Source organism: Corapipo altera, unplaced genomic scaffold (genome assembly GCF_003945725.1).
Source record: "Corapipo altera isolate COAL_440 unplaced genomic scaffold, ASM394572v1 23b, whole genome shotgun sequence".
NCBI lineage: Eukaryota > Metazoa > Chordata > Aves > Passeriformes > Pipridae > Corapipo > Corapipo altera.
Genome location: NW_020884885.1, coordinates 7938558 through 7991442, shown reverse-complemented (window position 1 = coordinate 7991442; position 52885 = coordinate 7938558). Strand labels below are relative to the sequence as shown.

Sequence of the window (52885 nt, the reverse complement as noted above, 5' to 3'; positions counted from 1 at the left end):
TATATTTGGAAAGGCATTTTCTTTTGTGATTCATCTCTGTCACTGCTTCAGGGAGACATTTATCCATTTACCCTCTCTGAATACCTCTTTATGAGTTTTATCTTAACATGACAATCTGAAAAACAGGTATGGTATACAGTTATGTATGAACATCTAACCTGTCATTAGGTATTTTCTGTGTAAAATGCAGCTCAATACCTCCATTATTAATCTCAGCCAAAATTCTGCTGATGCTTACATGATGAAAGCTGCAAATAATATTGTTTTCCAGAAATCTATATACATGTGTATCAAATGGAAAATGTTTTCATGAAAATTACAAAAAACTGCCTGTGAGGGAAATGTAGTTCCTAGACTGACATTAAATCCCCTGTATCATCTCAGCCCAGTTTTTTCCATTTCTGAAGGTCCTTATACCCTCATGAGGCACTTTCTCAAACTCTTTGACAAGAACTTTGATAACATTATAAAAGAAATATTATTCATTATTCCTCCAACTGATATAAAAAAAAAAAAACAAACAAAAAACCCCACCAACTACAAAAATATTAGGTGCCAGTTAGTAAATATCATAACTAATTTATAGTCAACCTTATCAGCTTTGTAAAGCAAAAAAACCCAACACAAACAACAAACCAACAATAAAAAATTCCCGAGCTAAACCCAAAAAGTGTTTCTTCAGGTTGATAACAACTCCACTAGGGAAGCAGAGGTCTTCTTGCATTTTCAAAGAGGACGTGTTTTAATTTGCTTCCTGTCTAGTCATCAGGCAGCCTTGCAGAATTGTACTTACCTGAGGCAATAATGTATCAGATTCATGAGTAAAATACCTCTGACAATTCTTAATTTTCCTGGTTTTTTTTCCATTATGTTAAATACCATGTTAATAGGGTGGTTTTGTGATAGAAAAAGCATGGAGTATTTTTCCCCTAGTACTTTCACAGGGCTACTTTATTTATCACTATTGACAAATTGTGCAACTTTTCACATGAAGGATTTGTCACAGGATGAAATGGTGGAAAGCACCTAGCATTCAGGAGGTTGGAAGAATGTTTAGTTGCTGAGACACTTATTCTGCCAGAGGAATCAGAAGCATTTGCTGAAAGATTGACTACCCTAGCTTTCTTCCTTAGAAGAAAGAATTATTGGTTTAATCCTGTCTTGTTTTCGGTGTCTTTTTCTAGCAATCTGCTGTCTTGGAGAGAAAACAGAGGCAGAAACCCAACATAATTATCTGCAATCCCAGTTTAGTTACTGAAGAGAACTTTTTGTGCTCTCAGCAGTGGCAGAAACACCAAAGTGCCAGACATAAGCTTAGCACACAGATATGGCAACATTAACTTTCACAGAAGAGTCCTGTGTGGTTTGTTCATGTACTGAATTTAAGAAATCCATCAGAACAATGGTGTAGGAAACCTCAGAAATTTTCCTGTAGGCTGAAGGAGAAGACAAAGTAATTTGTATTCTGATTTGAAACAAATGACAAATGAAAAAGATCTGTGGCCCTAGGAGAATTAGATCTCCTCACAGTACTTATTATTTATTTGCTTCAGCAGAAATTGAGTTAACTTTTCTTTAATGCAAAAATCAGAGATTATTTCCCACTCAGCCTTCTACCTGCTCTACTTTCCAAATAATATGAAAAAAAAAAAGTAATTGAAGCTTCATACACACCATAGAAAAAGCTTGGAAGAACTAGACCTTAAGCATACCTTTTGCATGTTACTTTACCTACTTTTTATACTGATTTACTCTTGAAGCATTTAGTGCAATAGGCTGTCCATTGTGACTGCTAACACAGCCTTGATGCTTATATCACACTTGCACTAGCAGCACCATTATGGTTACAGTGTTATCATTGCTTGACTGTTCATAACGATTTAGCCGCAGATGACAACTAAGTACACAATTGCTGTGTCACTCCACCTCCCCCTGTCCCCGGGGTGGGATGGGGCGGAGACCTGAAAAACATAAAACCCATGGGTTGAGATAAGAATAATTTAATAATTGAAATAAAGTAAAATCTAATGGTAATGGTAATAGTAATTAAGAGAGGGAGAACAAAAAGAGAGAGAGGAATAAAACCCAAGAAAAATTGTATTGCTGGACAATACAACTGTTCACCACCCTCTGACCGATGCCAAGCTTGTGCCCAAGCAGCAATTGGCCCCTCCTGGCCATCTCCCCCAGTTTATATACTGGGTATGACATTCTATGGTTTGGAATATCCCTTTGGCCAGTTAGGATTAGCTGTCCTGGCCATGTTTCCCCCTTGCCGAGCTTCTTGTGCACCTCCTCACTGGCAGAGCATGGGAAACTGAAAAGTCCTTGCCTTAGGGTAAGCACTACTCAGCAACATCCAAAACATCAGTGTGTTATCAGTTATTCTCATACTAAACTTAAAACTTAGCACTATATCAGTTACTAGGAAGGAAACTAACTGTCCCAGCCCAAACGAGGACACTGTTTAAGAACCTTATCAGAAACTTTTTAGAGGCATTAGTAGTAGAAGTAGCGTTGGGGATTTCAAGATTACAACAAAATACGTGTTCTGTTTTGAAGACAGAACCATTAATGTCACTCAGTACAAACATTAAGTTTTGGGTTGGTTTTAAACACTGCTTTGGTACCAATCGCCCCACAATGTCTGGAGCTCCCAAAGCAAGCTCTCGCAGCTCGTACGGGAGGCCGAAGGCTCAGTCTGGAGGAGGGAGTGCCGGTGCGGCAGCGGCGGTGTCCCGTCCGTGAGCGGGACGCTGAGCTGTCCGCGGTGCTGAACGGGCCCTGCACACCGGCCCTGCCCGCCCGGCTGCGGGGCGGCAGAGCCCCGGCACGGCGCTCACCTTACCAGCGATTGTGGGAATCTTCCTCTCCGCCGATACTTTAATTCTGCTGCTACTGCTGAATTTCACAGGTCACTCTTTCCCTTGACACATTTATGTTGGACTGCAGGAAGTCATCACGCAATGCGCTCCTTTGCAACACTCCTGGCCTAAAAAATTTCCCAGATAGATGTAGTGAAAAACCCCTTGAAGACAGTGAGAACATGCACGTACTTATATGAGTGCTAAATCTGTTTCTACTGCTTCAAGTGAAGAAAGTACTTCTCACTGGCAAATAAATATAAAGCATGAAAATATTTAATTCTATGAAACAAAAATTACAAAAATCCCAAAGGAAAAGTTTCCTGAATATTTTTTGCAAATTATTTTACTTTTTATTCTATCCTGTATTTCTATTTTTATTCTATATTTCAGTTGATTCCAGAGGACAAATAATCAAGTCTTGTGAGTAAAAATCCCTGTTAAATTACTCATACTTCTTCATCATAATATGGCCTAGCCCACAAAGCTGGGCATTGTGTGTGCCAACACGCATGCCTGGAATATGCAGTGAAAAGTGATTTTTTTTATAGACACGTGGGCACTAATTTGCAATTAGGTCATACCAAAGAGCATTTTTATATCCTAAAAAATCCTCTACAAACCATTTGGGTAATTTCACACAAGCACAAATCAGACCCTCACATTAAAACAAAGCTGCTTGCTCATTGCTTAGTAGTTACTCCTGCTTATCTTTTTCTTAAAATACACTCGTGGCATCATTAATTTCAGTAGAGTTTGCCTATGACTTTTCAGGATGTATTTGACTTTTAGTGCAGCTCTGTCAAATGAACTGGCAAAGCAAACTGAGTGGACAAAGAGATATTTAGGGTACTAAGATTCCCCCTTCCCACCTCCAGGTAGTCAGTTGTTCAGTAAGAAGTTTTAAGGGTTTTCCAGAAATTTCCCTCTTGAAAAGCAAAATAAAAGCCTGTGACTGTTGAGATATAAACTTCTGACCACATTTTGTGTAGTAATACCTTCATTAAAAAGACTATTTCAATTCAGCTACCATACCAGATTGTTGTAACAAATACTACTAGCAATGGTTTCTGTGGAAAACATTAAATTATCTTTAATCTTCATTAAAATCTAGTTATTTCAAACTTTCAGGATTTTTTCTGTAATCCAGAGAGGTTTTTATAATTGTATCGGGTTTGAATGACAAGGTTTTGGTAGTATGGGGGTTGCAGAGGTGGCTTCTTTGAGAAGCTTCTAGAAGCTTTCCCTATATCTGATAGAGCCAATGCCAGCTGGCTCCAAGACAGACCTGCCACTGGCTGAGGCTGGGTCAATCAGTGATGGTAGTAATGCTTCTGGGATAACATATTTAAGAAGGAAAAAATGTTATTATGCAAAAGTACTTGAACACACAGGATAGAGAAGTGAGAATACGTGAGAGAAATAAAAACACAGACACCAAGGTCAGTGCAGAAGGAGCAGGAGGTGCTCTGGACCTGAGATTCTCTGGTAGCTCATGGTGAAGAATATGGTGAGGCAGACTATCCCCCTGCAGGTCAAATGTCTGGGAGATATCTGGGGGAGCAAATATCTACCTGCAGCCCCTGAAGGACCCAATGCTGGAGCAGGTGGATGCCCTAAAGGAGGCTGGGACCTGGTGGAAAGCCCACACTGGAGCAGGCTCCTGGCAGGACTTGTAGACCTGTAGAGAGAGGAGCCCATGCTGGAGTAGGTTTACTGATGGGACCTGTGAACCCCTGGTGGACCCACGCTGGAGCAGTCTGTTCCTGAAGGACTGCACTCCATGAGAAGGTACCTTCTCTGGAGCAGTTTGTGAAGAATTGAAGACCATGGAAAGGATTCACATTGGAGAAGTTCCTGGAGGACCATCTGCTGTGGGAGGGATCCCATGCTGGAGCAGGGGAAGGACACCTCTCCCTGAAGAAGCAGTGGCAGAAACAACATGTACTGAACTGACCACAACCCTCATTCCCATCTCCCTGCACTGCTGCAAAGAAGGAGGCAGGGGTGGGGGAAGGTGTTTTTTAAGATTTGGTTTACTTCTCATTGTCCTATTCCCATGTTGACTAGTAATAAATTCAATTAATTTCTCCAAGTTGAGTCTATTTTGCGTGTGATAGTAATCAGTGAGTAATCTTTCTGCATCCTTACCTCAACTCATGAACTTTCATCATATTTTCTCTCCCCTGTACAGTTGAGGAGGGGGAGTGATTGAGTAGCTTTGGTGGGCACCTGGTATCCAGCCAGGATCAAACCACCACAATAATTTATACCTTTAAATGTCTTAGATGTGGAAAAGCCTCTTGCTGAGCTATCTTTTAATCTCTTCTAAGAGGGAAGAACCATGATTTGTTCTTTAGGCACACCCACAGACTGCAGGATGAACGAACAGGTGAGATTAAACTTCTTGGAACTGTATTTACAATGAAATGTACCCTCCTCTTCTTCTTTACACTATTACGATCCAAGAATAAATCCATGAAATTTAATGTAAGGATCACTGTAAATACAGGCAAATACGTCCCAGTGTTCTGAGGGTTTATAAATGGCTAGCCAAAAATAACAATTATACTTACTTGAAGTGGTTTCACTGGAGTAATTACCTTTACATCAAATCGTCATACTGAAGTTCTCACAGTCAACTCACAGGGAACTAAGAGGAACGTGTTTGTTAGGGTGAGTGTTACCTGTAATCATCCCAAACACAGCAGCAAAACTTCCTTTTATTTTGTTATGACATTTTTGTGTGTATTTTCTGCTAAAATGACAGCTGTGAAGATAAATCTTTTATGTATGAACAGGGAAAACACAAGCAGAGACCTTGAGAGTATCTCAGATGCTACAGGAACTTTGAGGAGGGAGCACACAATTCACACTTCAAACTAACAACCTGCGGCTGATGATGCAATACCTGGTTGCTCCTTTCAGCACACATTATTCGTGATGGAACAGTATACCTGGGGCTGTTTCTCCTTCCCCATTTTATTCTATTCCCTGGATATGCTGGCTCCCAGGCCAGCAGTAAGAATGTGAGGGATAAAAGTAGTGGTGACAGGCTGAGAGAGAAGTGAGAAGAAAAGGTGTTTCTCTTCTTTCATGAAGAAGAGCAGCTGCCTGCAGCATGAGATGCTGCAGATATGGGAGAAAAATATTTTTTCTCCTAGGTTTTTCTCCCTCCATTATGATCTTTACCTCCTGTGTAGCTCTCACTTCCCATAGTACTTCCCTACCTTTCCTTATAGAGTAATAGTATACTCAATATACCAGCAGACAACTGTGAGTCATTTTGGTAGCAGGAGTACTGTGCACACTCCTTATTCCCCCCCTGGCCTTATCCTTTGTGTCTTTTCTCATTGTCATGGCTGCAATCACCTTATGATCTCAAACACTTGCAACTCCTTTTTCAAGGGGGAAGTGGTATCTGGCTGCACCTGAGGTGTGTTTTCTGCCCCACTAGCTCCCTCTCTTCTCTTTATGAGGTATCTGAATAGTCGGAGGTACTTTGTGCAGACGTGCGACTTGGAAATGTAATTTTAATTCCAGCCACGAGGGGACCTTCATAGTTTATTGTCTCTTCCCTGCAGGTTCATCTGATCCATGCACTTAGATCTGTAGAACCATACTCACATCCACAGATATCCTACATCTCCCTCCTAGCTGAGGATCTCTTCAATCCCCTGCTAAGTCAACTGTCATAACTTGGAAACCCAACTTTATTCCACAGCATAAATCCAGGAGTTTCTTTCCTGTGTTTCCCCAACAGCTTTAGATTCCCCTTTCAGGTCATCAACTTTCCAAAGCCTCTGGGTTGCTTGGGAGCAGTACTGTGGGATACTGAGCTGACAGCAGGGCTGGGGAGTGCAAAAAGTGATTTCTGCCTGTGCTGATCCACAGATTATGAGCCAGACATCCAGGGTGGCTGAAACATTCTTTGTGCCACTGCATATCTTAATAATACAGCTACAGTATGATTTTAAAAATTGTTGCCTAAGTTACAGTTATGATGCTTCTTAAGCAAAAAAGGATTCCTCTTTTTATTTATTTTTAATATGGCTTTCATTAGGCAAGTGTCCAGAGTTTATATTAAAAAGACCCCATGTCTTGCATACAGAAATTTGACAAATAGCCTACAAAAATTAACCTGGAAAATAAGGAGCTTCCATTTATTGCAGCTACTGTTTTCATGTCACATAACCTGGCCTTGGAGTATCATTCTCCTCCTGCATGCAGCAGCTGTGTACTTGCATAATTTGAACTGGTTGTGTTTGTATGACAAAAAGAGGATGAGACTGTAACATACACTGACTTGCTCACTTAGTGTAATGAGCAGCTAAGAGAGAGCAACTAAAACATGCAGCCTGGGGAGCTGGTGGCAAGTCATTGAAGCTGCCCGTTGTCACTGCCACTGTTACTCTGCCAGCTGCACTGGGCAGGCCAGCTGGCCACTCCATCACCTGCTCTGCTCCCACCTCTTTTGTGCAGAGACGCATCATCCCTCCACAGAGCTGCTCCTGACACCACTCCTGAGAGGCAGGCAGCCCATCCATCCTTTTCCCCCTTGACTTCTTGGGAAGACATGCTCTTCATCTCAGCCACTGGGGGGAACCTCCGCCTCAGGCATGAATGGCCCGTGGCTGAGCTCGGATCTTTCCTTAGGCACGGCCAGCACTCAGGCCATATGCCTTTCTTCCAGTTTGGAAAAAAAGGAACTTTCTCTATAAAACTGCACCCAACTTTTTTTCTCCCCAGTTATATCCTGAAAGAGATATCACAGCTACTTACAAAAGCTTGTATGTCTTGCATTCAAAAGAGACATGATTCACAACTCTCAAGTACTTTTCAGGTGTTTTAAGTTCATGCTCAGGTCGTAATTAAAGAATGTGGCATTTCTCAGATGTCATCCTCTAGGGTCTCTGAGAAATCTCATGTGGGCAGTGAAGTATTTTGTGCTACACAGGCCAAGTTAAACTCAAGGCTCCCCTCTAGATCATATTTAAACTGTTGTCTTCATGAAATCTTTCAAATCTGTTTAGAAATGTCCATCGCATCTTTGCCTCTGTATTGTCAAGGCTTAGACACCCTATGGGAATGCAAACTGAAAGGAATTTGAAATAAGCGATATGCTAATGAAAACAATGTTTAGAAAGGGATTTCACGGGAATGAAATAGACTCTTATTTTTGCCAATATAAATAAAGGCAGAAAGCTCTTTTTGTAGCAGGAGTGTGTGAAATGTGAAACCCCGGCAGTGCAAAGCAATACCGATATGAATCAGAACGACTGCGATAAGCAAAACACTTTACCCCTGGAGGTGGGAACGTGATCTGGCGGTTACAGTAGCAGAGAGCAAATTTGAAGCTCCCCATTTCTGCCCCTGACAAACTATATGTCCGTAGATCATTCACGTACTGTCTATCAGTTTACCCATCTGTAAAACAGAGACATATTTATCTGTATCTTATCAGAGCCAATTGTTGCCAAGCATTGCTAATGAGCACGGAGAGCCCTGTCTTGTCAGGAATGCAGGATTTCACAAGTGGAAAGTACAAGTCATTAGCTCTTTGCCAGAACACAGAGCATCATTCCTTTTGGGAAAACAGCTGTACACTTACAAGCAAATGTGGTGATACTGACTGAAGAATCTTTTTATTCTCCTGGCAGTGTTGAAAGACTTGGAATTAAATCTTACACAAACTTCAGATCACTAGCTCTCTAAAGCATATATCCTATAAAAGAAGTCAATTAAACCAATCAATCTCCAATAACCAATATTATTAAAAGGACATTTTTTTATTTTTATGCATTTATTAAAATAAAAATGCACTGGGTATTTTTATTTCTACCTTCATTAACTGAAAGTAAAATCATCTTTAAAGTGATATTTTATAACTGAAGGGAGTTGGCAGTCTCACAGCCGTTGCCAAGGTTAAGGTTCCTAAAGAAGGTTTCCTAACCATAGACCACACATAATCCTGTCATTGCAGAATCAGCAAACAGAGCAACAGGAAAAAGAGACTGGAAATCGAAATATCCTTCCACATGCAGTAGGGCACCCCTGAAGGTTCCTGTTTGGCCTATGAAGGCTCACACTTAACCCCTCTCCCGTGAATAAATATATGTTTCTAGCTTGTTTGCCTACAGATGGAAGGTGACACAATGACATAAAACAGTTACATGTGTCCAACCTGTGTGTGTGTAATCCTGGATACCCATTTAAAACTGGCCTTTACATTTTCTGCTCTATCTATAAATTTATCACTGTGAGCCTTCTTATAAAACCATCAATTACAAAATCATGCATTTGATTAAACTGTTATGACGTTAGGTATGTATTAGACCTAATCAGATTTCATGTTTTGAGACTGCCTTTCTGCACCATGAAATCTGAAACTAATTACAAAGTTAATAATAAAAGCAGTGACTATCTTCTTTCAGAAAAAAACTTAAATCCATTACAGTTTACCATGAAGGAACACCCTCCTACAGGTGCTTTGGTTTTCTTTCTGCCTAGTGGAGAAAAGCTGCACTGCCAACCATTTTCCTCTGCACTTAACTGGTAGTGTTTTCACATAGTTTGGTGGCATTGTCACCCCTGCCTCATCTGCTACATACACCTTGGGAGAACTCCCACGACTGCTTGTACACAAAGAACTAAATCCACCACAAGACTTGGCCATCTAAACTGGAAATTCAGACTGCCCAAATTCCTAGCCAGGCACCCCCAAATTCTAGAAAAGTATTTGAAGATGACTGAATTATTATTTATTAAGTTTCCCAGCTGCCTTCCTGTCTGCTCCCAAACATTCACAGGCTGTGGGCCCTGTGAGAGGCACAGCAGTCACCTCAAGAGAAGGCATGTCATCTTGAAACAGGCTTTTTCAAAGGCTGCCTGTAATATCGGGCAGTAAAATAGTCAACTGCAGCTGAATAATCTGAACAAATCACAGGACAGGTTACCAAATTATTTTATAGCATCACGGCACTGAGAAGTCCCAGGTGTGGCTCGCGTTGGGCCTGCGTTATGTGTGGAGTGAGCACAGCCCCTCCTGCAAGGTACTCACAGCCCAAGTACCAGGGAAGAGACAGCAGATGGTAAGAGACAGATGGGAGTGTACAAGGAAACAATGAGATAAATGAGCAAAAACTCAGTTGAAGACTTCAGCATTTGGTTCCAAAATTATTAATTTTACTAATCATTTCAGCTGATGTAACTCTACATTTGAACGCCTTTCCTGTTCCAAAGGTCTTAATAGCTACAATTACAACACATGCCTCAGCCCAGCATGGGTTACATTTTAGATAAAGAGTGGGAGTTAAGGAGGCAAGAAGTACCAAGAAGGGGGTGTCTCAAACGCTGAAATTAATTCGTAAAGGAGGCTGGGGTATCTCGGCAACATGCAGCTTAAGGCAACCTGATTAAGCACAGCTCAGTAGGCTGACTGACGGAAAATTCAGGCTTTACGGGAGGCCGGCGCTGGCCCGCAGCCCGTCACACGCGGGCGAGCCTGTTCGCAGCCAGCCGGGGATGTCACACGCGAGACGCGCAGCCCCACCAGCGCGGCTGGCGGGAGCCCCCGCGCCCCGGAGGCTCAGTCAGCTGCTGCCCCGCGCCGTGCACCGGGGCGGACTCACCGCGGGGTCACTCACGCACAACGACCTGGTCCCCGCGGGTTGGTGACAGCCCAGTCGGCCCCCCCGCCCCCGCGGGGAGCGCTGAGCCACCCCCAGGATGTCGCGGTCCCGGACAGCACCCCTGGAGGCCAGGGCGTGCGCCGAGGTGCATCCCGCTGCTAAGGCGCATCGAGGGGCGGGGGGTCACACGCGGACCCTGAAGGGGCCGAAATCCCGAGAGAGCGGCAAAAGCCACCTCCCTCCGTCCCCACAGCTGGGAGGGGGCTGGGGCGGGTCGCACCGCCCCTCCGGCCCGCGGGCGGCCGGGCGCGCCGCCCTGCGCAGCCGCCGTGCCCGGGGAGCCGCTGCCCGGCGAGGGGCGGTGGGCGGGAGGCGGTGCCGCTCGGAGGTAAGGCGGGGGTGCCATACCGGGACATCCCACCGGGACATCCCACCGGGACACCCCGAGGCCGCTCCCCGGGGGCCGCCTCAGGGAAAGCGAAACCAAAAGGAGGGTGGCGGCGGGAAGGGGCGGGCAAGGGGCTCCCCGCGGCGCGTCTCGACTCGACTCGCTCCTCCCCTCGGCGCCGAGGCGGAGCGGGCGGTGGCGGCGGGCGGGCTCAGCGCGCCCCCATGGCCCTGGTGCTGGGTCAGCGGGCACAGTAGCCGCCTCCGGCTATTCCCGCGAGCGACTCAGAGCTGCCCAGGGAAGGCAGGCTGGAGATGCGCCTCGCCTCCGGGCTTCGGGCTGCGGCCGGAGACTGAGCCACAAAGAAGTTTCCCTGGCGGCGGTGGCGAGGCGCTCCTCCATGCACCCCTCCGGCCGCCGATCCTGGAGCGCTGCTCGGCAGGCGCCCGGCGCCGACCCTGCCATGGAGCCCCGCGCGGGGCTGCACAGCAGCCCGGAGCTCAGCCGGGCCAAGCGGCTGAGCGTGGGGGAGCTCCGCTCCCTCTTCGAAGCTCGCTGCGCCGCCGTCGCTGCCGCCGCCGCCCGCCAGCTGCCTGACCCGGCGAAGAGGGGCTGCCGACGCCCCAACGGGGTGCTGCCGCCCGTCATCCCCCGGCTCACCGTCACTGCCGAGGAGAGCGAGGAGACACAGAGCAGCCCCCAGGCGCGGCCGCCGCAGCCGGAGGGCGGCTGGCTGAGGACGGGCAGCTCGCTGCACCTGCAGTCCCGCAGACTGTCCAACTCCTCGCTCTCCTCCACCGGCTCCTCGTCCCTCCTGGAGGACTCGGAGGACGACGTGCTGAGCGACACGGAGTGCAGGAGCCAGGGTATCGTGCACTTGGAGCACGGCGAGGACACCAGCCAGGTAGGGAGGAGCGGGGGAGCGGTTCGCGCCTGACGGGGCTGCTGGGCGTCTCACGGACGCCTCGGGGCCACCAGGCGCTCCCGCTTGGAGTGAAGTTTCCGTGACCCAACTCCACGCTAACTCCGGGAAACTCCTGTCCTGGGGCCGGCAGCAGTGCAGCGCGGTACACAGGCTGTTGCGCCTGTTGGAAAAGCGCTGCTGCAGGTTGGCTCTTCTAAAACCCGGCCAGGTGTGCGCTGTGGAATTGTGCTTGATGTCCCAAGAATACAGGGAGATGGTTTTTGATCATAAGTGAGTTGTTCTTTCCTTTTTTTTTTTTTTTTCCCCAGTCTCCTGTGTCAGATGTTCAAAATAAAATTTTTCCAGGCACTTACCAGCAGGTATTTTTTTATCTCTTTCAATCCTGGAGTCTGTGGTTGTCAGTTTTTGAGCTGCTTCTTGCTGTGAGCTTGACAGGAGATGGGGAGGAGCTTGGAATGGATAGAATGCATGCTTTTGTCTGTTCTGGCAGCAACACATTCTTCTCAGTAAATCCCCTCTGTAATTTGGCAGCTTTCATCCTTGAAGTGCACTTTTAAAGGCACATAGTTAGTTGCTTTTTCATGGTCTTTAATGTATATTTGTCTGACTCCTTAGTGTGCTTCTGAGGCTTTTGTACCTGAAATATGTAGCTTTAGTGAATTTCCCCTCCTACCTTTATTGACACCACAACTTAAATTGTTATTCTACTGCCAGCTCGTGGGTCCTGAATTGTTTTCAAGCAGAACATATGCTTTAGTAAAAAACGTATAAGGAAGAAGTAATGCAACTTGTAGGTGATACCTCCAGCTGGACTTTTCTCATGGTAATTATGGGTTTACTACTTTAGAGGACACATAGTACAGAAGCTAAAATGCTGTGCACAATATTGGTTTTGTTTGCATCAACTTGTGGCCTGTTTTTGGAAGAGGAAAAAAATAAAAAAGGTTTTGTACTTTGTAATGTTGAATATCAAGAAACCTGTAATAATAATATTTAATTTGTACTTTTGATTCTGAGATAGAATCTGGTTTGTAGGGGAAAAAATTACTGTCATTTTGCTTTCTTTTCTAAAATACATGCTGGGCTAGAGGGGATTTTGTGAAAGTAGCAGGAGAATAGAAATTAAAGATAACAAAGAGCATATCCCTGCTATTGCAATGGATGTATGTGTGGTTAATGGGGAACAAGAATTAAGTGATGACACTTTAGCAATACGGAGAACTCTGAAATGGCACTGTGGCATCTGGTTAACTTGTTTGTGAATATAGATTGAAGTAAAACTGATTCTTCAGACAAGAAGCCATGCTACCTCTAAGGTTTTGCTTCTGCATCTCTGGAGTCATTGGTATTGTATGCAGTATTGAGTCCTAAATGATTAGAAGTGTATCCTTCCCTGTAACCTGACATGCATGTATCTAATACAGCATAAATGGATGTGAGTGGTACTGCTTTCTTCTAAGAAATTTTTATAGTCACCTTTTAAAAGCCTTCAGTCACCTTTTAATTACAAGAAAATAAACTATTAAAAGAAGCAGATCTTTAACAATGATTTATAGACAAATTAAAAATGTCTCTATTATAAATGTTTTAACTCTGAGAGATTGTCCTGTTCATTAAGGTGCCTGGGAAATTAGGAACTTTGATAGTATTGTAATAATTCAGTTTTTGAAAATGTTTTTGCAGTTTTCTCAAGTTTAGCGCAGCTGCAGAATTGTTTAGTGTCTCCTTTGTAAAGTAAGTATTCACTCAACTGGTAGAATATTTGATGTTTTAAAAGGCTGAGTTATTTTTCCATACCTGCAGTCTAAGGGAAGATGGGACAAACTGCCCACCATGAGCCTGCATTCTGACTGATGTTCTTTATTTCATTATCCCTTCTGTGACAAGTTGTCAAACCAGAGCAGGGACTGGTACCTCAGACTCTAAACCAGCAGAACTTCATGGCACTGCCTAATAAATTAGATGGGCCAAACATTTCATCTTCTCAGTGAGAGCTCACGTGGTTCATCCCTACCTTCCTTGCTGCATTACCAACAAATCCCAGGAATCTACTGTTTCCCACGTGGTAAGGTACACTGCCCTTCATCTCAGATGGCCACACTGTTTGCTTACCAATACCTGGAGGTATCCAGGACAGTCTTGTTCTTGTGTTTGATATCTTCTGGTACTGGACAATGCTGTAACACCAGCAATTACTGCACTCAGCTACCTAGACTTGACAAAAAACGTTTCTTTAGTGAAGTAGGGAGTTCATACCATGCCAAAGTAGACTGTGCTTTGAATCTCTGAGGGTTCAACTTTACAGGATGTGTCCTTTCTACTCTTAAATCTCGAGGCAGGATGAATAAGTGTATTTTAGAATGGAAGGCTTTGGGTTCAAGGCAGGCACATACATGTGAAAATAACTACAAATTTTGGGATAACCCAAGGAATGATATTATATTTTCAAGAGTTTATTTAGAGGCATTTTGGCACATTTTGTTCATATTTGTTGATTTTAGTGTATTTCAATAGGTGAAGGCTTGTTCTCAGAGTGGAACACAAAGGATAGAGACTTTTCTGAAGGAAACTGAAATCACAGGTGGGCCAGACTTACTGTTTTGACATTTGAAAATGTCCCTTGTATTGGGGAATTTCCTTATATTTTTCTTTGGAAATGTTAGAAATTAATTTTGAGCCTGGCATCTTATGATTAAGCTCAGACCAGTGCTCAAGGAACTGCTGGGCTGTCAAGCCTACCAGGCTCACCAGTACCTAGCAGGGACCTTGGAAACTTGCCCAGGACTTCAACTGTGGGAGCAGAAGTTCTGATAATGTTCCCGTTATCAGGGCTTCAAGGCTTCCATCTGCAGATCCAGGAACGTAAGCTGAAGAAGGTCCTCCCAGGCCTCTGCAATGTGCTGACCTGGAGATTAAGGCCCCACTGAGTCTTTGAAATATTGTAGGCTCTCGGGCAACCTGTGCAGGACCGTGTGAGAGATGGGAAGCTCTGGAGCCCTTCCTCTGTATCCAGGGATTGCTGCCCGGCAGTTCTCAGGCCTTAAATCCCAGGCTGGTATGCCTGGGAGTGCTGTCCCTAACTGTATGCCTTGGAGGACAGTTTTCCTTGGCAGCTCACTTAGTAAACAGCTCTCCAAGAGGATGAGTGATTCAGTAAAGTGTTTCACAGAGCATTCCGGGTTGGATAGATTGACACTTAATGGCAATGTTAAATTTTTGTTTCTTATTGAGCACAGTATGTGGGCATGTCCCTAGAGTGTTAGGGCCTGTATTAGGAGGCATGAATACTTTGGGACTAATGGCTGACAATGACAGTGCAGTCCCAGTGTGGCTCCGCTGGAACAAAATGACGTTTTCATCTGGGCAGGCCCACCTTTGAGAGAAGCTCAGTGGGTGGTGTTCCAGCTTCTCTGCATACATTACACATCATTTTGCAGTAATTAACAGAGACTTTGGAATCCAGGCTCTCCTGGCTTTCCTGAAGGAAGACCCTTCTGACAGTGAAGAGTTGGAAGTGTGAGAGAAGCCTATTCTGTTGTCGTCCTGCTCCTTCAACTTATGGTTCAGTGAAAACCAGTTGTGCAAAGAGGTGCTAATGGAATTAGCATAATGCCATAGTTGAAGCTTCGTCAATCTTGGCAGTTAACTTTAACGAAAAAATATTGATGATTTTTTATATAGCCAATTGACAGAATAGATATTACCCTATGGCAACAGCTAACATTCCTGCCTTCTCTTGCATTTAAATGGGAAGCATACTTTTGTACCCATGCTTCATGCCATCTGGGAGGTGTATACACACAGTTGAATCTTGCGGTGAAAACACCAGTGGTGCATTTATAGTAATGGAAAGAGTACAAGAGCTATATATTTTTGTCTTCATTCTGTGAATGAGCAATTTTAAGAAATATGAAGTCTGGTTAGCACCTTCTTCATTGGGACAGGGACTCTAAAAAGTGGTTTTCATAGAAAATAAACACCATGATAATGTACAGCAGCCTCTTGTCCTCTTTATAGGAGAGTGTTATTTACTGGATAGAAACATGCCAAATAAATCTACTAATTTTCATAACTGTGACCTGTCATTCCAAATTCCTAGAACTGTAACCATGAGAACAGCTGACAGTTTTCTGGAGAAAAAGCAGTTCTGTTCTTGCCTGCAATGATACCAGTCCAGAAACTTTGGGGGATAGCCATTAGTGAAACGTATATGGTTTCACTGATCTTCTTGCCATTATTTTTTGTGACACCAAGTGCCTTAAAAAGGACAAGTGTATAGAGAGGCACACACACTTAATAACTAACTAACTAAATTAATAAATACAGTCTGAAAGTTTCAACTACTTTGGCTCAGGGGTGGGTTACATAAGCTAATGCAGTAGAATAAAATTGTTATTTTTAAAGGAAGAATAGGAATGAAGGGATGACATAAGTAAGACTGTTAATGGGGTTTTAGCCTACTTTCAAAAGGAAAGGAAGCTTGTATAATCACTCTATCAATTCCATTTTAACAACTTCAGTAGGCTTCAGCCAAATTTGGCAGTGGCATAGACATCTCAAAGTTTCTTCAGGAACTCTTTGAAGTTCTGCAAAGCTCAGACTCTGGGTGGAAGAGAGGAAACCAAAATAAGTGCATAATTTTTCTTGTCTGGGGGAGAAGGTGCAAGAGGAGTTAAGCAGTTGTCTTCTGTTTTGCTTATTGACTAGCAAATTGGTATGTGCATACTGGCTCGTCCATAGGTGCTTACATGCTTGATCCAGCTGCAGCAGGTAGTGTCTCGTGTACTGAGGGTAATTAGGAGAAGGCATGGAAGGCAGTATACAGTGCTGTGGGCTGGTGAGGTTAGGGAATATGGAATGTGCTAGTTAAGGGACAGGGGAGAAAGGTGATGAAATTCTCAAGAGCTGTGGAAATGTGAGAGAGATTGGAGGGCTTTTGAAACAAATTTATAGAGGACAGTGACAAGCCGTAGATACTCTTATCAGAGTGCGGGACAGAAGATACCAGTCAAGTAGAAACCAGGCTTCATTAGTTTGCTGCTCATGAAACAGCTACTTTTAAGGGAGTACCTTTCATGCTTCTAAAAAAATCCAGATTTATAATGACAGTACCATATACTGAAATCTTCCTGTTGTATACTGAACAAATATGAGGTGAACAGTAATGTTCCACATTTGCACGTTGCACAGTTATTGGAACAAATTCTGAATTGAGAGCCACCTCTCAGTTTGAGGATGGATTCTTTACCACTGTACACTTACTTGAGTGGTGGAGTGTATCAAAGCATCAGCAGTATCAGGTCTAATGGTGACTGTTTATTAGTAATGTGGATTCTTGTCTATAAGGAAATGAGTTGGCTCTTACCAAATCACTTGAGAGAGATTCAGTTAAGTGTCTTATCAGTTAAGAGTTTCTGACTGTGGAGATGGTAACTTAGAGGTTACAAGATTCTTGTCTTTTGAATCCATTTCACCCTGATAGATTTCATTTGTCAGATGTTAAAGGACATCTTGTTTGGGCATACAGTTTAAAACTGAAAGATAATTTTTTTCTTATGACCTGTTGGATTAGGTATGTTGTAGAAGTTTCTCTGTATGCGCACTTTTACAGTTCAGACTTCCTTATAATACTTATTACAGCTGGAAAGAGAGGAAAAGAAATAACAGCAACTCCTCATCATTGGATGATGCATATTTAAAGAGGTCACAGCATATTTTTCCTCAAGCTATCATTGACTGAGCAGATTTATTTCTGAAAACCTATGCCAGTCTCAAAAGGAATAAGGGTAGTGGCTGGAACAATTGTTTTGAAATTTTGCATGTATATATATATTTGGGTTCTGACACTTATTACCCTGTTAGACTGGTTTGATTAGGGTGAACAGTTTTTTAATTCATTAATTTAACTACCACATTTAATTAATGTGGTAGCTAACATTCAAAAATAACCTCAAGTCACATCTAAAGTTTATTATAAATGGAATGTGTTTAAGTGAGTTTGATTAAATGCTCACAATGGGATGGAATTAAATATAGTTAATATTTCTCAAAGCTGAGAATTCATGCTGTGTTTATGTGGTAGATAGTTGTTGGTTTAACAGTGACTGTGAGAAGAACTAAGGATCATGATACAACATTTTGTGGTGATTATCTATAAAATGTGATGACAGAAAAGGTAATATTAACCTTACCTTGGAAGGAAAAAGTGATCTTATGTGCAGCAGCAAAGTCACTGTCTGTCTCTCTTCTACCTTCTCTGTCAGTGTAGTTTTTGCAGAGAAGGGGGTCTGAGGCAGAGAGAATTGGCTTGTCAGTCCATGTTTAGGCTTGTCAGTCCATAGGTTGAAACTGCATTTTTAAGTGCTCTTCTCAACCTTCTCTACCAAAAGAGCTTCATCTAAAAGGCTTACAAGTGGGGCAAGATGGCATTGTCTGTCCATAGCATAGCATACCTGGGGAAAAAGTGTGTGTAGGGGGGGCTGAGCAGATGTTAATCTCCATCAGCTCTTTCTGAACAAAAGCATAGGGAAGAGGGAGAGGCTACCTGTCCATCCAGTGTCAGATTAGCAAATACACTGGGATGTTGTTTCTTGTTTATCTTGGGATAACACATAACCAGCAGCATTGGAGTGGATTTTTGGATTCGTAAATGCTAAGCCTCTTGCAAGGGATGAAATTTTCTCTTACGTTCCAAAATATGGAGGTATGAGATTGATACTGTAGAAACCTACCCTGAACTCATCAGGTCTGGCTATTATTGCTTGTTACCAAATCTTCTATTCCTCAGCAAGCTTGGGAAGAAGTTAGCCAAAGACCAATTGACAGATCATTTGAAGCAGTTGTCATAGACTTGACATGATCCAGATTTAGAGCTTGGGACAGAATCTCCAAGCCAGTTGGTGACTATAGCAAGCATGACACAGATGCTGCTTTGTGGGAGCTTGGCATTAACCCAGAATCCAGGAACACTCCATATCTGCTGGCTGAGATATTCAAATAAGGTGGTGCAGTGAATGCAAGCTCTTTAAACTGTTTACCCCAGCCCACTGATACCACCTTTATTTTACTCATGTTCAACTTCAATCTGCCCTTCTTATTCAGCTTTCTGTCCTCATCTGTACTTGAGCCACATTCATAACAGAGGTGTGGTTGCAGATGATAAACATATATAGATACGTGTTGGGTCTGCGTGTAATTGGTACTGAAATGTCTGTGATTCATAGTCCGCCAAAGGATTACCTGTTTAAGAGGAAGCTGGGATGTTGCAGAATTGTGTGAATAAATTAGTGGGAATGGCACAGCTTACTTGTGACATATCAGAGGAAACTACTGTAGTCTTCATACAATTTTCATGTGATAAGAATAATGCCTCTTGATAAATGACATTGAACACTGCATAGAAAGAGAATACCAGTGATGGTAGGAACTCATCATTCATTATCAATACAACTGATTCTGTCTCCTGCTCTCTGCCACATTCCAACATAGATATATCTGCCTTCACTACTCTGAGCTGCTATAGAGAACACAGCTTTCTTTGTGTCTTAGCTCTTTTCAAGCAGCTCCATGTAGTTGAGGACACTGCAACAGTTCTTCTCAGTGATGTTCACTCTAGACAGCACATCTTTTCTGTGCTCTACTTTTTTCTGCTTCCTGTGGTGGAATGCAGGCTTCTGCTTCTCACCTTTGAGGTGCTGGTGCTCGTCAAAGTCTTTAGGGATCAAATGGAGCTCAGCTGTGAGCGCTGTGCTCAGCCAGCCCACTCCAGACACAGGAGGTGAGCTTGAGGAGGCTCAGCTTTGCACGAGGCAGCTGTGAACTAGGTTTTCCTGTATGAGGGCCATCTCTCACCGGCATGTTAACCTGGCTAGCCAGTGCTGGCTCACTCTGCGGCAAATGCTTTGGAAATGGAGGGAGCATTGTTGCCATGTATCAACACCTTCTATACTGGAACCTCTTCAGATGCTCTGAAAATCTTCAAAGATCCTCTGAGCATGTGGCACAGGTAGTGGTATTCTCTTGTGCTTTCAAGTGACCAGTCTTATGGGCAGACACATTGTGATGGGTGGCTGCATGATTCTAATGCAGGCTAGTCAAGAACAAAACTTTGGAGATAAAGGAGGTAAGAGGGTTGTGATGGGTACAGGATATGTACAGGCAGACAGAAGGGGAGTGATTGGAAGTGGTTGGGAGGGCTGCTGGAAAAGCAAGAGGAAGGACTAGAGGGAAGATCAAAACTTAACGGGCAAGCAGACTATTATTGCTTTAAAAATCGAGGAAAATACATTTTCAAAAAAAGCAGATCAGGAGAACGTGTGACAACTAAATTAAGAAATCATCAGTCAAGCATTGAAAGTATATGTAAGGAAAGAACTCAAGTGCCTGCAGTGTGGGTATATTAATGTTCTACAGTCTTTAATTACAAGCCGGCATAGCACTCGATGCACAGAATTCATGACTTTCAACTGTTTTATATTTCCAATCAACTCAAAGGACAAGTTACAGTTCCATAGTGACTGATAACATTGCAGGACCTCTATTTTTTCATAGGTGGGTATGCAGGAGATCACAGGAAGAGAAAGACTGACTTTCTGATTTAACACTGCTGAATGCTGATGTGGAGAACTACTTGGCTTTCACAGTGTCCCTGGGAAAAACTAGGCAGGTTATTTACACAGACTGTCACCATGCCCCTTAACTGTATTTTTCTTATTCTCCTGTTGACTGACTTGAGAGTGTGGGTCTTACTAGCAGAAATGCTCAACATTTGTACATGCAACCCAAGTTAATGGGAGCTGTTCTACAACACTGTTCTACTGTGTTGTATGACACCAGGTATTAGGAAAAGCAAACTGACATCTGAGATTAAGCTTTCAAAGTTAGTGGGTACTTTTCATATTAACCTTTCTTTCCTTCAGTATTTTTCCTATAAGATATAAATAAAACAATTCATGTAACAAGATTGTGAAAACAGATTCACTAAAATTTGGAAAACACTCTACGACTGCAGTGATGGCTGTCTTAAAATGCCACACACAACTCAGTAACCATGTTTACAGTAGATTTTCAGTAAGTGAAGTAAAAATGGTAAAGGCAATGAGGGCAAAATAAAAAAATGCTGCTTTTTATAGAAATGCTGCTTATTGTGTTTGTTTGCACTGAATAAATAGGAACTACAATATGTTATTATATAATTAAAGACTGTGTCATAAGCTCTGCAGAAAGGATAACTTCTGTATCAAAAACCTAAATTCTGCTGATTTCTAACTTTTGATACTCGGTTTTTCATTTAAGACATTTTTAAAGTTCCAGTGCAAACGTAATTCTGCATCTGAATGCGTTCCAGTAGCTGAAGGTGCTGACATATGGCAGTGATGTTTCATCCTTCTTCCATTTCCAAAGCACGTGCTGCAGAGCAAGCCCAGCACTGGCCAGCCTGGTTAACTTGCCTGTGCTAGAGAGGGCACTCACTAGAGTGCTGTACTTAGACAGGCTCTTCAAGCTCTGTGAGAGATGGCCCTCTTGTATCGGGAAAAACCTAGTTCACAGCTGCCTCGTGCACGGCTGAGCCTCCTCAAGCTCACCTCCTGTACCTGAAGAGTCAGATAGCTGAACACATCCCCTATAGATGAGCTCCATCGATCCCTTGTGTGTGCTGTGCCCAGCAGTCTCCACAGAACGTAATTAAATACTACTGAAAGCCTACTGTAAATTAATTTGAGGTTCTTACAGTTTGCCAGATTTGGTCAGGTTGACTTCTGCTCTTCAGAAGCAAGCTTCTTCTTCAAAGCTTGCTTCTGCTTTGAAAACTCCGTTCTTCCTAGATTTCAGGCTTCTTCCTCAAAATTCAAGGTTAAAAAGCTTTTCAGAGGATTCATTAGCAATTTTGTAGTGGGGTCCATATGAATCTTTTTATAGCCTCAGAAACAGCTGAAGTTTTTTTGGAGTTGTTCAATCTGAAACAAACCAAACACTTTTTGCCATTTTTGCCCTTCTTTGAGGTAACTTAGAACAAATAACAAGAGAATGAAACAGGAAGAATTCTTGTGCATTGGTGCTTTGGTGGCTGTACAGGACATCTGGGTTTTGAGACCCTGATCTTCTGAAAGAGACAGAGCTAGAACAAGTCTGTATGGCATCTGTATTCTTCTCTATTGTTGTATGCTTACGTGATGCAGTAGAAAGGATAAAAATCTGTGTGAACAGTGTTCTTGCATGCAGATTGGCTGTTATCTTCAGTTGAGTTTGAGTGGGTTGTTGGCTAAGTGCACTTGACCTGAATGTTCTAATCACTTTAAGCTCTGCTTGCTGTGGGCTCCCTCCTTTGCCACCCATGTATGTTCTGTAAGAACAGCATCATCAACCCTACAAAGGGTCAGCTTTGATCAGAGGAAAATGTAATCTGAAGAAATTTAGAAACCTTCCTATGCTTCAGCCCTCACTTTTCCTAGTGGAAAATGCTGAGTATCAGAATTTTAAGATGATAATTGGATACAGTTTGTATTGTCTTGGTCTGTGAAATTCAGATAAGGAACTTTTTTGCCTTTTTTGTGCTAACCTAGAAGGAGTAAGCAATGAAATTCCAAGGTACTCATTTTAGTACAGATCCTACCATTCTGCTGAAAAACCTATAAAGGATTTTAAAGTGAAGACTCCTGACTTCCAGGTGCTTCTGCTTATCACTTGTTCATCACATAGCTACCACAGGCAGTCAGTAGTAAAAATAATGAAGCTGTATTCTAAATATGTTAGGAAGAAGTGAGCCTCTAGAGTTCTCTCCACCCTAGTGATCTGTCTGGATCTGGGCACTAATCAGGCCCCTATAACAGTTTCATGACTTGTTTTCCCAACATTTATAGCAAGACCAGAGAGAATGTGTGCCTTCAGCAAAGAGACCAGGAAGGGAGGAAGTTATGCGCTCTCTAATAGCCCAGTGCATGTTAATCACTATGCCAACAGTCTCCAAGGCTTTTTCCAGCAGTAGGACTCGCTGACGTCCTGAGCATGGTTTCCCATTCCAATGTTTAAACTGGAGTGGCAGAAAACTAATCGTATTTTTTCTGTCCCTGTTTATCAATTGGGACTTTCTGTGTTATCTGTAGAAATATGTCCTCTTCCATTGCTATAGTTTTTTGTCTTGATCCTAGTCTGCCTTTTCAGTCCTGATTTTATAGGCAACAGTCCTGTCTGGGACAGGGGATGGCTATAGGATGAATGTAGCCGAGTCACCAATATTCTTTTTACATTGCATTCCTAAAGAAAAAGGGCAGACAGGGCAGTAAAATTTTGGCTTGTGAAGTAACTTCTCTGCATGGCTTGTTCCCCTGTGCCCAGTTTAGGTTATCAACCATCTGCAACTGACATTTCAAATTTCTGTTTTCTCTTTGTCTGTTGAGCCCTGGTATTGATGTTGGTTGCTCTTGGGTTCTGCTACCTATGTCCAATCTGGCACAGAAGCTGCTGCTTGCTCCATATTTCAGGAGGCTGGTGTAGGTGGTTGTGCGAGATATGGGAGTGTGGCTTGCAGTTCTGTTGCTAGGAGCCAACAGTATAAAGTTCTTTGAAGTTTTATGGGGGTTTTTTTGTCTCTTTTACTATGAGATTAAAATTTTGGTAGATACGTTGTTTATATAAACTACACCCTGTTTTTTTTACTTTATTTTTAGGTGAGTTTACATCTTAATAGTTGGCAATTGATGTTTGTCCTTCTAAAAATGTGGGATATGCAGTATCCTGATCATAAACACATGTGTTTACCTTTAGGGCAGAGGAAACATGCTCCATAAAACACATTCGCTATTGTTCAAACACCCACAACTCTTCAGGAAAACAGATGCCTTGTTTCAGTTTCAGTCTTTCGTTGAGTCACTTGTGCTTATGTAAGATGTGAATTTGATTCTCTTTCTTAAGACTGCATTATGGAAATTGAAATCTTAAATAATCCCTTGTCTCTGGGGCTACCTACTTCTGATACGGAGGAGGAATTCAGCTCGCCTCTCTTATGTTGTTCTGCTAACATAAATTCTCTTTTGATCCTGTAGTTTTGCTGAAGGGAGAAATCTTTTCTCTGGATTCCTTACATAGTTCTTAGGGCTGACTTGGGGCAGGAAGAGTTTCTCTAACATTAGGTTTGCTCCAAAGACAAACTACTACCTTCTAACCCTCTCGCTCAGATGGTATGAAGTGAAGGGTCCTCATTTCCATAGAATTTCAGGTTTATTCATCATTGCCATGTTCCATTAATGGCTCCCATCCTGCCTGGAACACTGGCCTCACTTGTTCTGTTCTGATGCTAACCTAAATAGGAATGTGGGTTTTTGTTTGTTTTGAGTTATTTTGTTTGTTTGTTTGCATTTTGGATTTTATATGTTTTTGCTTTAGTTTGTTTTGGTTTTGTCATTTGTGGTTTCGTTTTTTTATTTGTAATTTTATTTTGGTTTTTTTTTGCTTTTGAAATCCCTTCAGCATAGTTGCTTGGAATAATCTCACAGCTAAAGCTTAGAGTTATTACAGTGGTTGCTGAGGGATGTGACTTTTTCCAAGGTAAATACCACACCCCACTAAATAATAGTGCCTATCGCATGTTGACACTTGCATTCCATTGCAAAGGGTGGGCCGTGTTTGAACAGTGGAGTGCATGATAGGTGAAGCAGTAACTGCTTATGCTTCTTTGAAGGATAATGGAGGTGTGAGTTTGGAGGAGATGAGGAAGGAGAGATGGAGTACTGGACTTTGTCTTGTGATAGATTAGAAGAGCAGATGGCAAACTGCTACCATTGTATGTCTGATCTGTTTTTTACATGACGTAGTTTTAGACTAATAGTCCTTTTCACTTACCACTATGTTGCTGCTTATTTGAGTACCTGACTGTCTTGAGTGCCTCTAATTTAGTTTACAAGCATTAATTACTTAAATTATTCAATAGTGTTCTGAGATAGAGCTGTTACAGCCTGCAGTTGTGGGAACTGGAGCAGAGAAAGAACATATGTCTGGACCTAGATCCCATATTGAAACAGTGGACTTTGGTCAGGTCTTTTGCAAATCAGTGTCTGACATTTTAGGATGTTAGAAGCTGAATTATCATGGTAAGAAAGAAAAAAGTTACGTAAGAACACTTTAAAAATCAATACCTATCGGTAATATCTCTATATGTATGTGGCTATATACATGCATGTGTACAATAATTTTAAAAACCCTGATTTGTGGACAAGTATTGGTGTACCTGACTTAATTTTCTAAATGAATGTTTTAATACCTTTTAGGAAATGGAAATAAAGCACAGAAAGGGTTCATGTAACTTTCTTCACTGTCCTGCAGGACATAAGTATCATAAGACCACTGATGATGAACCGTCTTGGGGCTTATGACAATGACTCCTTTCAGAGTATTGCAACACACTGACACTGGCAGCAGCCCAGTTCTATCTTGGTGGCAGGTCTCTCCTGTGTCTGAGTTAGACCCTAATTTTACAGGCATTTGTTTTAAAACTCACTGATACACCAGATAGCCCTTTTCTCATATCTCACCTGAATATTTTGGGTTTGTTATGAATTAAAGCCATTTGTTCTTGTCATTCCCAGTGGTCATGGAGAACAAGTGACTGCTCTTATAGTTGTGAAACCTTGTTGTGTATTAGAAAACGGTTGCCATGCTTGGTCCTTTCAGGATAAACAATATAATTGTTTTGGCCTCAGCAATATGATGACTGTTATTCATCCCTGGATTTTCCTCCAGTTTGTCAAAACTTTCTTGGAATAGCAACCAAAAGGAAGCACAATCATCACAGATAACCAGTAGGTATTTACAGTAACCTTAATTCTGTCCTTGTGCTTCCTATCCTTTCCTACAGAAAAAAAATTAATTATAGCACAGTAGTCTCCCACTGTTACAATGTTACATTTCTTTCAGGCAGAATCTCAGTGTTTTATGGGATATGGCTTGGTATGAGCATGGTAAGCTTTCAACATGTGTCCACTAACCCAAGCTGCTAGGGATAGGAAGAGAGGAGTCTGATGATAGTGTTTTCTGGTGAGTAGGAAAGTGTAAATAAAGGATAAGCATCAAAATTTTCTTTATTTCTCTTTATCTGTTCAGACTGGAGATTCTCCTGTGGCCACTGAATCACTGGGGTGTTGAACTGGTGGTGAGCCTAGCCCCAAACTGCTGGGCAGGCAGGACAGAGCTGTATCTCCAGGTAACAGTCTGCACCAGCATAGCAAGTAAGATAAAGCACATGCTTCATCTTCCCAAGGTCACTCAGGGGAGGTTAGCTTCTTGAAGTTATTTCCTGGCTTGTTGCCAGAACACAGTCTCTCTTGATGTTATGCAGAAACTACGCCTGATTTAAATGAATTGGTACTTGTACATTTGGATTTGAGGTCATGCATGGTTCACAAATGACACGTTTGTACCTTAATAAATTGTGCTTATGTTTTAGGCTAAACCTATTTATTGGTCTGTGTATAGATAAATGTGGATCTGTTTGGGTTTTAAGTATGCCCAAATATTCATCCTATTTGGAACTGATAATGCTATTTCCTACCTAATAAGATGTTAGGTTTATTTTATCATCTAAAGTGCTGTATTTCTAGATGTCCCTTTCTCATAACTGGTGATGTCAGTCAGCGACCCACGACAGGTGAAGGAGAAGTGGGGGATGGGCAGAGAATTATCAAATTGCTAAACTGTTTCTGAAAATTTAAACTGTAGTTGTTTTGGAGGTTAAGAAAGATTTCTTTCCTGCTACCACACCATCTGCTAAAGTGATGTTTGATTTACCACAAACTTTTCTGGGTGATGGACTGCCTGAATAAATCTCAGATGTCTGGGCTCTGAAAGTGAGTCAACTTTCCTCCATTTACTTCTTGGATAATAAAATTTCAGTTTCCAGCAAGACTGATGTTCTGGCAGAACCCTGGTACAGGTAGAATGTCTTTGGTTCAGTTTTCCTGTGTGGGGACAGGTGGCAGAGCTCCATTCTGTTAGAGAACTGGTGTCTTTCAGAGCAGAGCACAAGCTGTGAAAGTAGAGATAATGGCTATGTTTAATGCCTGCTATGAAAGATAGACAGTTCAGTATCCCTTAGAACAGAAACTGGTTATTGTATTAAAATAAAATGTCTTTCAGTCAACATATCTGTGAGATAAGGAAGCCCTTGTGCCAGTGCAGCTTTAAAGTCATCTATACTTGACTATTTTGTCTTTTGGCCTGGGAATAATGTAGAGGTTGTAGATATTTCAGTTGGTTATAACCAGAAACAAAATGCCAACCTTGATTCCTGTAGAATAGTCAGCAGACTGTGGCTCTTGATGCTGTTTCCAGGAAGGCGAGCAATGCTTTTCTGTCTTTGTAGTTCATTTTCCTCTGATTTGGAGAGGAATTTGCTCCTGGAGTTACAAATAGAACCCAGGTGTGGAGTGGGACATAGGATTTTGTGCTCCTAATAATTTAGTCTGATATCAACCATCCATTTCTCTTAACCTTCACTTCTTCCTTTAGCCCAGGCACAATGAACACCCAGCAAGCCTACCAAGTATCCTAAAGGGTAACAAAGCCAAATAATAGGTGCATTTCACTGCATGGTGGGGCATGACAGAGAAGAAAACACAGGAACCTGAGGCTTCTGACTTGCAGTGTTCTTTCTGCTTATTGCATTAAGTGTTTCTCATGACTCTGAAGATTTAGCCCAGCCCATCATGAGTGCAGAACAAACAGGAAATAGAAACCCTGCAGTCAGAGGATACACCTGCCAAATGCTGGTTGAGCAGCTGTGGCCCTCACCCATGGCTGAGTGCAAAGCCAGAAGCATCAAGGGCTAGGTACAGGCTGAGTGCTGTTTCTCCTCAAAGGTTTGGAGGCTAAATGGTGAAAGAGAGGGAGGGAGAGATGAAGGTGTAGTCACAGTTTGCCTGGCAGTCTGATGAGAGGTGTTGATCAGGAAGCTGCTTGTGTAGTGTGCAAACTGCCATTCTTTAGGAGCACACGTTCTCTCTTGCTGTTATCAGTCTTACAGCTCCAGCTGGCACTTGCACAGCACAGGAAGATCAATTGTGTGACAAAGCAGTGAGTGTTATGTTCTCTTGGGGACTGTAGCAGATACAACGATGGTCAAGGCTGCCAAGGCGTCCAGCAGGTGGAGATTGCTCAGGGATATCCTTGACCAGGGACAGGGTTACACTGTTTGTATTCCTTGAGCGACAGCTGACAGCATTTGAAGTAACGCAGCTGCCCTGGCAAAAGGCCAGTTGCAGTGATTTGGCCAAATTATCAGTTGGCATTGGTTGCCATAGCACCTCAGACAGTCTGAAGAATGATGCCGTTGCATGTCAGGGCACAGACTCTGTAAAGCTGATGCTCAAAACTCTGGACTTTGGACCAGGCTATCCAGGTGTAAGGTATCACAGAGCAACATTCTGGCCGTAAATACCTTTTTGTCCAGGAATAAATAGTCACTACTGTGCAGATTAGTATTTGTGTGCATCAGGAACCTGTTTCCTGCCCAGGACCAAGAGAAGATGAAATGTGGTAATAACAGGGCTAAGTCAGCTGCTGTAGGAGCCTTACCCTATCTTGGGAGCTGAATTAAGTGTTACACTCAGAAACTTAAAGATTTGTGTGAGGGTTTGCTCACATACGCTTGGGGAGCATTCTTCTTGACTTGCTCTTTCACCTCCCACCCATTGAGATCCTTGTCTCAATTTGTGATTCATGTGTGATTCAGCCAAGTGGGTAGTAGACTTGGCAGTAAGAATCTCCTTAGCTTGAGGATTCCACAAACCTTTAATAAGGGGCAAAAGCACAGAAACAAGCTGCTGAAAGTATAAAGTAAGTGCCTTGTATGACAAATTCAGGAATTTTTGTTGTTGTTGTTATTTGGAGCATTTTTGGTTTAGGTATGGGAAAATCTTGTGCCTTGCTTCCCTACACATAACTTTTGTGGATATTTAAGTTGTATTTCTCCCAACAAAAAAAGGGAAAATTGTCATGTATGTTTCACTTTCTCCATGTCTTGTTAGGTGTTCTAAGTTTCTTCAAATACCAAATGATCCCAAGCCTAGGAGTTGTTATAGTCTGGACAATTAGAAAAAAAAAGTAATGGAATTTTGATTAACTGCAATGAAAAGCTTTTACTATCTGCTTAAGATATTTTAAAAGTGTGCATGAACATGTGTATATATCTGTATATATTACTAGGAGAAACACCAAGGATAATTATACTTTGCTTACATTTGGCATAAAAATGTCTGCTGTTTCAAGATCTGGATCTGACCAAGTCAACTGCCTGCCTCTTTCACATCTGCAAAGACAATTATACTAAGCCTCAAAATGAAAAACTCAAAACCAGAGTCCCTTGGTAGGCAAATTTTGTGACTGTAACCGGAAAGATACTGTGTTGCTCAGCAACTCTCACTATAATTTAAACAATTTTTTTTATATGTATAACATCACTCAAATCCCCAGTTGTCTCCATGAGATGATGGGCTGTCCCAGAACTGTACTCCCCTGAAAAAATTAAACCCCTAATAACCACTGGTTATTACACACTCACTGCTGTGAGGCTGCGCCCATGGAAAAGTCATTAGTATGGGGAAAATTATGCTGATAACAACTTGTCTTGGTAGAGTATTGTGATTTTGACAAAGCAGTAGATACACTTCAGTTGCTAAAGTGTTGTGTGATTATGTTTTTTAATAGGTTGTAATTATAGTACTGTAGTTATTGATTACATTCACAGAGAAGCAAATCTAATAACGGTAATTAAATTAGGCTAGTAACTATCTTGGTTGTGGTTTCTCAAAATTATTTCTTACGAAGCTTTTCATGGTAGTGGCAGGTGTTGACTACGTTGAAATAAGTGAAAACAAAGTTTTGTTTGGGCTAGGCTTACTTCATTAAGATGATATGGTTAGTAACTTTGGAACTACATTTAAGTTCTTTACCTATATAGGTCCAATAAGTCAGGTCAAAACCAATTCAAATAAAGTGACAAACACTAATGAAAACAGAGAACAAATCTGAATATGTTAATTTCATTTTCTAAATTATTAAATAATTGAATAAAATGGCATAGAGAATTGAGAAAACAAACTAGCTTTTGAACTGATTTCAGTTTTAATAAACTATGATAAATAAAACAAGGGTTTTGTAGATAAAATTAACTCAGAGGGTTTTAAAATCATTTTCAGTTAAATAATTGTGTATACTATAAAAAGTAAAACTGGGGGCCAAGAAGGCCAGTGGTATCCTGGGGTGCATTAGAAAGAACATTGCCAGCAGGTCGAAGGAGGTGATCCTGGACCATGTACTCAGCCCTAGTGAGGCTGCATCTGGAGTGCTGTGTTCAATTCTGTGCTCATCAGTACAAGAGAGACATGAGCTCCTTTAACAGGTCCAGAGGAGGGCTATGTAAATGATTAGGAGACTGGACTATCTCTCATATGAGAGAAGGCTGATGGAGCTGGGCATGTTCAGCCTTGAGAAGAGATGACTGAGAGGGGACCTCATCAATGTCTATAAGTATCTGAAGGGAAGGTGCCAAGAGGAAGGATCCAGGGTCTTCTCTTGGTAGTACCAAGCAATAGAACAAGAGGCAACGGCAGAAACTGATGCACACGAAGTTCCATCTGCATGTAAGGAAGAACTTCTTTACTGTGCAGGTGACTGTGCACTGAAACAGGTTGCCCAGAAAGGTCATGGAGTCTCTGTCGTTGGAGATATTAAGAACCGTCTGGATGCAATCCTGTGCCATGTGTTCTGGGATGACTCTGAGCAGAGAGGTTGGACAGATGACCCACTGTGATCCCTTCCAATCTTACCCTTTTTGTGATTCCATGAAGCAATAATAAAACTGTATGAGATACACAGAGTTTAAAAGGAACAGTTATTAACAGAGAGTGACCACCTGCTCACACTACTACTTCAGACACCTCTGAGAGTAATATTACGGACCTTATGAGGATTTGTTGTGTCACTCAGAGTAATATTGGTGTTAGTGTGTGACAAAGAAGGAAAAAGGAAGAGAACTGGGGGCAAAAAAACCCCCATCACAGCAAAGTGAGCCACTGGAGAATGACTAATACTGCGCACAGATAAGTCATAACTGATACCCAGTTTAGTAATTCTTAGTGTTAGTTTAGGGCCTGCTTGCAGGAAGGCAGTTCCAGCTACTGGTCTGATGCGTTCCCAGGTGTTACTTTTCCAGTCACTATTACTATGGTTACTGTGCCCCGAAAGAGGCCAACACCCATCACCTTCTCATGTACTTGCTGCTCATTGCCTTGGTCAAGATCCCCAGGCAAGGTGTTGCTCTAGTGCTTTTGCATTTTTGGTACATGGCTCTTACAGGATTATTTTGAAGTGCATGTAGTTACTTTTTGATAATTATAGTTTTCTGTACTCCTTTCAAGTCCCTGTGGAGGAACTTTGTTCCTTCTAAGAGTTAGTGAGACACTGAGTAGGCAGTGGCAACCAGCCTTATAGATCAGATTTCAGCCCCCATGTCCCAGAGTGGCAGAATTTAGCCTAAATGATGTAAAGACTTTAAGAGAACAGTAGATTATGATGACTGACAATTAAGTACTCTTTCTTAAAGCCTTTTAGGAAAAAAAAATTACAAAAAAACCTTCTCATTTTCCTTTTGTTTCTCGCTGTCGTAATCGCTCTCTGTAGGCTTGTGTAGGCTTTGTACTAGTGCACAAAAAAAGACAACAGGATCTCAGATAAAGAAACTGCTGAAATATTCCTGGAAAAAAAGGATTCAAGGGTCATTGTTTACTGAAGTCTAGTAGAATTTCCATGAAGATTTACAAGCTCAGGCAAGAAACTAGTCCTCTACTCTGTTGCTGGTAGAATCACGGACACTTTAAAGACCCTGTTGATTCATGTTAATTTTGGTGTTCTTTTGTTCTTTAGCTCACTGTAGTTTCAAGTAGTGTGCTAGAACTATTAAAGCTGAATTACTTCCTTTTTCTGACAAAAAGATTTTTCTTATACCCCCTCCCTCAATACTTACTAATTTAGATACGATTGATGTTTTCAATTATTGTAATTGCTGAAAAGTAGTAAGTGAAACAAATTCTTGTTATGTGCTTGTCAAAGCTTGCCTGAGGGTAGTTACATATGTTTAAGGCATTCACAGAACTGAGACATTTGTTTTCATTTTTACCCTTAAACAAGGGAGAGATTTTATTTATTTTTCCACAGAACAGGAGAGGAAGGTTCAGGTCCCTATCCCCCATTGCCTTTAGAGTGGTTCTCCTGTCCCTGAAGGGATTCAGCATATGCTCGAAGAGATGCTGGTTGTTCTGTACTGCTTGTAAAACAAGAAGAGCAACCAAAAAAACACCACCCAATTCAGGGAATTTGCACTAATCTCTTCAGTGAGGTTGGCTATTAGGATGTTATAGCCCTTGTCCTGAAATGGTGGGAGGATTTCAGGAAAGCCTGGTAGTCCCTGGAGATTAATTCTTGGGGACAGTGAGGTCTGAGTTGAAACCTCTTGAAATGGATGAAACACCTCCCAGTGATTTTAGTAGTTTTTTATCGGGCAAGTCCTGCTGGTGTATTTGTGCAGGGTCCCTTCCAACTCAGCATATTCTGTAATGGTGGCTGTGCTGCTCCATCTTAGTAACATACGAAGTTGTGCGCTCATCATGAGAAAAGGCCTGGAGAAAGCTGTGCTCACAGAAACCAGTAGCGCTCAGTTGCTGCTGCTCTTTGCTCTTTCTTAATGGGTAGACATGATGGCAGCAGCTACCTTTATCCAGGGTTGAATAGGCTGGGAATACTTCATCTGGCATCTTGTCTGGATATGCTGTGCTAACACAGTGCAAGTGTGCCACATTTCCTGCGTGGATGTACACTTCTCTTCAAAACCGTGCTTCAAATTCAGAAAAGTGGTTCGAAAGAGTAATTCAGATAGCAGATCAATGTCAGAGAGCAAACCACAGTCCTTTGCGTGCATGGTGGCTGCATTGCTTGAATTGGTTCTCCCATTTTCTTCCCTGAATTTTTGTCCATTTGCTGACAGGGATACACTTGCCATGTCACAGCCTGTCACATGGGCTGACCCATTGGCAGGCAGCTAGCTTTTCCCCTCTTTGGTGTCCCACACCTTTTATTGCTTAGGGAGGTTTATATAGTGTGTCAGTTACAATTCACACTGAGTAATTTATATGCTGAATTTTAGAAGGTTAATACTTTTCATGTTTGTCTCTTGACTCTTTTGGAATGCTTTCCATTTTACTGTTGGAAAACTCTCGAGTATATTGATCTCAAGAGGCATATAAAACAGCATCAGTGATGTCAAGAGCATCTGACTCGGGCAATCCTGAACGCAGATACAGTGCAGAGATATCTGAGTTTTCACTGGGAATATAGAAGAAATGAGGTCTTGGAGAAATCCAGGCAGAGCAGAAGATCGTGGAAGACTGAGCAGGAATCTAGAAGAAACAGGGACTGAGAAATAAGGACTGGAATTACAGATGGGCAGTGGTAGAAGCCCTCTTTGACATTGCAGCATAAAACAGTGATTTGAAAAGCACATAATACCATTGCTAACAAAGAAGAAGAAATCTTGCTTTAGAAATAGAAGTGAGAAAGATTCCTCCTACAGCAGGCACAAAGTTTTCATCTTCCCACTCATACCACTGCTTCAACAGTATGCAGCTCTGCTTGCATCCTGGCAGTTTGTATCCTGGTTGAGTTAGCTGGGAGACTGGAAGTCGCAGCAGAGGAATACGCAACTGCTGAACCCCTGCCGATGGCAGCATGCTCCACAGCATGGGTCTAAAAGCAGTCCTTTCCCTCCTAGCTTGAGCCTTATGCTTTCCCTGTCTTGAGGGGGGGGGGGGGAAAGGGTTTGTGAAGAAATTATTTAAAATGTTTAAAAAAGTAAATAAAAATTGTCAGTGTCTATTTATTGGATGAGCAATTTAAACATACTCATCCAAGGCACCTGTAACCTAAGCAGCCAAAGTCCACTTGAGCTGGGGCTGAATTTGGCCCGTTGTCTATCCTTCACACCCACAGTACAAATAAAAGCTGCAGCCTCTTAGAGTTTGGTGGGAGGGAGAAGGTGGGAGAGCCACTGGAGTGTGATGTTGCATTGACAGTTGATGTGCATTCCTTGAAAACCTGTGCTCATTACTGGTGGATATAGCAGTATGACAAGTCATTGGGAAAGAGGATGCAGTTTGTTAGAAGTGGAACATTATGATGAATGTATTATGATCTTTATGGAAGGATTATGGAGCAATGCTGACTTCTGATTAAGGGATGTGGAAAAAGCAGTGTTACCCTGAAAATTTGTATGGGATCTTGAAAAACTAAATCATCAGGAGGAGTTATATTCAAAGGGGTCATTTTACTTCAAAATGATGTTTACTTTCAGCTATTCTTTAAATAACTTGGGGCTGTGTCCTTCTGTAGTAGAAACAGCAAAGTAGACTAAAGGACGTCTGCTATCACTTAAATCTGGCAAATAAACTATACAAAAGTAATATATCTTTGCTACTTGAATAACAATATTTACATTTCACTTTCCTCCAGAAGGAGTCTATGGACATGTTTAAGTGGTGTGCAAGAGTCTCTCTCATCCTCATTAAACAGCAGCTAGCTCTGCCATAGAGGCAAGTTGCTGTTTAACACCACAAGGCTGCAGTTTGGAACAGCTTAAGACAAATAATCTAAAATATGCAATCCAAATAATATAGCATATTGAAAGGGTAATTTAAACCTGCAGAAGTTATTTATGAAATTGGAGTTCAGCTAGAGCTAGTAATAACTGTGGAGTTCTATTAAGTGCAACTGAGTCTTCATAATTCTCAAACATCCAGGATTTTCTCTGCTTCCTCTCACTGGCATAGTATGTTTTCAAAAGCATTACTGATGCACAGGGCACATATCTGACCAAGAGTGACTTCATTTCGGCTTGAACTCTGTTCAAAACCAAATTTAGTTAAATAGGTCGAAGCAATGTTATTTCAGAGTAAGTATGCTCATATGGTGACAATATTGGTATGTCAGTTTAATTTGAAGCATAATGTAAAACTTTCTTGGGAGGACAAATCCTTAAAAGAAAGATCACTTGTGTCTGTGAGTTCACATATCCTCTTAATACATTCTAAGATAGCTGCAGAGTTTTGTCCTCACATGGTGACCAGTGTTGCTAGAGGATACTTTATAAAAAATGTAGTTTAAGTGAACAAGTTTGGGGAAGTGTAGCCAGGTCAGAGTGGGATCTGGAGAGCAACATTTTACCTGTGTATCGCCTGCAATTTCACTTTTTCTGTTTTTCACTTCTACAGAAGTACAGTGTAGAAGACAATAAAAATTAGGTACCCTAAGCACCTAAATTGTCAGATCAGTATTCATAGTGCATGAAGAGACATGGTTGTTTTGAATGGGGATTTCTCAGGGGATGAGCAAGTACCTAAACTTATTTTCAGTGACATCAATGCCTCCCATTTATTTTGGTGAATTCCAGCTAGGCCACTGATAAGCACTTCTGTAAATTCACCCTAATCCCCAACTATACTTGATCTCAACAAAAACCCCTTAGCACTAAATTGTCATGCAAGAGTATCCTGCAACTCCATGTTTCTTCTCCAGCAGAGTATCATGTTCTGGTGAATAAGGCTGCTCCCCTTGTCTGTGAAGCACTTTGGGATTTCTCAGAGTGTAACGTGAACACTGGTGGGCTGTGGTTCTCTCCCACTTGCATTTGAGTTCCAGAGCATGAGATGTTTTCGCTTTCTACTTTTTTTTTTCCTTTCTGCTTTTGTCACAGAGAGCTCAGCTGCTCTTTGTGAGCAGCTGTTCTGTTTCCCTGTCTGCCTGCAGTACCCAAACAGCTGCACCCTCTGTACACCAAAGGTTGCCAAAGCAATGCCCAGTTTTGTTAAAAAGTAACAGGATTGGGAAAGAGGGGAGGGAGCAGGAAAATTTGTGACCTGCAGGAGATCCTATAGCACACGGTCAGTGGGTGCTGAGGGACAGGGGTGAGTTCTGTGTCCAGCTAGAGGTACGTTTTCTATGCATCTGTCACAGTAAGGCTTACCTGCTGACTTGGAGAAAGCCGTTAATCATGAGGTGATGGTGAAGTTCTCTGGGAAAGGAAGTGTTGCTGATAGTGGCAAGCAGCTTATGTGCATGTCTCATGGAAACTTAAATGTGCGTATGTGTGCGTGTGCATGTGTTCGTTCAACATCTGCTGTCCGCATACTGTGTGACTCAGACACAGAGTGAGGTGTGGCTAAGAACAAGCCTGTGACATGCAGTATGACTTTTTTTTTTTTATTTCTTACAAATAGCTTTCTTGTGCACGGTGGGGCGTTATCTTTATTTGTCCATTCTTGGGTTTGTGTGCATGTTTTTCCAACAGTGATCATAGTGTTTGCTTTGTGGTTCCGCCTTTGAGCACTTAAAAATTAGTGAGGAACAATTCAATGTGCATGAAGCTATGTGATACATTTATGGCATGTCAGGATTTCAACTTCTGCCCAGTGTAATGTTTCTTTTCTTTGATTTCCAGAAAAAGGCATGGCATACGATTAAAACCATGGTTAACTTACCAGTTATCAGCCCCTTCAAGAAACGCTACTCATGGGTGCAGCTGGCTGGGCATACAGGTGAGATGCGTATCTTTGATGTGTTTGTCTCTGGACTGAGGATGGCAGCAGCGAGGAAAACAGTGTTTCTCTGTTTCCTTCAGGTAAAAAGGAAGCAGCCAATATCATATGAATCTGTGAACTAGAACATCTTTCAGTTGTGGTGGGGATAGGGAAGAGGGAGTGATACACCTGAATAATCAGATGAGCAAGGAAGTAATGGTGAGACTCTGGGGAAGGGCCAGGGTCCCGATTCCTCCTTACAAAGTGATATGTGTAAAATACATGTTAGAGGGAAACGAGGGACTGAGGAGTTAAAGCCCTAATCCATCTGTTTCCGTTGGTTGTGGTATGAGATCATTTTTCTTGACTGAGTAGCCAATAGTTAGTTCTCTAGTGGGAAGGATTACTGTTCATGTCTGTAAGTGCTTCAGCCCTGGCAAGGACGGTGTTTCTAATACCAACCACAAACTCCTCATCTTAATATAAGTCTTTGGATGGAAAACAAATGTAAAAATTGACTTGCTGACCAGGTGTTTGCATTGTGAACTCATCACTCTTCACTGTATGAGTGCAAGGGGCCAGCTCACTTGGCAGGTTCTAGTTTTGTATTTGTAGAAGTTGTTAAGTGTGCTCCTGATGTAGGCTTTGTTTCATTGGTAAGGCAAAAAACCAACAAAGGGAAGTCATCATGTTTGCATCTCTCATGCTTCATTTAATTCCTGTGCAGTGCTATTGGGGGGGGTTATTAGTACACATGTGGGCAGACACCTACGCTGCATCATGCTGTAATGCAGTACTTGAACCACCTCTTTATATGCTAATGCACTAATGTGATGCATTTCAAAGTTGTACTGAGGAATTTATTTAGCCCTAGAAATTGTGTAGCTGCCTTTTGCACATGTTGGTGGTGGGGCTGACTTGTATCACGCAGAGTGCCAAGGTGACCCAGTGGTAGAGCAGTTTTTATGACAGAGTGTATGGAGTTGGCTTGATCTGTGTGGAGTGATGTACTAGTTATGTAATCATAACCTTCTGGAGACTTGTGCAGTAGAGTGGTAGGGGAGTGTTAAGAGTTTACTAGAAGATGATTAGGAGAGATACTGTTCTGGTTTCCTTTTAATAGTTTTCTGTGGTTGTGTTTAGTCCATCCTTTTTGCAGCTGTTCTTCTCTGATGTGACAGGTTTTTTTTGAACTAAAACCTGGGCCATCACCACTCTTACCCTTGTGCCAAAGCAGTGCCAGTTCTAGGTTTTGTCGGAGAAGAACTAGTTTGCAATGGCTGAAGGATCTCGCTGTGATAAAAGTTGAGCGTTATCCCCAGGATTAACAGAGCTCCTACTTCGGTGTCCAATTTGTTTCATACAGATTAGAGGGTACCTCTGAATGAAATGTGTAGTTTCCTCAGCTGTTACTGGCAGGTTGCAAGACAGGAGAGTGTTTGGACAGGAATCTCCATACAGCTGGAGTCTGCTTACTGCTAATCGTGGCCTATGCAGACTCATTTGTACTGGATACCATTCAGACACAGCACTGTAAAAAAGACAATTTCACTACAGACTGTACCTGCAGGGAATTAGCAGATTAGCAGTTTTCCAGAGAAGAGGCAGTACCTGCAGTACCTGCAGGTAAACACTTGCGCAGTCACTGTGTGTGTAGAAGGTCAGTGCTTGGCTTCTGGCCTGTTCCTGGCTGTTTAACGATCACTGATTGACTGCGCTGCCCCTGTAGGTACACGCTCAGCAGGTATATATACCCTGTGTGAGGATTAAGGACAAAGCCAATGCTGGCAGTGTTATGCAGCTTTAAAATAGCCTGTCAGAGGATTAATGAATTCTGGCTTGTGGCTTCTTCCTGTGCATTTGAGTAAGTATAGTACTGTTTAATAAGCTAACCTTTTTAGCTTGGAAAAAAGGCAAACAACAGCCCAATGGCCTGGAGCAGCTACACTCCTTAAAGCTATAAATTCTAACATGGGAATGTATCCAAATGGACTTTTACTGCCAATGGCTGTTTGTCCTGTATATTTTATTTTTTATGAAAAGCATATTATCACTTGTATTCAGGGGAAATCTTTAACTGGTGCCATGAGGCTGAGGTAGATGAAGCTGGAGTGGTGGGGGAAGAGATTTTTCTTTTTTTGCATGTCAGTCTTGTCAGCATTTGTTTGATTTCTTTTTTTAGGGAGTTTTAAGGCAGCTGATAGTGGGAAGATTCTCAAACGCTTCTCAGAGAATGAAAAGGAGTGTTTTGAGCGATTGATGAAAGACCCACTACGCTCCTGTGTCCCTTGCTTCCATGGTGTGGTGGAGAGAGATGGCGAGAGCTACATTCAGCTGGATGACTTGCTTACTGATTTTGAAGGGCCAAGTGTGATGGACTGCAAGATGGGGATCAGGTGGGGTAAATGAAAAAGAAAGTGCTTTCTAACCCATGTGCATTTGAAGGAAGGGAGAGATGTGGTCGTGCTCTGTCTGGAGGAGTTTGGTAACATTTTTGGGTCCTTGGGATTCAGTACAGACAACCTATTGTTGTGGCAATCGCCTTGGACAGCCTGAGGGCAGTATGTCCTTTTATTGCCTGATTGTGCATGGATTCTGGAAACTGGCTGATCTATAGCCTCAAAAACTATCCACATCAAGAAATTTTTGGGGGCGATTTGAGAAAAAGTTTCTCTGCAGTGGCCTGATAATACAAGGAAAAAACCCTACACGATTTGTTCACTGACAGTTTATTGAATCTTATTCTATGCAGTGATTCAGAAGGCCCCACAAAGAGTAAAATTCCCATGTCCAAATGCAAATGACTGAATAGCAGCATGAGAGTCCATTTCCAGTGCTTGAATGAGTCTTCACTTGTACTGATCTCTTCTGTAAAGAGCTGTCCATCTGCTCAGGACTGACCTGTGTTTTTCCCTACTCAGGCATCTGAAGGTGTTGCTATTACCTTAAGGAAAACCTTAATAATACTATCTAAGCATAACAAAGAGATAGGGATCTGATGAGAGTCTGTAATAACAGTATAGATAGGGATCTGTTGGGAGTCTGTAGTAACAGGAGAGGTATGAACTGTCATAGTAATCCTTTGGGTGTCAGCTCAGATGCTCAAGAGTTATCGTCATAAATGAGTTCCTCTCATTACAGGAGTGCAGGTACTCCTTTTCAAATAGATGCAAAATTTTAAATGAATTGTCAGCTAAATCAGAGTAGAAATATGTAGCACTGGTATGCTCAGAAGAAAGAGAAGGATTTGCAGCAGCACATATTTTATTCAGAGTAGGTGATGTTCTGGCAATGAGTGACAGCATCTCCTAAACGCCATCCTGATTTGTTACACTGTGATGCAACAAGTAAGCTCCAGGCACTTGACAAAGTGCAAGCTTTATGAATCCAGTGAAATGTAGAGAACATGGGCAGTGCCTTTTTAACGGTTATCAGATTAACAGATTGAGTGATAAGAGCAAAATGTGGAAGGTTTGTGACCCTTCACCTTCCTGTTCTTAGTTACCTCTTCTGATTTGGAACTGCTCAGATAATCTGCTTTACTCCGTAGTTTTTTACTGTATGAAGAGTGATTCTGTCTTTACTGTGATGAATTAAGTAAAACTTAAACTTTCTGAGGCCTAAAAAAAAGTACTCATGACTGATGTTACAGGTTTTTTTGAAGAGAGAGAATGCAGTAAGTCTTCAGAAGCCCTATTTGTTTTTAAGTGATCTCTCGTAGCTGTCCTCTGAAAATGCAGTTCTGTTTCATGGCACAGTAGGAATTCATCTTTCTTCTATTCTGTAACCAGGACATAACAATAACTTGTAACAGTAAGTAAAGGTGTAGTTAGAACAAGAAGCAAATGACAGTTCTCAATTCCTGCAACTGGTTCACTAAATACATCTGCACAGTCATTACTCTGTGTTCTTTAGTTTCCCCATATGCAAAACTGGAGCAATGATAACATTTACTTTTCTGGTTGATATTTTTTTTAAGCCAATTTGTAAGTTGTAAAAAGAAATGTTTGGGAAGTCCTTACACTTTCGTTGGGATGGGATGTTTTTGTAGAACGTACCTGGAGGAAGAGTTGACTAAGGCACGAGAGAAACCAAAGCTGCGTAAGGACATGTACAAAAAAATGATTGAAGTGGATCCTCTTGCTCCCACGGCTGAAGAGAATGCCCAGCATGCTGTCACCAAACCCCGCTACATGCAGTGGAGGGAAACCATCAGCTCTAGTGCCAACCTGGGTTTCAGGATTGAAGGAATTAAGGTAATAGTTTCACTTCTGCTTGTTTCTGGAGACGAAACTTTGTTTCATGTGTTGATTAATCAAAAAGCTAGTGCTAGTCCAAAGGATTATGTGAAAATGCGCTAACTGAAACCATAGAGTTCACTGTATTGCAGTTTTAAAGCATTCATTGTAATTATAACAGAGCAGTGTCGATGAATTTAAACTTCAAGTACACATCAGCCATACTTGAATCCACCACTGAGACTTTGCAGGAAGGACTCAAGGAGGTACACCGTATAGATAGAGTGAAAATGAAACTGTTATGAGGAGGAATTCAGAACGGAAGAATTAACCACCTCTCCCCAGGCAATTACTTTTTTTATCCAGGAACTATACATATTTATTCCAAGTGAATCACAGTAAAGTGGGTTTGTTGCAGTTATGTTTATTTGCAAGGCATGTTAAAAGCATTTGCTTAGATACTCTTGGGATCGAGGAAACCACTTGTCCTTTTAAGTACATGACGATATCCAGTATAGATGGAGCTGGAATAAAGCCAAAATAATCCAAAATAAATTTTCTCTATCAACAAAGTCCATCTGTTCTTGATGGATAAGTGCCCCTGTACCTTTCCTAGAATACTACCTTACAGCCATAGAAGAACCTTGACAATTTTGTTTCCTACCAATTAATTCTTTATATTAAGTAGAATCATAAAATCATAGAATGGCCTAGGTTGGAAGGAACCTTTAAGATCGTGTAACCCCCATGCTGTGGGCTGGGACAGCTTTCACTAGACCAGGTTAATCAGAGCTCCATCCAACCTGGCCTTAAACAATTCTAGGGATGGGGCATCCACAACTTCTCTGGGCAACCTGTTCCAGTGCTTCACTAACCTCACAGAGAAGATTTTTTTCCTAATAACTAATCTAAACCTACTATCAGTTTGAAGCCATTCCTCGCTGTTCTATTACTATATGCTCTTGCAATAAGTCTCTCTCTATCTTATAGGTTCCCTTCAGGTACTGGAAGACCTCAGTTAGGTTACTCCAAAGCCTTTTACAAGCTGGATAAACTCAATTCTCTCAGCCTTTCCTCATAGGAGAGGTGTTCCATCCCTTTAATCATCTTCGTGGTGCTCCTCTGGACTTGCTCCAAGAGGTCTCTGTCCTTCCTGTGCTGGGGACCCCAGAACTGGATGCAGTATTCTGGATGGGGTCTCACCAGAGCACAGGGGCAAATCCCCTCCATCCATCTGCTGACCATGCTGCTTTTGATGCAGCCCAGGGTACAATTGGCTTTCTGGGCTGCAAGTGCACATTCAGTGCCAGCTCACATCCAGCCTCTCACCCACCAGCACCCCCAAGTCCTTCTTGGCAGGACTGCTCTTCATCTGTTCATCCCCCAGCCTGAATTGATACCACGGGTTGCCCTGACCCAGGTACAGCACCTTGCACTTAAGCTACATGAGATTCCCATGGGCCCACTTCTCGAGCCTGTCTAAGTCCCTCTGGGTGGCATCTTGTCCTTCAGGTGTGTCAACCACACCACTCAGCTTGGTGCAAATTTGCTGAGGATGCACTCGATCCCTTTGTCTATGTTCTTAATGAAGATATTAAATGACACCGGTCACAATACAGACCCCTGAGGGCCATCAGTTGTCACTGATGTCCACTGGGACTTTGAGCCACTGACCACTACCCTCTGGATGCAACTGTCCAACTACTTTCTTGTCTACCTAACAGTCCACTTCTCAAATCCATCTCTCTCCAGTTTGGAGAGAAAGATGTTGTGGGGGACTATGTCAAAGGCTTTACAGAAGTCCAGATAAATGACATCTGCAACCCTTCCCTTATGCACTGATGGAGTCACTCCATCATAGAAGGCCACTAGGTTGGTCAGGCAGGACTTGCCCTTGATGAAGCTGTTCTGGCTGTTTTGAATCACCTCCCTGTCCTGCATGTGTTGTGTTCCATGGCAGTGTCAGATACCTACCAGAAGCCTACTCTCAGAATATCACCCTGACTCAGTTACTTGAATGTTAGCACTTGCGGGAACCTGGAAGCGTGCTTTCTGCTTGCATAGGCCTGTCACAGCCAACCTTAAACTAGTTTGCTTGGGTTTAGATAGAGGTGTACTTGTAGCAGCAGAGAGCATGGTGAGGGCTGTCCAAACCCACTTGCACCCTGGGTGAGTACTTGTTACCTGAAACCCATGACATGAGAGCAGTAAAGAAGCTAGTGTGGGTTACCCTGTGTGATGTCAGGATGTTTCCAGACTATACACATTTAATTTAGGTCAATTAGGACATTGTAAATTATAACCTGGATTAGTTTTGCTTCCATTGCACAATTCAAGCACATAGAAATAAGAAAGGGATAAAAGAGGATGATGCTGATGGACAGAGGCTCTTTAAATACCCCCTTCTTCTCTGCTTCCCTGTGTTGTCTTATCCCTTCCTTATTCACAGATTCTCCTGCTGTGATACAGGAACTGGGGCTTCCAGCTCATGGTGTGTTGGCCCTCTGTACGCTGTGCCACCCACTCCTGGCTGTTAGACACAGTCATCATCATGCAGGAACTGTCTGGGGGGTAGATGATCTGGCTCCAGTCCAGTCAAGACACAGGATCTTATCTTGCCCTTTAGCCAACTAACAATGTTATCAAGAGACTTGTTTTATTCCTATACCGCTTAGATTTTTGTATACTTTCTGTAAGGGAATTAGAAACCCAGATGATCTTGGGACCTTTAATGTATGTTCTTGGAAAGATAGTTGGTCAGTGTACATGTACAGATTTCTGTTGAATCCTGGAGAGTGACTGAGCTAAGGGAGCACAGGGGAGCTTCCAAATGTCTCTTGGCTTGTTCTTTATGGTTTTGTTGGTTGTCAGAGATGGGTAGGAACAGTATGGCACAAGACTGTGTAGTATTTCCCTCTGCAGAGACAATGCTGTAACTGTGCAAAACATGAATACTTAATCCTTGATTAAGCACAGGAAATGCTTTGGAGTACTTCATTACATTACCTTTCCCTCCATCTCCCTGTGCTATTATGAGGAATGTAGGTATCATTCTCTTAATTTTTTTTACATGGAGAAATGGTGGCAGAAAGTGAGTTGTTCAAGCAATACAGCTCATCAGTACTCCTTACATTGTTTCACTGCAGCTGAACTGTATATCCAGTTCTGTATATTTGCAGAAAAGCAAAGCCATTCTGCAGGGATCCCCATTTTGGGAGGAGAGCCTATAAGAGTCAGTGGTGCCAGCTAGTGGTTGTTGGGGAAAAGGGGATGTTCTTCCTGATCTCAGTGATAACTCGTGGAGTTAGCTGAGAAGATATATTGGGTTTGGTCTCAGAAATATTCCTGCTCTGTGGCTGCTTGAGTAAGAAGCAGAAGCAAAGAAAGTGAAATCATATAAGCCCTTCTGTGAAGTGGCTGCCGATAAATGAGATCTTATTCACTGTATGCACTCCTTCACCTTTTCTCTTTAGGTTGAACGGCCCCTTTTCGCTGTCTTGCTCCCATATCTCTGAAACCAAGTCAGGTTCATTTATGGGATTTGTCACTTTTCCTCCTATCAAAAATAATTCAAACCATTTGGTTTCCCTACAGCTGGAACATGACACAAGACATGCTATCTTGTGCCTGCCAGATTCTGAATGCATGTTTCCTCTCTGGCAGGGCCTGTCTGAAGGCTAGGCATCAGAAACGTCTTTCTCTACAATATGGAGCTAATAGTTTTGCAGAGTAGAGATTCATGGGACCAAGAACTGGGATTTCTGGCTTCCCATTCTATCACTGAATGTCAGTGCACTTTTCAAAGTTACTTCTTCCTTTGGTACCATTCCTTTAGCCATAGATCAGGGATAGCCATGTTCCCAGGAGGACATCAGATATGATGCATAAATCTTTGTGTGTCTATTAAGGTAAGCCAGAATCCTTTAAGGGAAGTCTGTGGAGGACTCTGAGCAAGACCACATGGGTTAAGATAGGTAACACTACTTTATGGAACTGTGAAACCTGCCCTTCTGCAAGCTGTGTCACTGGCACATGTAATGAGAAGTGTTGCAAGTGACCCATGAGCTGCACTGTGTGATGGACTGCTCTGCTGTGCAGGAATGTATGTGGAGTCCTTGACAAAGGTGACTTCCAGGAGTGGGTCAGGCAGGTGCCTCCTGGGGCTCAGGTACATCCAGAGGTGTTGCAGAGCCCTGGTTTAGAATACTGAGGATGATACCATTCAAAATCTGGATGTTGTTTACAGTAAGACAGGCAGCAGTTATGTTTCCTGCCAACCACTGGAAAGGAGCAAAATCATAGCAGTGTTTCTCAACCACAGGGAAACAAGCAACTAGTCCGTTCAGACAAAAAAAAAAGGATGAAAAGGGAACACAGAGCAGCGATTCCAGACTGGGATTTATGGCAGAGTGAGAAATTATTTTTAAAATACCTTTCTCCAATGAAGAGGTATGAGGGATGAAGTTCCAAATTTCTGTGTGCTGTTGAATATTATCATACATTAGATCAGATGGCTCCTAACTTTCACTGCCTACCTGCTGAGCTGCTCTTGCATAACTTGCACATCTCATCAGGCTGACATGCCACACTTGTATCTGGCCCACAGCCTTGGAATAAAATTCTGTTTATTCTGCTGCTAGAAAGTCTGGTAGGTGGGAGGCAGTTCTGCATGGCTCTGCCATTCAGTCAGTTCATTCTCTTGCATGAGAGATCTGGAATTATAGCATTATTGAAATTTTTTCATGTGTACGTTAGAAGCCAAGTTCAGCTGTGGAATAAATAGTGTTTCACCTGCTGAGACTGGAGCTGAATTTATCCAGTTTTGGTACAGTGACTTAATATGTAGGAGAGAATACATTTTGATGACCTGCTGATTTACTCTTATAATCAAAATGAGGGATTTTCCGATACAGTGGAGAGGAAAACAGTTTGATAATCCTTCAGGGTTTTAGTGGATTTTTATTACCAACTGTGGTAAATGCTGTATCTTACACGATTGTCCTAAAATCTCCTATTTGTGTCTCTTGAAGCAGCAGGGATGCTGCTGGGGACTTGCATATTCATATAGTCTATGTTGACAGATACCTCTGATTCATGCACTGCTCTTATTTACTTTTAATTCCAGAAGCACAAGCTGGTCTGTACCAGCACGTAAAAAGACTTGGTTTTTTTCAGTAGCAGGATACTTCTGTACTGAGCCTTACTGCTAGCACAAAAATACTCTGAATTTCTCCGCATGGAACAAGCATGTCTACATGGTCGTTTGCCAAAATTCACTTTGTCTCTGCTAGCATTGCAAATCCCAAGTTGTTCCTGTCTGCAACTAGATTTCCGTTCTGTGACTTCTAGGTCACATTAATATTCAAAGGTATATTGGGAACTGAGTCCTAACTGTGATTCTTTGATTTCCACATTAATAAACAGAAATAACAATAAAAACAAAACCCACAAAACAACAACAAAAAACCCTCACCAAATAGAAAAAAAAAAGGACTAGTAAAATTTGACATAAAAATGTTCCCTTATGCCCTCAGCCAGGGTTTCACTACATCTAGCTAGACAAGAGGACAACCAAAGAGGTCACTGTGGTTTGCCCCACTGAACTTTGCACTGCTAGCACTGACATGTGAGAAAACCCTCCTGCAAGCTTGTAATATCATGAAGTTTGTTTTTATTTTCTTGTTCTCAACAGGAAATGAAGTGCCAGTGCCATTTAAAGTCATCCAATCAGCTTTTGTATCTCTGCTCCTCTACTTTTTTCTTGGTTTATCTGTTCTCTTCCTGTTCAACTACTCACTTTCATCTGGTTAGCAAGAGCTGAGCTGTTGATGGTTCAAGAGGATTGACTGATGAAGGGAATGATATGCGTGTGGTATAAATCATCTCTGTCTTTGTGTGGTTTTGTGCAGAAGGCAGATGGAACATGTAACACAAACTTCAAAACTACGAAGACACAGGAGCAAGTTCTACAGGTTTTTGTGGAATTCATTGAGGGCAACACAACTATTCTGGTGAGTTTGAACTCTTCAGGTTATCTGATCTTGGACCCAATGAAGTTGCTTCAGGGCCATGCTTTCTTTGGTACATGAAATAGGACTTAGACTACCAAGGAAGTAAATGGTTTTGACTTCAGTTGCTCTCAGGACATGGAGTGGACATGCAAACTTGGTGGGCTGTGAGAAGTAGTTGACTGAGACCAGTTCTGTCAGCTCATGTCATGAGTTCACCTCAAATGCCTTGTGGTAGCAAAATGTCGTTGAGACTAACTTGCCATCGGCTTCGACCACGTGTGTCAATTGCATCAGAGGGATGATGATATCTAAGCAAGGATTGTGTTGGCAGGAAAACCTGTGATTTGGGAATTCAATCTGGGGAGGATAAAAACAGAGCATAGAGGCAGGAAGTGGGATTGGTGACTGGCTGTGCTCACATGTATGAAATTCATCTCAAAGAGCAACTCCTGTATGCTACTTCATGGGTAGCACAGTAGGCATGTGGTAGATGGCATAACACATCTCTTGTCTTTGAAACTTCAAAGGATGCCATAGTGTTTTGCTGCAATGTGGAAGCCATTATGGAGGCAGACTAGCCCTCCAGGAGGAGCAAGGGCAGCACTAAAAATCTGCGCTAGAGCTTTATACATTAGGTATTGATTCTTTTTATTCCCACCACTGCCCCCACCATGGTTGAAGCTCCTTGTCTCTCTAACACAATTTCATTCTCTTTTCACTCTAGATGAAAGATTTTTAATTGCTTGAAACATTTTTCTCTTTATTAAGAAGGAAAAAAACCACATGCAGAAAGCCTCACTGCATCCAAATCAAGACAGAGAAGTATGCTTGGTGTAACACATGCAGCAGAGGAACTGCAGTCTGTTCATTCACTATGAAAGCTTGCTGAAGTGTATTTTCAGATTGACTTTCAAATGATGAACCTGTTGTTTTGAAGGACCTCCAGCCTAAAAGTAATATGGTCTCTTCATTATACTGACTCTTGCAAACAGAGTATCTTTATTCAGTCTTCAGTTAAATGTTTATGGGTTGTTTGGGTTTTTTTTCTCTTCTTCCTCTAGAAAAAATACCTCAAGCGTCTGCAGGAAATTAATGTCATTCTTGAATCCTCAGACTTCTTCAAGCGACATGAGGTGAGCAGTGAGTGGAATTTTGTGGAGGTGCATTGCTTCTTCATTTGGTCATTCAGATGTACTTAAGAATAACCTGCTGTATGAGTAGAAAGGAATTTGTAGAACAAAACTAATGTATGTTAACAACACAGATACCACAAAGCCTTGATCACAATGATACAGAAGATTAAATTAGTCGAGAAATACTAAATCCTCCCGTCTTTATAATATCACAGCACTTATAACTCTGGGCCACTACACAGAGTGGTTTATTAGTACTGGTTTCCTGCAGTTTCTCTAATCTTGGTGTCTTCCAGTGGGAATCTTTACAGGGGAATGGCAGTGTGGAAGCTTGCATTTGGTACAATGGCATTATTGTAGTTTGACAATGAGGGCTGTATTAGTTATAATGGATTTACATGGAAATACTGTATAATTCTGCTTTAGATGTTCTCCCTGTGTGCTTTGCTGTGCAGAAGGCATCATTAGCAATGTAAATTCTGCTTGTTACAGCTCAAGATTATGAGATTAGACATTTTATTTTACCTTGTTGATGTCCTCTTATCACTGGAGATATTTTTGTTAATCATGGGTCATAGTCTGTCTTTGAAAATAGTCACTGGCCTTGCTGAATTGCTCAAATTGAGACCTGTTGCTAAGTGAGATGAAGAATTGCTTTTCTTCCCGTTGTCTACTGTGTCCATTTCTCATCTACATGCCCTTTTAGACCTTACTGATTGAAATGGTTATGCAAATGGAGCATGTAAATTGTCACTGTATAAGTGCAGCCCAAAAGTGTGGTGGGTGACAGGTCATCTGAGGAGGTCACCTGGTTATCAGGAAGTGTTAAGTGGTGGGGGAGGGCTGAAGATGTATTTGTAACCTCATCATCTCAATCTGTCTTCCAGGTTGTTGGAAGTTCACTACTTTTTGTACATGATGGCAGTGGGAATGCCAATGTGTGGCTGATTGATTTTGGAAAGACTACCCTTCTCCCTGATGGGCAAACACTGGATCACAGAATCCCCTGGCAAGAAGGCAACAGGGAGGACGGGTACTTGTTGGGGTTGGACAATTTGATTGGCATCTTGGAAAGCATCACTGAAAGATGAGTTGAGAATGGCACAAAACTTGCAGGGCTTCTCTGTAATTTTCTGCTTTACTGAAGTAGAAGGAAACTCAGTTAGAAGGAAACCTTTAAGTCCAAGCTCCTGAGGTCATCAGTGCAGAGGAAGCTACATCCAGAACCTAGCAGTTAGTGATCAAAATTACTTTGCATCAACCCTCTATGGATGTAAACAAATAACTCCAGATTGGTCTGTATTGCACCAGATGAACTTGAGACTGGTCCTCAGAGAATGAAGTTCTCCATACTTGGGAATCACACCAGCATGAGTCAAGAGGTCTGTGTGGTAAACCAGAATGATTGTGATTTCTGGCAAAATTGGACTCCAGATTACTTCTTAGTGAACCGGGGCAAATGCTTGGGGATTCAGGACAGAAAAAAACTCCATTTTTTCAGGGAACTGCATAGTTTTAAGACCAGATTGGTTTTTTCCTCTCTAATTCCAAGTCTTCTTGCGCCTGTGTGCACTGTAGGTTGGACCAACAACTTCTACCGCATTGTGTTACAGTGTGAACAAGGTGGAAATGGGTGATAATCACAAGAAACCTGGAGCAAAGGGAGACAACAGTTTGTAGTGGCTTGATGTGGCTAACTGCTCTTGACCATTCCTCCTCTTCCCCACCCTAACCTTGCTTCTATCCAAGAACAGCCTTGGCTTTTTATGTAGCTTCTCAGGAGTTTACAAGTACTCTAGGGAGAGAATAGCAGCCTATGGTCTCCAAAACCATTTGACTTTCCAACTGGGTAGGCTGCTGGAAATGTTAGTAGCTTGGCAAGTTTGGCCTCTTGCAGCTGAACTGCAGTTCTGAAAATCACTAATGATCTTTCACACACAGATCAGGGAACTAAGTTTTTTTTTTTCCCAAGGCTTGTTTATTTTTAAGGATAAAACCCCTATACACAAGCACACAGATGCACGCACTAGTAATCAACAACCAATGTGATCTCTTAAGATCATGATTTGACTGTTTCCTAATATGTGTGACTTCTTGGCCATGTTCCTGTTCTCAAATACAATGGTGCCACTTAAGTATGTAAACTGGCACGGCAATCAGGATGGTAATGTTTCTGCATTCACAGCATTACACGGTGATGAAATAATTCCCAGGCATCCTTCCTCCAAGGTATCAGATGTTAAATCCAGGCAGTTTGGGTGAAGGGATGTCAATATATCACATCCTCTAGTCCCTGTCTGGAATTACAGGGTGATCTGTGATTAATTCTTCTTTTGCTGTGGTTCAGGCACAGCCACAGAAAATTCACAGTTTTTAGGTTAAGAAGATTGAAGTGTTTTCTTGTAATGGCTTCACATACCTTCTCCTTGATTTCCTCTAGTCACTTGAACAGTTCTTTAAATACTAGCAGTGTAAATACTATCATTAGTCTCATGTTCACTCACATTCCAGGTTTTAACATTAATAATGTGATGATGCAGTTTCCAAAATATGGACTAGACTTACATTGCTACTTGATGGTTAATCCTCTTTCAACATCTAAAGCTAGTAATGCACATTGATCAGAAATTGCCATCTTTTGCTGGTGTCCTGGGCTCAGGAGCGATTCTGAGAACTTCTGGATATATGAAACTGACTCCATGCTTTGAGAAACTGCTACTTCAATAATAACCATTATCATGAGCAGAAAAAACCCTGTAGAGTTCAGATCTGGAATGGAATCTATGTATAACATTTGTAATTAGAACTGAAGAGCCTAAAATAATTTCTAAAATGAGTTACTTTGGATAACACACTACTGTACTAAAAGATCAGTCAGATTTAGTTACTTTTTCATCACCTCTAAGCAAAACAGCAGTGTTAAAAATTGAAGTTCAACTGTCACATAAAAGTTAGATGACTTAGAGTAGGTATTCTGTTAGGAAGTAATGACATGTGGAAGCATTTCATCCTAACACAGAAGTTGTCTGAAACTGGTAATTATTTTTGCAGTTCACTGCAAATTCAGATGACTTCTGTGGCCTCTCAGAGTCTCTCAGTTTTATATGCATGATAGCATGTTAATGAATTTTCCACTTAAAAGTTTCAGAAGGTTTACACTGCCTTTTTTTTTTTTTTTTGAATTGACAGTGAGCACAGATATCATTCCAGATGCCTCCTAACTTTTGAACTGCTATGAGATGACAAATGAATAGCAAGTAAATAGGTCTCACAGGGAGGACTTTAATAACATTACCTTTTTTATGAGACTTCAATTGCAAGCAGTCCTACCATAATAAAAAAAATTATTGAAGTTAGGACATAACACTGTGAAGATATAATTCCTTTAGTGGTTTGCTTAATTAATCTTCAGAGTTAAATTTCTTTCTTCTGTTACCACACCTGTGAATCTTTTGCACCAGTGTAACTTATTTTCTAGAGGGGAGATTTAGGTGGTAGAGGTTGATGTTCAAATGTCAGCTGAGAATTTAAGACAAACTTTTAGAATGACTGTTGGAAAGGTCAGGGAAAAATGAAAACCTCTGCAATAGCAAACCGTGGTCTGAAAACTCATTCTAGATAACACATAGTTCTAGCAAGTTAGTTTTGAAATGGCCTCTTTGCCTTGCTAAAGGATCAGAAAGGAAGAAATCACAATCATCTGCTGTTGTTATGGAAAGGAGAGAAGTAGGCAGCTTTTCTTGGTAAACTGCTAAGGGTAGGATTTCCAACTGAGCACAGGAGTTCTAGGAGGGTGAGACTATGAGCTCATAAACAAACTACCACAGGGTATGTTAGGTACCTTGTTTCTCATCAGATGGACCAGAGGGTCTGTCTGTGTGCACTCACTTGCTAGTGTGAGGAAGTCTTCTTTCACTATGGAGTAAGTTGCCTTGAATAAGCTTATATTTACCAGAGAGTCAACATGATGCATTTGCACAGACATGTAACATAGAAGAGCTGATGCATGATAACCAAGGTACTTGTTCACATGCAAGTCCAGAGTGTAGTTCGTTAATGGATCTGCTGGGATAGTGCCTCACTCTGGAGACACTGAGTGTGTGTGTTTCTGCAGCATGGCTGCAGATATACTGGCCCAGAGGCACTTTGGTGCTGAACAGCTGACCTCTGATTTACACACCAAGGTCTTTAAACTCATGGGTTAGATGCAGCAATGCTTACTGCTATAGCTGCTGCATTCCTGTTTGAATCTGAAAGTAGGACTTCTCTCCCTCAACTTGTTTTTTTGGCCTTGCACAACTAGGCATCAGTTTTGTTCCCATTTTACAGATGGGAACAGTACCTACTTACCTCACAGGAATGGTGTGAGGCTGTCCTTCACTATTGCCTGCAAGATGCTGTGAGATCCTTTGGAGGAAGGTGCAATATAGAAAGAAATGCACAGAGATACATCAGATAAGTTTTTAAAGATGTTGGGTGTTGAGGCCCCACAGGGATATAAATGTGGCTGAAATGTAACCAAAATGGTAAAAATTAAATCCCTCTGAATTTTGTACAGGGCAAAACTCACTTAATAGGATCCAGTTCCTATTAAAGGGAAAGATTGCAGTGGGAGTTGGACCAAACCCTTAAGTATCTCAGAGGGCTTTTGCTACCTTTTTTATTGCTGTTGTTATTATTTGTTATTCTTAAGGTACTGAGTTCAAATGGCCTGTATCATCCACATGCATCAGTTCTGAACACTACAATGCAATGCTGACCATGGTCACTTTTGACATTGACTGTATTGGATGAGTGTTTGTTACTCTGAAGTGTGTATGCTACTAAATAAATGAGACTAAAGTAAAAAAAACTGCTGTGCTTTGGTCACGTTAGAATGGTATATTTTCTTCCAGAAATGCCTGAGGGAAGGGACAAAAAGCTATTTATTTCAATGTTTCTTTTGCTTTTAGTCTTTAGCATCTGATATTTCCTAAAGCAAAACCAGCTCTAAGACAACTGGAAGCTAACACTGGAGCTTGATTCCAAACCCTATTGTATGTGTTAACTTTAGAAGCTGATCCACACAAAGCGTGTTGGCTTCC

At 41.9% G+C, this 52885-nt stretch overlaps 1 protein-coding gene across 1 annotated transcript; it reads left to right on the top strand.

Moving 5' to 3' along the window:
- Window positions 1-11082: 11082 nt before the first annotated feature.
- On the top strand, window positions 11083-52648 carry ITPKA (inositol-trisphosphate 3-kinase A). The gene is made up of 7 exons (XM_027642180.1): window positions 11083-11787; window positions 36341-36437; window positions 38602-38815; window positions 40471-40675; window positions 46567-46668; window positions 47730-47801; window positions 48689-52648. Exons 1-7 carry the CDS (start codon window positions 11284-11286, stop codon window positions 48890-48892), a joined length of 1398 nt encoding a protein of 465 aa, XP_027497981.1. The 5' UTR covers window positions 11083-11283; the 3' UTR covers window positions 48893-52648.
- The last annotated feature ends 237 nt before the right edge of the window (window positions 52649-52885 follow it).

Coding starts and splice junctions, on each gene's coding strand:
- ITPKA (XM_027642180.1), top strand. CDS start 11,284: ATGCACCCCTCCGGCCGCCGATCCTGGAGCGCTGCTCGGCAGGCGCCC. Junction 36,438..38,601: donor GCAGCTGGCTGGGCATACAG/GTGAGATGCGTA, acceptor TTCTTTTTTTAG/GGAGTTTTAAGGCAGCTGAT. Junction 47,802..48,688: donor ACTTCTTCAAGCGACATGAG/GTGAGCAGTGAG, acceptor TCTGTCTTCCAG/GTTGTTGGAAGTTCACTACT.